The 71,733-nt window shown below is 45.6% G+C and overlaps 3 protein-coding genes and 2 non-coding genes across 5 annotated transcripts in view; 3 read left to right on the forward strand and 2 right to left on the reverse strand.

Moving 5' to 3' along the window:
- The window catches only part of LOC138977932 (serine-rich adhesin for platelets-like), a 166,630-nt gene extending 163,626 nt beyond the window's left edge, over nt 1-3,004 (reverse strand). The window contains exon 1 of the mRNA XM_070350539.1: nt 2,647-3,004. Coding sequence (XP_070206640.1) covers nt 2,647-2,680 — 34 coding nt within the window. The 5' untranslated portion in view covers nt 2,681-3,004. The remainder of the gene's footprint in view (nt 1-2,646) is intronic.
- Nucleotides 3,005-6,633: 3,629 nt separating this feature from the next.
- Nucleotides 6,634-51,450, forward strand: LOC138977933 (protein ELYS-like). The gene is made up of 38 exons (XM_070350543.1): nt 6,634-6,728; nt 7,779-7,902; nt 8,297-8,553; nt 13,086-13,215; nt 13,647-13,802; nt 14,243-14,314; nt 14,901-15,009; nt 15,630-15,755; nt 16,083-16,167; nt 17,168-17,333; nt 18,765-18,903; nt 19,180-19,273; nt 20,337-20,430; nt 20,682-20,743; nt 21,376-21,501; nt 22,337-22,427; nt 23,103-23,192; nt 24,673-24,813; nt 25,422-25,526; nt 25,871-25,961; nt 26,660-26,798; nt 29,294-29,404; nt 30,944-31,045; nt 31,434-31,624; nt 32,604-32,698; nt 34,582-34,763; nt 36,071-36,218; nt 36,592-36,784; nt 37,107-37,181; nt 37,831-37,938; nt 39,651-39,811; nt 40,636-40,867; nt 42,974-43,122; nt 43,665-45,124; nt 45,892-47,032; nt 47,290-47,346; nt 48,068-48,329; nt 50,357-51,450. Exons 2-38 carry the CDS (start codon nt 7,788-7,790, stop codon nt 50,547-50,549), a joined length of 7,248 nt encoding a protein of 2,415 aa, XP_070206644.1. The 5' UTR covers nt 6,634-6,728; nt 7,779-7,787; the 3' UTR covers nt 50,550-51,450.
- Nucleotides 39,975-40,332, forward strand: LOC138979317 (small nucleolar RNA U85). The gene has a single exon (XR_011459997.1). It is a non-coding gene; the product is annotated as a small nucleolar RNA U85 (small nucleolar RNA).
- On the forward strand, nt 41,086-41,443 carry LOC138979316 (small nucleolar RNA U85). Its single transcript, XR_011459996.1, has one exon. It is a non-coding gene; the product is annotated as a small nucleolar RNA U85 (small nucleolar RNA).
- A 7,836-nt stretch (nt 51,451-59,286) lies between the features above and the next one.
- The window catches only part of LOC138977936 (activated CDC42 kinase 1-like), a 105,611-nt gene continuing 93,164 nt past the window's right edge, over nt 59,287-71,733 (reverse strand). Inside the window, exons 12-14 of the mRNA XM_070350544.1 lie at nt 67,460-67,551; nt 65,090-65,246; nt 59,287-63,891 (exon numbers count right to left, since the gene is read on the reverse strand). Of these exons, the coding sequence (XP_070206645.1) occupies nt 61,605-63,891; nt 65,090-65,246; nt 67,460-67,551 (2,536 nt within the window). The 3' untranslated portion in view covers nt 59,287-61,604. The remainder of the gene's footprint in view (nt 63,892-65,089; nt 65,247-67,459; nt 67,552-71,733) is intronic.

Genomic DNA, 71,733 nt, shown 5'->3' on the forward strand with positions numbered 1-71,733 from the left:
ATGAAAAAAAGCATGCAATTGCTTATTCTGTTTCCCTCGTAAAATAAATTTCAATTCAATTCAATTCAATTCTCTCTCTCTCAGTCTCACACACACACACACACACACACACACACTCACACACACACACACACACACACACACACACACACACACACACATACATATGATCACACACACACATCGTCACACACACACACACACACACACACACACACACACACACACACACACGTTCCTCTTATTGTCACACTGACATTTTCCCCTCACCAATCAATCTGTACTTTAATGTTTCCAAAGTTATCTTGGAACCAGTGCCACACAAAATCCCAACAGGCACACCTCAGTTCAAGTAAAACAACTCCGACCTGCTTGCAAAGAATAAGAACGGGTGGGGACAACAAAACGCAGACAGTGTAGACTGCAAGTTATTGACGGGTGGCGTACTACCCCTATGCAGGCTGGCTCGCTGCTTCAAGCGGGTACCTGACTCGCTGCTTCAAGCGGGTTATTTCGGGTGGGCCTCTGATGTTCGTTCATACGGCTCACTTGCGAAGACGTGACACAAGCGGGTACAAGGAACCTAATTACTGACGATTCTTCCCCCCCTCCCCCACCCCCTGTGCAAACGCCAAGTGACGATATTGTATCCTGAGGAGAAAAGAGCAAACATCGTTCCTGCATATAATTATATAGATATATATACATATAGACTTCGTCAGCTTTACGTCAGTGAGCGCTACTCACCAGTTCAACCCTACACAAAAATATCTTTGTGACCAAAAAAACCCAGTTGCCCCAATCTGAATCACGTCGCGAAGAAAACGCTCTGCACTCAAGGAATAAACATCAAGGGTGTTGCTTGTACACTGATGTACTTACTTATTTCCTTAGCCGAATATGCCATAAGGTCTTACAATTCTCTACAATTTGCGTCACCTTACCCCACCATGCAACATCAAAATCAGCAGATGTGGGCCTAATCACATATATATATATAAGTTGTCAGCGATTTGACAGACATTTCGGAGTTTTGTCAAACGTCAAACGACGTGTAATGCCTGCTTAAATGTGTGTGTGGGAAGCTGGTGTGGACAGTAATGTGGACTTCCTCAATCAATGATTCATCGTCACTTGTGCCCAGCGAGACAGGTATAGGACTCTGCTTGCTGTCAAGCTTCCAACAGCAGCCAGCGTTGCATGCATCTACCTGGCAGTTAAACCCACCACATCTTTTCAAAGTCTTACATTTTGACTGTCAATGTTTAAAAGATGATTGATTGATTGACTGATTGATTGACCGATTGATTGACTGACTGATTGATTGATCAATTGACTGATTGATTGATTGATTGATTGATTGATTGGTTGGTTGGTCGATTGAGTGCTTGCTTGATACTGTTTTGACTGTCAGTTTTAAAAGATAGACTGACTGACTGACCGACTGAGCGACCGATTAATTGATTGATTGATTGATTGACTGATTGACTGACTAACTGACTGATTGATGGATTGATTGATTGATTGACTGACCGAATGACTGACTGATTGGTTGATTGGTTGGTTGAATCAGTGGTTGCTCTGTTTATTTTGTGGGTGACTGTTTCTGTGTTGGAGTAATGACTGACTCACTGATTGTCTGATCGCCGTGGGCCATTAATTGATGCACGGACTAATTGCTCCATTAGCCGTCGTGGCGTTTGAATACCCGGTCAAATCAAACAGGTAAAGAATGTATGAGCGCGTTCCTGAACATGTTCCTTGTTATGGTTAACAAGACCACCAAACAGCCTTCTCGCGTTGTTCTAAAACAAGGAAATATATGGGGCAGAGAGAGAGAGAGAGAGAGAGAGAGAGAGAGAGAGAGAGAGAGAGATCCGGAGCGCGATACCGTCAGAGAGAGACACACGCGCGCACGCACACACACACACAGACACACACACTATATACACACACTCACACACACACACACTTACACACACACACACACGCCGGCACACACACACACACACACGCGACCCCCCAAACCCAAACCCAAACAAGTGAGACATGACAGTGACCCAATGACACTGCCAAGTGGCGGGATATTAAAGTGATTAAAAGTAATCATGACACTCAACACCAATCTACTATCTACACACGACAGAACAGCTGTTGAGCCGACAACTGTCAACGCTCTTCGCGAAGGGCTGACCCTGTCTAGTAATGTTACGTATCTTTTGCTGCGATAGGGCGACAACCTTTCACAGATAACACTCGACATGCCGCTATAGTGAGTACCTGAAATCAGCTGATCGGGGATGGCACAAAACAGACAGACACAACAACTTTAGTCAATGAAGTTGCGCTGAAAACAATGAGATGACAACAGTTGGTAGTGTCAGAGACATAGATAGAATGTATGTCTCTGGTACAGTGGAACCCCGGTCTTAATTAAGACCTACCAAAATCTAAGGTCTCAAAACTGAAGACGGTAGTCTTAAAATTGGGGTAAAATTACATAGGTAATCAGCACAAACAGTCTGAGAAAACAGCGTCTTAAAAGGGAGGGAGTCTTAAATTGGGGGGGGGGGGGGGTTCATAAAAGGGGGTCACAGTTTCCACTGTATTGAAAGCACGGATGGTGATGTTACTTTGAGTACTTACCGTTAAGTTTGTCCATCGCCTCAGCCCCTGACATGATGCCCAGCGATCAGGTACACTCCACGATATAAATCCCTGTCGAATCCAACACTTCAATCATCGCACACGCGGTCCCACGAATCCCAGGGAGTCCGTGTCACAGCGACACATTTTGAACACACTCACAAACACACAACAGACCAAAACAACACACTAAGGTGTGCACCCTCACACACGTGCATTTGAGGGTGACACACGGAGATCGCGTAGTTTTGTCCCAACGACAGGTGTAAGATAATAAGAAGAGGTAGCGCGACACACACACAGTCACAGAGAGTGGTTGGCGAGTGAGACTTGAAGTGCTCGATACACTCTTCGCGGCTTGTCACCGCGTCAGTGCTACGTTCACTGCTGGGATTCCAGCGACGAGCAGTCACGCTACTACGCTACTGCGGGGCTATGCGGGCCGCTTCGTAACTTGTGGAAGGGATGAAAATCTATTAAACCTCTCTCTCTCTCTCTCTCTCTTTCTCTGCGGCCTACTGCTTACTCTATTACCCTCGTTAAATAGTAGTTCTTGAATTGTTGAATTGTTTGTGTAGGCCTACCCATGTCAGTGTAAGCGTAGGCATGCCGGCCTTACCGACGGGGTCTATGTCGACCAAAAGAGTGGGATTCCCTGTAGGTGGAGTTACAGGGAATCCCACAGGGTGGAGTTTTTCAATAAAACTTGCAAACCATACTCGAATTTCTAAGAAATATCAAACAAGATTGAAAAACATCAAATTCTACCGACGGATGTCGCCAAGCATCACGTGACTTTCACCGATATCAGCGACACGCTACAGGAACTATATAAATCCTGTGGTATTCCCTTTATACAGGGAACTTGAATCCCCCTCCAGGAACTCCACCTACAGGGAATCCCACTCTTTTGGTCGACATAGACCCCATCAGCCTGACGCTGACACACCGGCACACACACACACACACACACACACACACACACACACACACACACACTACACTGACACAGACACGCGCGCACACACTGACACACGGCTCTCACGCACACAAACACACACACACACATACACCGCACACGCGCGCACACACACACGGCTCTCACGCACACACACACACACACACACAGCTCTGCGCGCGAGTGTGGTACACGCACGGGAGAAGAATAGTATCGGGCTTAGCGGATTATGACTTTATTCAGTTATTCTGCAGAAAAGACAAATGCTGGAGAAAACCCGTTCTTTTCTGCAGCATTTCTGCATAAAGTCATCTTTCGCCGAAGCAGCGTTTTTTTCTGCAGCAACACATTTTACTGCAGTAAAACTTGAAATCAAGAATGCTGCAGTAAAACGGTGCTGTTCTTTTACTGCAGAAAACCTGTTTTCATTTTTTCTGCAGCATTTTGTACTGGCTCTTGGCGGATCATGTATGACATTATTCAGTTATTCTGGAGAAAAACCGAAATGCTGGAGAAAAACTGTCTTTTCTGCAGCATTAAATTTTCTGCATAATGTCATCTTTCGCCGAAGCAACGTTTTTTTACTGCAGTAAAACAGTTTTTCTGAAGCATAATGTTTACTTGGTTTTCTGCAGCATTATTGCGATTAACTTTTTCTTCAGAATAGTCTGTGACAGTTTTTCTGGAGAAAAACGAACGACCTTGTAAAGTAGCGTTTGTATCCGTCGCCCCCTGGGATAGTATAATAGTTTGTTCCGCAGTGTACCAATCAGAAGGCGTGTAGCATAAGGGCATTAAATTCAACTTTACAATCGCGGCCGAACGTGAACAATTTCTGAAGCAAATCGAACACGAAGTGGACAACTGCGTTCGTCTGGGAAAATGTGACAATGTTGCTGACAGGTGCCATTGTTTAATTTGAAACTTTGAACTTCCGGCGAAAAGGAAGTCAGACAGACAAAATACATTCGTGTCAGTCACGCACAACTATTCAGTGTTAATTCTGGATGAGTCGATCCATCTCTCGACAGAGGGGGGCTCGCGTGCTCCAACATTATAATGAGCCAGTACAAAATGCTGCAGAAAAAGTGTAAACAGGTTTTCTGCAGTAAAACAACAGCACCGTTTTACTGCAGCATTCTCGATTTCAATTTTACTGCAGTAAAATGTTTTGCTTCAGAAAAAAACCGTTGCTTCGGCGAAAGATGACATTATGCAGAAATGCTGCAGAAAAGACAGTTTTTCTCCAGCATTTCTGTTTTTCTGCAGAATAACTGAATAATGCCAAAATGCTGAAGAAAAAGTGTAAACAGTTTTTCTAGGTAAAACAACATCACCGTTTTACTGCAGCATTCTTGATTTCAATTTTACTGCAGTAAAACTGTTTTACTGCAGAAAAAAACGTTGCTCTCGCGAAAGATGACATTATGCAGAAATGCTGCAGAAACAAACAGTTTTTCTCCAGCATTTCTGTTTTTAATAACTGAATAAAGTCATAATCCGCTAAGGATAGAAGAGACGCGTACAGACACACTGCCCTTGGCCCTGCTAGTGAAGGGAAACAACTCGTGGTTCAAACCGTCAAACGGCGCCGCGTCAGTTGCTCGTCGTGACTGAACTGCGCAGGGTTATTAATATTCCTACAGTTGTTTTTTCTGTTGGTAAAAAGCAACGAATTGCACTTGTTCAGGTGGGGCAACTATCAATTCTTTTAAATATTACGTAGAGAGAGAGAGGTTTGATAAAATAAAAAAAATAAAAAAAACCCTTGACAAAACAAACAAGTCGCGTAAGGCGAAAACACAACATTTAGTCAAGTAGCTGTCGAACACACAGAATGAAACTGAACGCAATGCCATTTTTCAGCAAGACCGTATACTCGTAGCATCGTCAGTCCACCGCTCATGGCAAAGGCAGTGAAATTGACAAGAAGAGCGGGGTAGTATAGTTGCGCTTACTGGAGGATAGCACGCTTTTCTGTACCTCTCTTTGTTTTAACTTTCTGAGCGTGTTTTTAATCCAAACATATCATATTTATATGTTTTTGGAATCAGGAACCGACAAAGAATAAGATGAAAGTGTTTTTAAATTGATTTCGACAATTTAATTTTGATAATAATTTTTATATATTTAATTTTCAGAGCTTGTTTTTAATCCAAATATAACATATTTATATGTTTTTGGAATCAGAAAATGATGGAGAATAAGATGAACGTAAATTTGGATCGTTTTATAAATTTTTATTTTTTTTTTACATTTTTCAGATTTTTAATGACCAAAGTCATTAATTAATTTTTAAGCCACCAAGCTGAAATACAATACCGAAGTCCGGGCTTCGTCGAACATTACTTGACCAAAATTTCAACCAATTTGGTTGAAAAATGAGGGCGTGACAGTGCCGCCTCAACTTTCACGAAAAGCCGGATATGACGTCATCAAAGACATTTATCAAAAAAATGAAAAAAAATGTTCGGGGATTTCATACCCAGGAACTCTCATGTCAAATTTCATAAAGATCGGTCCAGTAGTTTACTGTCTGAATCGCTCTACACACACACACACACAGACACACACACACACACACGCACATACACCACGACCCTCGTCTCGATTCCCCCCTCTACGTTAAAACATTTAGTCAAAACTTGACTAAATGTAAAAACAAACAAACACAGATACGTTCCGCTCAAGATACGTTCAAATGTGTACCAAGTTGGCAAGTACTAACAATTTTTAACATCTCCTGGTCAAGTCCACAAAATCGTGGGATAACTTGCTCCTTCTGACACGCATGTATAGAGTTCCTCTCGCCGTTTTAATGCACCAGCTCGTTGCTTCAGTTCATGCAAGGTCGGTTCAAGGCTGTGAAACTTACTACAAATATATTCTGAATCAAATTCATTCGACATTCACGAAGAGAACGGGCAAGACTGCAACAGAAAGTGTGGAACGCCCGAAGTAAAGGTGGTATTTAGAATTAGATACGATGATTTTATTTGACGCGGAATTTTTCCTCTTACTTCCTGTGCAGAACCCTGCGCAGACGACGCATTTTAGGCACGTGTAACGAAGATGGCGGTACTTTGAAAGAATCGTTCCAGGAGGGACTTTTTGAGAGAAAAAGGTCAGAAATGATAAGTAAAGATTATAACATGGTCACAGAGTCGTACTGTTATGGTTCATGATTATATTTCCTCGAATATTGTGTGAATTGATTGCCTGGCAAGTGTAACATTACACTAGTAACGCTGGATCGGAGATTTGTTGACAGGTCAAATGTCCGGAAGATGCCGGTAAAGCTGTGTTAAGGATTTTCTCTGTACTTAAGTTGCTGACAATGTTTACGTGAAATGGATTGGAGCTATTCTGTTGGTCACGATCAGTCAGTTTGCGCATTTATTGTCTGTATCCTTTTTTTACATAAATTTGTTATTCAAAACCATCCATCCAACTAAGCCCGCGCTTCCCACGCCCAGTTTGCGGCAACACAGTTTGTATCCCCCCCATTCCCGCATCTCTTCTGTGACGCAGCCCTCCGTGGATTGTGAACTGTCCGTAACAGTTGCAGTGGCCTATGAGGAAGACTGAGTGTTCAAATCCCAGCCAAGCTTGGTGGGATAAGGGTGGAGATTTTTCCGATCTATGTGCAAACCTGCTTTTGCCTTATCGTATTTTGTACACGCACAAGTTCAAATTTCACATGCATTATAACACAAACAGCCTCGAATACAAATAGACCCTACCGGTATTCCATGCTCTTGTAAGCTCTCGCAAACTTCTGAGCACAGCAAATAATGTGGTCCAGCTATCCCGCACAAGCTGCAAAAGCCGAGGTTTGATGTTCTTGCAACGTTCAAAACATAATAAAGAGCGTGTCTCACGGATATCTCGCGAGAGCTGCTCAGATACCTAAAAGGTCTATTGTAACGTAACAAGAGGATGTAAAAAATAAAAAGGCCACGAGGCCTAGTCATTCTCTCTCGTACCTATACCTATCTTTCTTTCCGTTTATGTGGTTTACGTTTATGTGGTTTGTGTTTTTTTAAAGGAAAGTTCAAGGGTAAGGAGGAATAAAAAATATGGTCGGTTTGGGAACTGGAAACACGTCCTGGATTTGGGGTGGGTTAGACCTGAGCGTTACTAAATTGTACACCACAGTTGTCTTGTTGTGCAGGGTACCGCCATGCGTCAAGTCCTACGGCCTAGCCAGGCCTCGGAGCTAGTTCCATTCCAAGCATGCTCTGTGCGACGATTAGACAGCTGTGAATTTGCTAATGCACATTCTGGCCTGTCTGAAGGTGAGCTGAACATGTCAGACTTTTGTTGTTTTGGAGAGTAGTCAAGGAGAAGTAGCTCGCAATGTGTTTTTTATTTTAAAGGTGGCTGGACAGAAGTTCTGCAAGTTCCGGGGTGGTACCGCAGGTGGAAAACCACATCCACTATGGTGGCTTACAATAACATAACAGTTTCATTTTACTTAGATTTTAAATTTAACGAGGCGTTTTACGATTTTCCTGGGGAGCATACTCAGTATTTTTCCAGAGAAAGTAAGATTTCCTCTTTAGATTATCTAGACTGAGTCGAACTCCTGGTGAGTTACTTCGCCAACTTTTAGTCCGGAGATCTGGTCCTTTCTGATGTTAGGGTGTGACTGCCATCTCACCGTGAACCTGCATGCTTGTTCTTTCTCAGATGGGACTCTTACCTGGGTGTACAAGGGGGCGGCACTGGAGGTGCTCAGCACGCACACCGGGCGCACAGTGGCCTCCCTTAACACGGAGAACTTGCTGCGGGACATGCAGGCGACAATAGTGTGCGTGTGTGAGTTCCGGTGCCATGGTCGCGCCCGGCTGGCGGTGGGTGTCAACGGGGCGGCGGAGCAAGGAACGCTGGTGTTGCTGGACGTGGCTAGCTCCGTCATCGTCAGGGCCGTGGAGATCCCACAACAGGTCAGTCGTCTGTAGATACTTTGCTTTTTTTTTTATTTCATTTACTTTATTATTCCATTGTTGGGAAATTGCAGTGGCTTCCTCCCCATGGAAAGCTAGCAGCAACAAGCGTGACTCTACCCAAGTGTGTGCATGTTGAGGTGTGGCAGAATGACCGAGGTCTTTAATGTGCCACTGTGATGACACTTTAATGTGCCACTGTCATGACACTGTGATGACACTTTAATGTGCCACTGTCATGACACTGTGATGGCACTTTCTTCTTCTTCTTCTGCGTTCGATGTTGGTGGCCGTGCTAGATCCTCAGACCAGTGGCTGCCAGGAAGTCCGCAGTCTTGACTATATTTTTACAACGGAAGAGGGAATGGACACAGTGATCGAGACTAATTTAATGTCTGTCCCAACATCCGACCACAGAGGTGTACGTATTACACTAAAACTCTCTAACGGCAAGAAAGGACCGGGTTATTACAAATGTAATAATCTACTCTTGAAAGATAAGCAATATGTGCACAAAATTAATAGTGTAATTGACACTTACCTTGATGAAAATAAGCAGGAGAACCCTGAACAAAAATGGGAATTATTAAAAATAAAAATAAACGAGGAAACGATCCGATTCAGTAAGCAACGTGCAGTTTTCAATAAAAATAAGCAGATTGACACGTACAACAAACTTGAATCTTGTGAATCCGATCTTGCTAGGGAACCTGATAACATCACTTTACTAAGAAAACGCGAAGAACTTAAAATTCACCTTGAAATTTATGAACAAGAGCGATTGAAGAGCGCACAAACGAGATCTCGAATTAAATGGATTGAGGAGGGGGAAAAGAACACCAAGTTTTTCCTCAATCTAGAAAAAGTACGGGCAAATGCAAAACTATTTCCGAATATTGAATTGGAGAATGGAGACAAGATACATGACCAATTTGAAATTTTAAAAACACAAAAAGAATACTATGCAAACCTCTATAGCCGTGAAATAAACATACCTGATTTGGTTGTATCTAACAGTGTTGACAACTTCCTTGGCGAGTGCGAACTTCCAAAATTAAGTGAAGACGAAATGCAACAATGTGAAGGTATAATTACCATTGAAGAAGCCTCCAATGCTCTTAGAATGATGAAAAACGGGTCTTCGCCCGGTCTGGACGGTCTGACTACTGAATTTGTTAAAATATTTTGGTGTAAACTGAAGGATGTAATTGTGCAATCCTTTAATTACTCTTTTGATCATGGTTCTTTGTCCTACACCCAAAGGGCAGCAGTATTAACCTTATTGCATAAAGGAAAAGATCTGCCAAAAAACAAACTTACAAACTGGCGACCCATCTCACTGACAAACACTGATTACAAAATTTTAGCCAAGTCTCTTGCAAATCGACTGAGCAAAGTAATAAATAAAGTGGTCAATGAGGACCAGGTCGGTTATATGAAAGGAAGGCATGTCTCATCCACTATAAGAACTATAGACGATGTGATTGAATATTGCAGAATTAATAGGAAACCTGGGATTTTATTAGCCTTGGATTTTCAAAAGGCATTCGACAGTATATCCAAAAAATATATGATTTGTGCATTTCGTAAATTTGGCTTTGGAAAAGATTTTATACAATGGGTAAATGTGTTGTTTAATGAAACCAGAAGTTGTATTGTGTACAATGGGTGGCTGTCGGAAAACTTTGATGTAAAATGTGGCATTAGACAAGGATGTCCGTTCTCACCGATGGCATTTATTATTGGTCTGGAATTTCTGGCTATACGATTTAGGCAGAGCAACGAAGTAAAAGGCCTTAATGTAACTTGTAGAAATATTTTAAAAATTCTATTATACGCCGATGATATCACTTTGTTTTTGAGAGACGCGGATGACGTTACAATGGTTTTACAGATTATAGACGTATTTTCGGAGGTGTCAGGCTTGTGCTTGAATAAGCTAAAGTCTGAAGCAATGGGAATTGGATCAAGTAAAAATATCAATTTTAATTTTGAGGTAAAATGTGTTCGGCAGATTAAAATATTAGGAGTAAACTTTAACAGCGAGAAAAATGCATCCGAAATTGAACTAAACTGGTCAAGTAAAATTGATAAAATTAAGCAAAGCATCTTCACTTGGGAAAAAAGGAACCTGGGCATTCCTGGAAAAATTTGCATTATCAAAACTTTTCTGCTCTCGCAGTTAGTTTATTTAATGCAATCTATTTGTATCCCTGACAAAGTGCTGCAGGAAATAAACACAATATTATATCGTTTTCTGTGGAGGAAAAAAGACTGTAATAAAAAAGCATTTGAAAAAGTAAAAAGAGTTGTTTTAAATAGCAGTACCGAAAAGGGTGGTATTGATATGATAGACGTCAAAACAATGCAAAACTCCTTCTTATGTCAATGGTTAAGCAAACTCTCATCTGGCAACCTTTCATGCAAATGGACATGGATCCCAAACAAATATTTTGAAGGGTTCGGTTGTGGCTTTGCCTGCTTTACTACAGCTATTCGACCGTCTAAGTTTAAGGGAATTGGAAGAATAAAATCGATATTTTGGACAGCTGTTGCTCGAACATGGTTAGAACATAATACAATTTCTCAGAACGATTGCGTGCAAGACAACTGCTTATGGAACAATCCAAGTATAATTTATCAAAATAACGTTCTGTATTATGAGAACTGGGCCCGGTCAGGCATTACGTATGTAGGAGACATGTTAGGTAATCACGGTATCAAGTCCTATCCCGCTATCCAAGCAAGTGTTTACGCTTCACCTGGCCTCTACTTGGAATATATTGTAGTTCGATCAGCAGTATCTGAATATATTAAGAAAAGCAACTATGATCCTAACCAACCTGTATTGAATAGACAAAACAATCTTCTTTTCAATAAAACGAGTATTAAAAGTGCCAGGCAATTCCGTGAATATATTGTTGAAGAAAAGTACACTACCCCGAGATCTATCAACTTCTGGCGTGATATGTTTGGCATTAATGTCGACCAGTCACATTGGAACCTGGCCAAAAATGTAACCCAAGAATCCAGATTAAGAGAGCTGCACTGGAAAATATTACACACGATTTATCCAACAAATGTTCTTCTGTATAAAATTGGAATACGAGATAGTGTGAGATGCCCCTTCTGTCCAACCGAAATAGATTACGTTGAACATTTTTTTGTTAATTGTAAGAAAATAAAAGTGCTATGGAGATACGTTGAACAAATTATTTATGAGAAATATAAAATAAGAATAGTCTTTGGAGTAGAACATATTTTGTGTGGTTATATTAATGGTGCTGACTCAATAAAATGCAAATATATAAATCACTTGATTTTGATAGGAAAGATGTGCATAAGCAAATATAGATACGGAACTCCCACTGATATTATAATAATGTTTGACAAAGAAAAACAAATACGAAACGTAGAATAGTGTATCATATATACTTCTTTTCTGGCTTCCCTCACCGCCCCCTCTTTCTTTCGTTTCGCTAAAAGGAGAACGGTACCGGGGTAAAGGCGGAACTTACATTGTTACACTAAACACCACTTGTATGAAAAGAGAACTGTTAATAAGAAAACTTTAGCACGCTTACAATTTGCTTTTCCTCTTACTTATTGTGATTGTTACTATGTTAACTCCATCATGACACCGCCACAAACAACACCTAAGTCAACCCAAACACAGACATATGTAAGACAATAACCAACATTAAAGATGCAAGATTTTGTCCATTGTAGAAAACCACATACAATTGATAAATATATAAAACGCCAATGAAGAAGGACGCTCAGCTGTAGAGAGAAAGAAAGAAAGAAGAGAAAAGGAAGAGGAAAAAAAAAAAAAGAAAAAGAAAAAAAAAAAAAAAAAAATTTAGGGTTTCATTCTTTTCATTTATTTTTCAGCTTGAAGCGGACTGCATGCAACTGAAGCACCAAAAAAAAAAAAAGAAAAAAAAAAAAAAAAAAAAAAAAAAAAAAAAGGAAATCCGCAGTCTTGCGCAGTTCGTCGGCAGGACCCCAGAGTTTGGCTCCAACACTGGTCTCTTCTTGCCAGAACTTCTGGCGTATTGTCTCTAGATGGGGGCAGTTCTGGAGAATGTGCTCCGGAGTTTGCTCTTCCGAGCCACATTCACAGTGTGCGTCATCCGCAAGGCCCAGTCTCTTGAGGTGTTTCTTCAGTCCACAGTGCCCTGTCCTTAGATGGAAAATGGTGGTTTGGCTTCTCCGGTCTAGTTTGTTGATGGGGTCTTCCTGTGGGTTGTAGTCTCCGTTTCTCTTTTTCCAGTTTTCTTTCTTCTTCCATTGTAGAAGAGTCTTGGCTTCTTTGTACGAGGTGATGGCACTTTGATGTGCCACTGTGATGACACTTTACTGTGCCACTGTCATGACACTGGGGGTCACTTTTTTTGCTTTTTGACAGAATTCTAAAAGAGATAGACTGCCAACATTCCAAAATAAAAAATTGTAAACAGTTTTCCCCTCTTGCTTTACCTTTTAGTTTTATGCTTAAATATTATCATGTCGTTTTGCGTGGTGATCAGGTGACTGCTGTAGAGCGAGTGCTGACATATGGCGGTCGCAACGTCCCCCAGTGGGCGCTGAGTCAACAGCTGCGACAGTTTCACGGCATCCTGGCTGTGGGGACCATGGGTGGATACCTCTACCTTGTCGGTGAGCTCTAGCCCTGTTTTGTCTCACCGTCACTCTACACACTCTCACGTTGATCAGTGGATGGCTGTTGATATGTGCCATTACAAAATGGCTTTGATGTGCATGTGAATGTTTGTTCATGACCAGTTTCTAGCTTTACATGCACTAACTTGTTTAGGGGGGTAGGGCAAGATGTATCAAAAAAAGGAAAGTAGAACACACACACACATATTTCTGAATAACGTCATTAATTTTTTTCTTTCTATTTTAATGTTCTGAAGAACGTCATTGTTTGTTTTTTTTCTATTTTAATTTTGAATGCTAAGTGTACACGGGTTGTTTGTTTTCTGGTGGGGGGGGGGGGGGGGGGTGGACTCAAACCGCCTGATATTTGTGCACTGTTGCTTTGTGCCTCCACAGTTTGTGACACTAGTGTGTGTGCATGGTTACAGACATGAGCCTAGACTCGCCCAGCAGAATTGATGTGGGACAGAAGGTGATGCCCTCGCCCCTGATGCTGGTGGACCCACGGGAGAGAGACCTGGACGCCTTGAGACAACACGCCGCTCTTACAAGACAACACCTCGCCGTGCTGCTGGGTGTGGATGGTCAGTACCATTGCTCTCCTTGTCATGATTGTTAAGTCAGCTGTGAGATCAGATGTTTTGGGACAACACGGCGCCCTCACATGCCAACATCTTGGTCAGGTTGAACGCTTACATTATGATTGCTGTATGTGTGCAATCAATTGTACCTGGCTGCTTGACCGTGATGTTCAGTTGTCATGGTTATCTTTTGAATTATGTGACTTTGGGGTGTGTGAGATCAGGGTTTTTTTTAATGTATAAAAGTGTTAAATGACATGAGAACTTTGACTTCAAGGGAGAGAGAGATAGACAAGTATTGAGGAGTATTACGTTTTGATAATTCATTAATGCTTTTGTTACATGTTTGGATCCTTGGAGACTGGAAGAAGGAATTGGGAGAACAGTAGCAGTGGGAAGCTGTACATGTATTTTGTTGAATTAGTATTTTGATGTTGTTGTAGAACAAACACACAGCAACGACTGCTTTCACTTCCGTCGCCCTGACCTGACTGTGGTACAGACTTTCAATGAAGGTAAGACGTAATGAGGGAGGAACTGTTAACAGTACACACAGATCTTTGCATGGATTTCTTCTATCCAGGCTTGTAAATGTTTTGTAGTGTTATCTGTCCTCGGCCACTGAGGGCCTGTGTTGTTTACCATCCAAAGTCAGTTTTAAAACAATGGAATCTCCGTTGAAACATACGTACTAGCAGTGGCAGCGCTTCTATCACTGTCGGCCATATTGCTCCTGCATGCAGTGCCACAATCATGATGTCACTAGCATCGGTGCTGCCTCTCGCAGAATTTGCAGGTGCGCGGAATCGGTTTTTATTTAATAAAAAATCAGCCACGCAAAATTTTACAAAACGGACTTCGGAACGATGACTATTGCACGTTTTAGGCGAATAAACATTTTGCACTTTAGTAGGCCTTTAATGCGGATAATGTACAAGAAAATAGAGCATTGTGCTTGAGTTGTTAATGCGAAAGAATTTGTATGAGTGCGCCTTGAGTCGCCTTGTGGTGAGATATGTGCGCGTTATAAATTCTCGTATTATTATTATTTTTATTGTCAAGAGAAATGTGCTGACGACCTGCTACCTGGTTTGCTTTCAGACGAGATCCAGGTGAGCTGCCTCAAGTACATCCCCCAGTCCGGCACCCTGGCCATCGGATACAGCTTTGGGGGATTCCACCTCTGGAAGCTTTTCAACCCCGTGCTAGAGTGAGCTCCGTTTTGTGCTGCTGTCACAAATGTTGATTGTTTGCAAGAAAAGTTGAGTTAGTGTTAGGAGTATAAGAGGCAGGTAGATTTTGTGCGTGCAAGGTGAGATGGTTTGCTTTCTGTTTTGCTGGCTTGGTCAGGCTAGTGTCCACATGGAACACTTGCTGGCTTGGTCAGGCTAGTGTCCACATGGAACACTTGCTGGCTTGGTCAGGCTAGTGTCCACATGGAACACTTGCTGCTTGGTCAGGCTAGTGTCCACATGGAACACTTGCTGGCTTGGTCAGGCTAGTGTCCACATGGAACACTTGCTGGCTTGGTCAGGCTAGTGTCCACATGGAACACTTGCTGACACTCAATCTGCACTAGTCTTGTGCAGACATATCCTTTAGACACAAACACACACATAAGTTCTTTTTTTACAATTCTATTAACAAGATGTCACTTCAAAATGTTAACTTGCCCAGTCAAGCAGCTTTTCAGCGTCTTGACTCGCTCAACTACCCAGTGTAGTATTTTTAGGCTGAGAGGAATGTCGTACCCTTGTAATATTATGTGTGTGTTGTTATTTCCAATAGTTGGGCTTTAAAGTAACTGACAGTGTGATGTAATGTTCACAGGTTCACGAGTTCCGTAGAGCCAGAGGACCTGCCCGTGGCATTCTTTGTGTACCAGGAGCCGGAGAACGACCCCAGGAACTTTGCCTATATCTGGGTCTGCAGCGACGACCATCTCAGCGAGCAAAAGTAAGCCACCAAGCTTTGTGCTGATTACAGTGTCTGTCTGCACGAGTTCCAACATTTTAAATGTAAATCTGGCAGTATACCAGTCTAATAATTAAAGGCAAAGTGTGGCAGTAAAAAAGCAGAAAAAACCTGTTCTCATAAATACTGACGCATAGGACAAATCATGATCTTTTTGTTGGCTTGAGCATCATATTTTTTTTGTATTTAATAATAAGACAGTAATGATAAACGCAGTAATGTACTGACTAGTTAATCTGCAAGCATAGTGCTTTATAACATGTGACTACATCACACCGCAAAGTGATGTCTGTTTTTTATTTGTCGCAGACAGGAGTCGCTGTGCTCTGTCACTCTCTACCAGCTGTCGTACTCACGAAGAACGTTCTATGCCAACTACGGCAGCTTCTATGAGGTGGGTATTCACGTGTTGATGTAGGTACAAGGCACTGTCCACTGATTTGAGTTACAGCCTGCAAGTTTCAGTGAACAATTGGCTGATAACTTAGCATTTTGTCTGCACGAAAGTGACATGTCTGGAATATGTGGAGTATTTGAACTGTGGTTTGTGGAAAGTTTTTATTGAAATACCACAGAATTTGTTATGAGTGCTGAGCAAAATAAATAAGTGCAGAACACATTTGAACACTTACGAAAAAGAGACGGGCGCAGTGGCGTGGTGGTAAGACGTTGCCCTCCTAATCGGGAGGTCGTGAGTTCGAATCCCGGTCGCTGCCGCCTGGTGGGTTAAGAGTGGAGATTTTTTCGATCTCCCAGGTCAACTTATGTGCAGACCTCCTAGTGACTTAACCCCCTTCGTGTGTACACGCAAGCACAAGATCAAGTGCGCACGGAAAAGAACCTGTAATCCATGTCAGAGTTACAGAAACACCAAAATACCCAGCATGCCTCCCCCGAAATCGGCGTATGCTGCGTGAATGGCGGGGTAAAAACGGTCATACACGTAAAAATCCACTCGTGCTAAAAACATGAGTGAACGTGGGAGTCTAAGCCCATGAACGAAGAAGAAGAAGACTTGCGAAAAAGAAAGGATCCCATATAATTTAATCACACTGACTTTTGGCTGAAATAAAACTTTTTTCTTAGCTCCAAGGGTTTAATCATAGAGCAGATCTTGAGAATCAGGCCTGGAATGCGTTGACTATTTTGTACCCAAACTCTATGGGAGCAGACAAGACCTGGAAGCCACGGCGTCATTCGTCTCGCAGACTAAACTGATGGTGTGACGGCGAACGCAAGAAGAAGAAGAAGACTATTTTGTGACGGTGAACGCAAGAAGAAGAAGAAGACTATTTTGTACTAAGTGTTGTTTTTAGATTATTTGACGTATCCATGTTCCCATGCGTGATGATTGTGAAATGAAAGCTGTGTTGATGTGTGCGTGTGTTGTGCAGGAGGTGAACTCTGTGGTACAGCGACTGCACCACAACCTGACCATGGATCCCTACAACAGCCGCCACACCTCCACCTGGTCCTCACAGCTCCTCTCCGCCATCACCATCGCAGACCCCAACTACCACCCGCCCGCCAACCTCACCGTCAATGACTCCTTCGAGGAAAGTAAGTCAACAGGTTTGCTTTGGTAGAGTGCAAACTTCTTGTATGATATCAGTTCACTGTTGTTACCAAACCTCTGACTTTGGTCATTGACGCATACTTCTTTGATCTGATGCATTAGTCTGACCCCTGGCCAGTCAACTGCCCGATAAAGTTTGGACATAAAGGATTTCTATTGACCATCAGTTTTCCTACTACACGGACGAAGCCAGGGCATTCGGATCTACGCATATTTTCAACCCAGGTGCAACAGACCTGTTGCCCTCCGAGGCTGGGAACAACACTGGTAGTGAAGTCTGAGTGCTGATGTCTAAAGCTGACCTTAACTTGGACAAGTCAACCTCGTGATTACAGACCTGTTTACCCTTACGATTTTGGCGTAATTTATTACGATTTTCTGAAAAAAAATACGCCATTCCGCTATCCGTGTCAAGACTACGATTTTCATAAATAAAAAAAAAAGTAAAAAAAAATAAAAAAAATTTTTATTTTTTTTTTATCTATTCCATGTTTGGCATTGTTTTTTTCAATGGCAAAATGGGGTGAAAAAGCACAGGACTGACCAGAGATCATGTCTGTCTGATGAGACGCTGGAGAGCCTTATTCTAGTGGTGAAGTCTCGCCCTCACTCATTCCGCAAGCGCAAGTACAGTAGAGAAGCGCTTGACACACTGAAAAAGGCCTACTACGAGCAAAAGAAAAAGAATCAGTGATGCATGTGCTTTTGATGTGATCTTCTTTGAAATTATGATGACTACAAAAACTGACTGATGTGTGAATGATGGATATATGTGCATGATTGCGTTTCGCAGACACAGTTGTCATGTGCGTTGTAATTGGCGACGAATGCTGGATGATTACTATTTTTGTGCCAGGATTACTATTTTTGGGGCTGAGCATTACTCCAAAACACTTATGGGGGTAAACAGGTCTGCGTGAAGATCCCTTTGGCAACTTGTGGCCCTTGATTGCACTCACAGCAGTAGTTAAAGGGAAGTAACTTTAGCCTTCAAGTGAAGAGAAGTTGTTCACCGAAGTGTTTCGAGAAACTACAAATTGCAATGCAAGGATATCTGGCTCAATTAAAGACGGCCTTTTCTGTCAGAAGGCCTTTGTTCCGAGAGCCATTGCAATATTGTGTGTGCTGCTCTGCCTAGAAATCGGTATTTGATCAACCTCCGCTTGAGTTTTACAGTGATGTCAGAGTGTTACGCAAAGTGACGAGTGTAACCTCTTTCAAGGTCAACATGACAATAGTACATTTGCTTGGATTTGACTTTGCTCATCGTACTGACATTGACTCTCCCTTCGTAATTAATCTTGACAGTAAGTTCAAACTGTGTTTGACAGTGCTATTGTTGGTGTGTACTAGGGTTTCCCACTGTAATCATTTCCAATATAACATTTTCTAGCGTGTGTTTGTGTGTTGACCAGGCTGCCTAGGACCAGACCTCAGCCTGTGTGCCTTCGTGTGGGAGGCGCAGGACTCACGGCCAGGGGGGACAACCCAGGTCTTCTATTCCATCTTTGACATGAACCGCTGGTACCACGCTCAGATGCCCTCCAGAATCAAGTGAGTTGTGGTCCTTTGATTTCTTCACCCACATTGTCAACCTGTGTTTTTTCCGTAAGCGAGTCAGTGTCATTCTTTGATATTGATCAGAACTCTTCTTTCACTGGTTTCTTTTCATATTATTTTTTTGGCATGTTTGTTCCATTGAAATCAGGACAGAAGACTTTCACAGGAGCATAAATTTGAAACTGTCAAATCTTGGGGTTTGATTATTTGGGTGACAAAAAATAACCATGGCTATAAAAATAGTGTAAAAGTTGTCATGTGTTGTTACAGGTGTGTGAATGTGGGGGGCCAGGAGGTGTGTCCCTACTTTGCTGTCTATCACATGGATGAAGCTGTGTTGAGGGAGGGCTGCGGCAGTCTGCTGGTCAGTATGTGTTGCATGATTTACCTCACAAACATCACTACATTCACAGCTTGCAAAGCAAAACATTTGAATCTGTTACAGGGCGGGGATGTAGCTCAGTCGGTAGCGCGCTGGATTTGTATCCAGTTGGCCGCTGTCAGCGTGAGTTCGTCCGCACGTTCGGCGAGAGATTTATTTCTCAGAGTCAACTTTGTGTGCAGACTCTCCTCGGTGTCCGAACACCCCCGTGTGTACACGCAAGCACAAGACCAAGTGCGCACGAAAAAGATCCTGTAATCCATGTCAGAGTTCGGTGGGTTATAGAAACACGAACATACCCAGCATGCTTCCTCCGAAAACGGCGTATGGCTGCCTAAATGGCGGGGTAAAAAACGGTCATACACGTAAAATTCCACTCGTGCAAAAAACACGAGTGTACGTGGGAGTTTCAGCCCACGAACGCAGAAGAAGAAGAAGAAGAATCTGTTATAGTAATAATCCATTTGATGTGTGCAGTGTTGTTCCCAGACTCTAAGTACAATAGGTCAGTGTGTAGGTATTAACACCCTGGCTATAAAAACATTGTTCTTTCACAAGACCTCCCTCGTACATTTCTAAACTACTGGATGGTTGTCCGGCCATGGGTCAGAACAAGGCGTTAGATGAGAAGAGTATGTCAGTGACAGAAGAGGGAGGCCTGGGAACAACACTGCATGCAATGTCATTTCTTGTGCTCTCATTGGTTAACTTTAGGTCTTCATAATGTGTTTGTTGTAAATGTACTGTAGCATTATGTGTGTGTTGTAAATGTACTGTAGCATTATGTGTGTGTTGTAAATGTACTGTAGCATTATGTGTGTGTTGTAAATGTACTGTAGCATTATGTGTGTGTTGTAAATGTACTGTAGCATTATGTGTGTGTTGTAAATGTACTGTAGCATTATGTGTGTGTTGTAAATGTACTGTAGCATTATGTGTGTGTTGTAAATGTACTGTAGCATTATGTGTGTGTTGTAAATGTACTGTAGCATTATGTGTGTGTGAAGAAGGCGAGGAGAGTGATAAACTTGACGGTGTGTTTCAGGACGTGCAACTGAAGCCTGGCTCACTGCTCCGTTTCCTCAACAACTCGCCCATGCCCCCCGAGCAACACTTCTACCCATCATCCCTCACCTTCGGTCAGTGCTCTGGGGACACGCCCTTTTGCCACATGTTTGCCGCTCTTACGCTGATTTCAAATGGGTGATGGGGGCATACAAATACTTTTGTAGGAGCCTGTTGGTCATAGACAAATTTGCGACCAATTCACTAGCTGTCATGTTGTCATTTTGATAGCTAACTGGTAAATCCTGGCAGGTTTGTAACAGCTTTCAGCACAGGTAGGGAGGAATGTCAGGAAGATTTCATCACTTCTGCCTGTTTGTTACAGAAACAACTTGTGTCCTGACGAATGGCATCATTTCTGCATCCATACTTGGTGTTCAGAGACAGGTGAGTGGCTTGTATTTTTAGAACCACAATGTGACACTTCATTGAGTGTAAGAATCACTAAGGCCAAAAAAAAAATTATTTCTGGTCACCCGACCGACCCTAAATTTTGGCGCCGACCCTAAACTTTTTTTTTCCAAACTCAATAATTTTTTTTTTTTTTTTGGTGCTAAAGGACAGGGTGAGAAAATGAACAACAAAAACGTGTGAAAACGAAAGTCCGCTGACGATTTCAGTCTTTGTCACAGATTTGTAAATGTGTTGAGTGTCTTGTCTCTATGTATAGTGAATCCAGTCTCTTTGCGCGATTTTTAAAGTTAGTTTTATTGGTCTACATTTAGGGGTAACAAAAAAAAAATAACAAAAAAAAATCCCTACCTACCTACCCTATTTTTTTTAGCCATGTTACCAGAAACAGACAATTTTTGTTTTGTGCCTAATGTCTTACGAAGGGACGCATATATGCACTCCCACATCACATGAAAATGTACACTCATGCACTCACCCCATCACTTACAGCGTGGAAGCCAAGTCTGTCGTTCCAGCTGAGAGAAAACGCACAAGAGACATGTTGGTGTTTAGATGTGTGTGTACAAAGGTGATAAGAGAAAGTGTGTGTCTGTCTGTGCTGACAGGTGCTGGCGTCAGTGGAGTCGAGCGGCCCTCTGTGTCTGCTGAAACCCTTCGACCTGTACCACCGCTGTATTCAGGCCGGTCTGCTGGCACGCACTGTCGATACCTCATCCACATCCACCGCTGAGGTAGCTTTCGGGGCTGGGTGTGAAACTGGCAACTTGACCTGTCCTGTACACTGTAAACCTTCATAACTACACATGTCTACTGGAGGCATTTGAACAAAGCAACTGATTGGGTATACAGACCTGGGAACCCATACCATTTTGCCGTATTTTGTATGCATGATTGTCTAGAATACGATCAGTACGGTCAGTGTAAGAAAAAATAAGACGAGAAAAAAGTCATAGACTACTTTTCTTCACAAGCGCATCCCGAAGCTGATCCAGTATTTTGACACGTGATTACAGTTTTTGTCAGTAAACATTAAAAGAAGGATGCGTATTGGTAGACTTAAGTTAATGCTGCGACGGACGCGTGTGAAGCATGTTTGAATCCTCAAAAGATGTGTGGGGTACACTGTACGCCGTACACTCATTTTTCTGAAAATCCACCAAGTTTGTTGGAGAATACTCCAAGTGCAAAACAGGGGTTCCCAGGTCTGGCTATAAGATAACACATGGGAGAGCATTGTTCACGTGCTCTCAGTTCTATCATATTCATCAAATGTTTCTCTGTAGTTGTTTCCAAATCCTCCACAACGCAAAAGTTGGTTGTGTTTTGGTGCCAATTTGGAAAGTAACGTTCACATGCTGTGAGTTCTATCATGTTCATGGAACAATACACTGTAGTTCTTTCCAAAACCTCTATGCTAAAGTCATTTTGTATTTTGATTCCAATTTGTCCAGTGCTTGGAAAACGGACCATTGTTGTAGGGTTTCGAGATTGTGTACTGATGTAGCATCATGCTGATGATGTGAGATGTAATAACATTCGTTGCATGTGAAGAATGGCTTGTTACAGGAGCAGCAGCGAATGTCTCTACTGACCCTGGCGCTGGAGCAAGGCAAGATCCGCTTCATTGCCGCCTGTGTGCGCAGCTGGGCTGATGGAGGTACGCCACACTCTGCCTTTCAGACCTGGCTATCTTCCTGCCCTTTTTAGTTTACTAGTAGCAAATTTTTCTTGGAGGCTGGACTTTCATCAGCTGATTTGACTTTTGAGGAATGTCATGACAGTTTACTGTAACTGATAAATATCTCCTGTGGTGCTTATTGTTACAGATTAGTGTTACTGATTAAAGTTACAGATTATTGTTACAGATTAGTTTTACTGATTAGTGTTACTGATTAGTGTTACTGATTAGTGTTACTGATTAGTGTTACTGATTATTGCAATAAGAAAGGGAAGTGTCCCAATCAGGACAGTGCAGTTCTTTGCATTCTTGAAGTTGACGATTAGAGCTAATGGTTTGAAGGGGTTGGGTGTTTAAATTGTGATTAAGTGCATGTGGGACCAAGCCTTTTGGACAGAGTCACTGATGGAGTTTTGTGAGCCTGCTCATTGGGCGGCAAAGGAGACACACTAGGGCTTCATGTGTTGTGTGTCATCTTCCACACACACTAGGGCTTCATGTGTTGTGTGTCATCTTCCACACACACTAGGGTTTCATGTGTTGTGTGTCATCTTCCACTTTTATTTCCAGTGCTCGATCCTTTAACTCTTGTTGTTGTAGGCTTACAAGACGTGTTGTGTAACGAGAGTGTGTTTGTTGCGTGTCATGTTGCAGAGTTCTACCACCAGGGCTGTACGCTGCAGTTCCTACTGTCGTGGTCCTGGGCTCGCGTCACCGCCATCAAGCAACAGGTTGACACTGCTTGTAAGTGCTGGGCAGACCTTTGAGCCGTACTTGACACACCAGTAGACATTGATGGATTGTGTACATTGGCAGCAGAGTTAGAGTTGGTTAAGCCTGACATTGATGGATTGTGTACATTGGCAGCAGAGTTAGAGTTGGTTAAGCCTGACATTGATTGGGTGAAGTCAGCTCCATGAAGCTCGCAGTATGAAGCTTTGACACTGAATTTTCGGTAACAACGTTGTGCTCAATGAAGGTTTGCCTTTACTGCTATGCCGACTTACTTCAAGCTGAAACTGTGTACTCTTGCAGACTGATGAAGTCCATACATGGGCAGGGTGTAGACTGATGAAGTCCATACATGGGCAGGGTGTAGACTGATGAAGTCCATACATGGGCAGGGTGTAGACTGATGAAGTCCATACATGGGCAGGGTGTAGATTGTGAAGAGTGACACTGTGGTCAGGGTATCTTGGGGGGTGGTTACAGCTCAAGTTTGTCAAATTTGACACTTGCAGGCTTTGATGAAAATAGAATACAGGGCTGAGTTGAGTGGCTTGTTGGTACATGTATTACAGATCATGAAGAGGTGTTTAAAGTATTGCATTGTTCATTGCAAGGTAAAGGCAGGGTCACAGACATAGATGTGCACACACCAGCTGTGAGTTGTACAGCATTACACAGGGGGAGATAGCTCAGTCAGTAGCGGTGCTGGCTTGAAACCACTTGTTGCTATTCGTAGGGGTTCAACATCCAAGTTCGGCGAGGGATTTATTTTGTAGAGTCAACTTTGTGCACACTCTCCTCCATGTCCGAACACCCCCGTTTGCATGCATGCCCACGATAAAGATCCGAAGTTCACAGCGAAAGTCTACGGGCTTGGAAACATGAATACACACATGCAGGAAAAAAACAACAATGGTTAGCGCGGTACTGTATGGTTAGCGCTGTACTGTATGGTTAGCGCGGTACTGTATGGTTAGCGCGGTACTGTATGGTTAGCGTGGTACTGTATGGTTAGCGCGGTACTGTATGGTTAGCGCGGTGCTGTATAGTTAGCGCGGTGCTGTATGGTTAGCGCGGTACTGTATGGTTAGCGCGGTACTGTATGGTTAGCGCGTTACTGTATGGTTAGCGCGTTACTGTATGGTTAGCGTGGTACTGTATGGTTAGCGCGTTACTGTATGGTTAGCGCGGTACTGTATGGTTAGCGCGGTACTGTATGGGTAGTGAGGTACTGTATGGTTAGCGCGGTACTGTATGGGTAGCGCGTTACTGTATGGGTAGCGCGGTACTGTATGGTTAGCGCGGTACTGTGTGGTTAGCGCGGTACTGTATGGTTAGCGCGGTACTGTATGGTTAGCGCGGTACTGTATGGTTAGCGCGGTACTGTATGGTTAGCGCGGTACTTGCTTTCCCCACAGAGAAAGCAGCCCGAATTTGCATGAGGTTAACCTGACAGGATGATATGATATCAACATGTTGTGTTGTGTTGTTACAGGTCAGCCTCTGTTTAACTGGAGTGGAGCACCTGTCGACCAGCGCATGATGCAGGTGTTACAGACCTGTGTGTGTTGTCTGGGTCACCTCAACACTGTCTTACACCTGTTACTGACCCAGGCCTCACCTGTCACTGACCAAGGTAAGTTGTCACCTGTAGTGTATAACTGTCTGGGTCACCTCAACACTGTCTTATACCTGTTACTGACCCAGGCCTCACCTGTCACTGACCAAGGTAAGTTGTCACCTGTGACTGTCACTGACCAAGGTAAGTTGATGTCACCTGAGATAAAAAAATAGTGATAGATTATGTTTTGACTTGTTACACTGCAGTCAAGTTTGCTGTGTACAGTGTAACTCCCCTCAAGACCTCAACAAGTCAGAAAAGCAGGTGTTGACAGTTGGGAAGTCTTAAAGTGGGGGTCGGACCGGTCCTATGAGGGTTCCACTGTACTTATATATGAAGAAAGTTTTGTGCAGCGCCGACCACAATCCACGTTGTCAACTCATCTTTGTGTGTGAAACGGTGATGATGAGACTGTATTACCTGTCTGTTTGATGACGCTGTCAATACCTGTCTGTTTGATGACGCTGTCAATACCTGTCTGTTTGATGACACTGTCAATACCTGTCTGTTTGATGACGCTGTCAATACCTGTCTGTTTGATGACGCTGTCAATACCTGTCTGTTTGATGACGCTGTCAATACCTGTCTGTTTGATGACACTGTCAATACCTGTCTGTTTTCAGGCCAGGTGGAGCTGGAGCATCGCATCAAGGTCGTCACCTTGCTGCACCACCATCTGAAGGTCACCCTCTGGTTCGTGCACAACGGCTTGCTGCCAGAGCAGGATGGTAGGTCATAACAAGTGATCTTTACCCCTTGAAGACCATGTGCCTTCAGCAAAGCTTGTAGCGTTCAAAGCGAGATAGTTTTGGTGCAATGGTTATTTATAAAGCCTGAAGGCTACGGTGCAGTTAGTGACGATGGCTATTGTTGGTGAAAGCGTGAGGCTACGGTGCACTTAGTGACGATGGCTATTGTTGGTGAAAGCGTGAGGCTACGGTGCACTTAGTGACGATGGCTATTGTTGGTGAAAGCGTGAGGCTACGGTGCACTTAGTGACGATGGCTATTGTTGGTGAAAGCGTGAGGCTACGGTGCACTTAGTGACGATGGCTATTTGGTGTTGTGTGCAGAGAGCAAGGAGAGCAGCCCTGGGCACTACGTCTACCCAGCCACTGAACTCAGCCAGGTGTTCACAAACAAGAGGCAGCTCATCTCTCACAGGTAACACGATCACACAGGTAACACTATCTCTCACAAGTAACACTATCTCTCACAGGTAACACTATCCCAAGCAGGTAACACTATCTCACGCAGGTAACACTAACACACCGCTCACTTCTGGTGTGCGCAGAAAACAAACAAGCTGACACTCAGCTGGTCAATGAAGTCAATGCATTTCATGGTGAAGATTCAGTGGAGAGGTTGTGTACGAGTCTCAACTCCAAATGTGTAAAGTAAAATTAAAACATTTTGTTTTCATTCTGCCTGAGAACAATGAACAATTGAGCATGACCACTGTCAATTGTTTCACCCAGTGCACACAGCCAGGATGATGGGGTTACTGCTGATGGAAATGTGCGTCTACAATTTGTGTTGATGATTGTAGGGGCAGGGTATGTGAGAGAAATGTTCAGCATCGGTGTTGTTCCCAGGCTTTGAAGAAAATGGCTCGTTTGGACCTGAGTTGAAATATGTTTTCATCCATGTGGTTTCATATGGCTTATCAAAAGTGTTCAATCACAAGACCTCCCACATGTCAAAACTATTCGATGGTCGACCAGCCAGGAGTCAAACCAATGTGTCAAATCAAAAAGTAAGCGTCAGTGGCCAAAGACCGAGGTCTGAGAACAACACTGTAATATGATTGGTCCCGTTCACTCAGCTCCCTCGCGTACCATTCCCTGTTGGTGTGATTGCAGAGGCGGCCTGTCGTCCAGTGGGAGTGATAGCCACACGATGATCCTCATCGACGCTCTGGTGTACAGTGCAGGGGACAGCGTCACTCAGCTCTGGAAGAGTCAGGGTGGCTCTGGACTCTACCCCCCGCCAAGCTTACATGTGAGGCTTTTTCCTTTTATAATTGCATGGGTGAAACTAGCCCGTCAATTGACGGATTTCCGTCAATTGTACAAATGTTGTGACAGAAATTCCGTCAGTCCAAAATTTTGACCCCAAAAAATTATTTTGAAATCAGTTTACTTGCAGCGATGTTCGCGAAACTCTTTTGAACTGCTGACGCGATTCGGTTTCAGCTTTCGGTTTGAACAGAAGTACTCTTTTGTGTAAGAATACAGCCTGCGTCTTGTTGTTAAAAACTTCGCAGGAGTCTGACTTTCGGGTCGCGTCATTTTTCTGACAGCGAATAAAAGGCTCTATTTCCAAAGGAAGACGTTTTTTTCCGTGTTTTGACGGGCCGATGAAGTGATGAAATGATTAAAGCATAGAAGATACCCGTTTTAAGTATAAACGCTTCAACAGAGTTGATCGGTGCTGACCAACCGAACAAACGCGCGTAAAGGCCATGTCAGACACACAACACAAAACAGTGTTTTCTTTCAAAACAAACACAAAAGAGCGTGTTTCCCGTGTGACATCCCCCAAAACGCGTTTCAGAAAACACTGTTTTGTGTTTTCGCATCGTGTTTTGGGTTTTAGAGCATGCTCTAAAATCTGAAAACACCTTTTGGTAGTTAGCCAATGAACGTGGACGATCAACTCACGTGACTCGGTTTCCGGCACCACGGAGATAGAAAAAAATGGCCGACTCAGATGTGGTACCGATTCAGGGTAGTATCGGACCCATGAATCCTAACTAGAGTCTATGGAGCCTGTCACGATTGAAGAGAGGCGCTGCCAGCCGTGTTGTTTGCAAACCCAAACACAGCGCGGTAGCTGGACAGGTGAAGCTGACACTGACCGTATCAGTGGGCACTGCCAGCCGTGTTGTTTAACCCAAACACAGGGCGATAGGTGGACGGGTCAAGCTGACACTGACCGATATTTCTGTGAAAACACGCACCGCGCTTCATCTGTGTTTCGCGTGTGACATCCCCTCTTTAAAAACATGTTTCCCCGACGTTTTAAGATGGTGTTTTTGTCGAAAACATCGTTTTGTGTTGTGCGTCTGTCTCCGCCTTAAGCCGTCAGGAGTGTTTTAGGAAGTGGCTTCAGAATCTTGATACACCGTGACATTTGTGTGCCATCTGCTCCAAAGTGAGAGATTATGCAATTATCAGGAAGAATATGCACGCGCAAGAAGCAAACACCACAAGAAAGCTGTACCGACTTTGTGATAAAGTCTAAGTTTATGTCGACCATTTCATTCTTTCTTTCAATGGGCCGTGCTCCGTATCTTTGGATCTTCGGTTCAACTTCAATGCGTATCTTTGGTGTAGTTTTCAGGTTAGTCATCAAATAAACAAGACATTAACTTCAGGTGTTCATGATGTATGTGATATATGGCTGCTGTTTTTCATGTGTTAGGCCTAAAAAAAAAAATAGGTGTGGTTACGGTAACCTGACCTACCCTATTTCTAGGGGCCGACCCTATAACTTTTTATTACATTTGTCAACAACAAAAAAATGAGAACAAAACGAGTGCAGAAAACGCAATGAAAGCGAAAGCGCTCGAGTCGTCATGCAGACGATGCAAGGGAAATAACTCCTTCTACTAAAAAGGCCCAACAGACGCTTGCCATGACAAAAATGGCGGCATCTTCTTCGGTTGTGAGTGCTACACGCTTGGTTGCTCTGCTATTAAGAAAAAAAAAGTTTAAAAAAAAAGAAGATTGCCTACCTTCCTACCCTATTTTTTTTGGCTATGTTACCTTAACCACACCTATTTTTTTTTTTGGCCTTATCAGTTTTGTCATTTTCTGTTTGTCTTTGAGCGTGTATCGTTATGTGTAATAAGCGCATGATCGAGTGACTTGTTTGGTGACATTGTTGTTTTGTACAAGGGCATTGTTTTTGTGGCTCAATGACTTGATAGGGTATGCTGTTACTTATTACTCATTTCTCTGCTTGCTTCAGCACAGTCTATCTTTACCTTTCTGACACTCTTTTAAGCAGTATAAGTTGGAATGGACCTCTAGTGCTAGTGAGAATGGACTAAAAATAAAAATCCAAGATTTTATTTTTAAAGCTGATCACAGTCTCTTAGGTTTTTGACAGGCATTAAAGTGTCACATTTTTTTTTAGAGCCCAGGAGAGGCCTTAAAATCACCTATAAAACGTCAAAATTTGTTTTCAGCCCCCCTGGACCCCTGTACCCCGCCAGGGCCTGGGCGGCCCCTGGACCCCTGCCTCAGAATTTTCAGTCAATTTATATTTTTTAGGTTTCACCCATGTAATTGCTCGGTAATTAGCGCTTCTGCTGCAGTAACAAACCTTTGTTGGTGTTGCAAGGTGGTGTGGGTGATAACGGCCGCAGGCACATTGCAGTGATGTTTTTAGTCTCAGACACACAGCACGGTGCGGCCAGCGTTGGGAACTCGGCTATTTGTAGAGTTTTGCTTTCATTTGGCTAAGTGTAACATGTTACCTGTGTGCAGGCGGCACTGTCTGTCTACCTGTTGGACGGGGTGGAGGAGACCACGAAGAACGCCATCTTGCTCTACCTGCTCTTCGACATGGCCGCCATCTCACACGGCCACGAGGCACAGGTACCTCATCCACGCCTCGTTATCATCATCCACACCTCAGTACACAGGCCCACATGTAACCAAAAATTAAATGTGTATATTTTGACATTACTGGTCTGGTATGCGTCAAAAAGACTTGGTTCAGATACAGTCGAGATCGCTTTACACGAAATGAAAGGGACCAATATTTTTTTTCGAGTTAACGTTTTTTCGCGATAACGAAAATGATCAAACTATTTTGAAATCGGTTTACTTGCAGCGATGTTCGCAAAACTCGTTTGAACTGCTGACGCAATTCGGTTTCAGCTTTCGGTTTGAACGGAAGTACTCTTTTGTGTAAGAATACAGCCCGCGTCTTGTTGTTGTTTACTTCGCAGGAGTCTGACTTTCAGGTAGCTTCATTTCTCTGACAGCGAATAAAAGGCTCTATTTCCAAAGGAAGCCGCTTTTTTCCGTGTTTTGACGGGCCAATGAAGTGATGAAATGATTAAAGCATAGAAGATACCCGTTTTAAGACCGCTACACGGTGGCCTAGTGGTAAGGCGTCCGCCCAGTGAGCGGGAGGTCGTGGGTTTGAACCCCGGCTGGGTCATACCTAAGACTTTAAAATTGGCAATCTAGTGGCTGCTCCGCCTGGCGTCTGGCATTATGGGGTTAGTGCTAGGACTGGTTGGTCCGGTGTCAGAATAATGTGACTGGGTGAGACATGAAGCCTGTGCTGCGACTTCTGTCTTGTGTGTGGCGCACGTTCAATGTCAAAGCAGCACCGCCCTAATATTACCCTTCGTGGTGGACTGGGCGTTAAGCAAACAAACAAACCCGTTTTAAGTATAAACGCTTCAACAGAGTTGATCGGTGCTGACCAACCGAACAAACGCGCGTAAGCCGTAGAATGTTTTCGGAAGTGGTTTCAGAATCTTGATACACCGTGACATTTGTGTGCCATCTGCTCCAATTTCCAAAGTGAGAGATTATGGAATTATCGGGAAGAATATGCACGCGCAAGAAGCAAACACCACAAGAGAGCTGTACCGACTTCGTGATAAAGTCTAAGTTTACGTCGACCATTTCATTCTTTCTTTTAAGTCAAGTCAAGTATTTTATTGTTTTGGGCCCAGAGGGCTTTGAAACAAAGATATAACTTTAACAAAAAAAGGTAACAAATCAGACAGTTAATGGGCCGTGCAAACACGTGAACACTTCTCGCTTTGGAAGCTACAAGTTGAACAAAACGGTTGTATGGTGGCGCAAGAGACCGAGAATCGGCTTCGTGTAAACGTTTTTTGCGTGAGTCTCAGATCGTTTTATTTTGCGTTATGATGTTTTTTTTAGTAGGGTTTATGAAGGGAATGATTGGGACTGACAACACGTTTCGCGTAATGGGTTTTTTCGGCTTATGGTTTTTCGTGTTAAATGATCTTGACTGTACTCTTGACGTGTAAATCCTGGCAAATATGTGACTCGAAAGATATAGTTGATGACAATAGTCTGTTCGTGTGTCAGTGTTTGCATTGTGTCCACCCTACTGTTGGAGAGTGACCATGTTTTGCGTGTGTCCAGTTTGCAGAGAAGATCCCGCTGTTCAGCAAGACGTTCGAGCTGCCCCGGGGCTTGATGCATCAGATGAACGCCTGCTGGCTCATTGACCACATGAACTTTGAGGTAGGCTCTCGCTACCTTTCTTCGGGGGAGGGGGATCTATTCTGTGATAAGCAAGGACCGTCTTTTGAACTTTACGGTAGATTCTGAAAGCTCTACTCTTTACCTTACTTTGGGGGACAGGAGTTTGTTCTGTGATAACATGGATGCATCTTCAAATGATGGTGATGGTTCTCGACTCTTGAAAAAGAAAGTCAGATTTTGTATTCATGAGTGTACATAATTATGTTTGATAATTTGCAAAAGATTTTGGTCACAGTTTCTTAAAATGTCTAGCTCTTTCGTGCTCTCTGATTGTGTGTGTGTGGGTACTTGTAAGATTCATGATCAAAATCATGGCAATGATGAATTGATTGATTACTGACTGATGGATGTTGCGTGCACTGTGTAGGAGGGCCTCAAAGAGCTGTTGGGTCACGGTTCGTTTCATGAGGTGGGGGCGTGGCAGCACGGCTGTATTCTGCGAGCGCTGATGCACCATGGGGAGGTTTCGGGGGCGTGTCAGTACCTGTCGGCTCGCAACCCGCCCATCGTCACGCCTGACGACCTCAGGATGCGGCTGACCATCATGGTGGCAAACAGGTGATCCACGTCACATTTCACACAGCACAGTGCTCACCACATTCTCCACAAATAGATAAATAGTATTATTGGCAAGAAACAGACTGCAGGGCTTTGAGTTTAGAGAACCGTAGCAATGTAGCTTAATGTCTTTGCTTTAGTCGATATAGTTTTCTCAGGTGTACAGTGTTCGGAAATGAATTGTACCGTACTACACTCGCCTTGCCAAGATGAGAAGTTTAAGACGTCAAGTGTTCCTTGTCATGCACAAAGTACTGCCTAGACTACTTGATAGGGATTGCAATAGCTACTGACCAGCAGTGCAGTTTACTGTGGAGACTACTTGATAGGGATTGCAATAGCTACTGACCAGCAGTGCAGTTTACTGTGGAGGGATTCCAATAGCTACTGACCAGCAGTGCAGTTTACTGTGGAGACTACTTGATAGGGATTGCAATAGCTACTGACCAGCAGTGCAGTTTACTGTGGAGACTACTTGATAGGGATTGCAATAGCTACTGACCAGCAGTGCAGTTTACTGTGGAGACTACTTGATAGGGATTGCAATAGCTACTGACCAGCAGTGCAGTTTACTGTGGAGACTACTTGATAGGGATTCCCATAGCTACTGACCAGCAGTGCAGTTTACTGTGGAGACTACTTGATAGGGATTCCAATAGCTACTGACCAGCAGTGCGGTTTACTGTGGAGACTACTTGATAGGGATTCCAATAGCTACTGACCAGCAGTGCGGTTTACTGTGGAGACTACTTGATAGGGATTCCAATAGCTACTGACCGGCAGTGCAGTTTACTGTGGAGACTACTTGATAGGGATTCCAATAGCTACTGACCAGCAGTGCAGTTTACTGTGGAGACTACTTGATAGGGATTGCAATAGCTACTGACCAGCAGTGCAGTTTACTGTGGAGGGATTGCAATAGCTACTGACCAGCAGTGCAGTTTACTGTGGAGACTGATGTTTACCTGTGTTGTGTCAGGTTGGTGTGGCAGGCGGTGGCGTACGTCCGTCACAGCTGTGGCTCTGTGGACCAGGAGGCCATGCTGACACACATCTTCCACCAGTGTCACCACTGTAAGTCCCCTCTCTACACCCACCTTGCACACGCGTGCACACACACACACATGCACGCATACACACACACACACACACACACACACACACACACACACACACACCTTCCACCAGTGTCACCACTGTGAGTCCCCTCTCTCTTTACTCTGATTCTCTCTTGTCGTCTGGGGATTGTATAAGTGAAAATGTGCATAGGGGATGTATGGCTTTGTAGGAAAGAGCTGAGCCTTTGAGTGTGTACAGTGCATAGATATCCTTTAAAATTGCTACTGAGGAAATGAAACTTTACAATGGTAAATCAGTGTGCAGGTGCACAGGAAATTTGAAAGTAATGTATAGACATTCGACAACAATATATACAGCTAGAAACAGACCTGTTTACACTACACATTGAGTGTAGTAAACTACGAATTTGAATAATATACTACGCAACTACGCAAGTCTGTCGTTTTCTACGCAAACGGTATTAAAAAAATTTTTTTTAAAAATTAAAATTTTTTTTTTTTTCGTCTTTTCTGTTTACACCTGTTCCTTGTCCCGTTGTGCTCTCACACCGCCCCGTCCCTGCACGCAAACGGTATTGTTTCGGCTACGCATATCACAATCCGTAATTTTCTTCATCTCCCTTGACCGATCCATTTTCCAATCCATGTTTTCGGCCAGCAGTCGTTTGCTGCGTGCAGCGCGTAAAGCGCCCGCGGGCGTTGCGTTGTGGCTTGTTAACGCCGAATAGGCTTCTCCAAGCAAATGCCGGGCACAACTGAACGCGTTACTGCCAAACCATGCGGGCGTTTCGACACAATGACTGAACGCAGAGCACACGAAAGTGAAGATGAGAACTGTGAAGAAAATGACTCCGAAAGGCCACCGACCAAAAAGAAAAAGACGAGCAATGCGCCGAACCAAGTCTTTCTGCCAAAATATCATCAGGACTACCCATGCCTTGTCTCTTCGCGGAAAGGAAAACGTCATGCTCATTGCACTGTCTGCAATTCCCATTTTTCCGTCAGTCAATCAATACATGCAAGGGCGGATCTGGGGGGGGGGGGGGGGGGGGGTTACACGGGTTACGTAACCCCCCCCCCCCCACCCCCCCAAAAAAGAGGTAATTTATTGGCTCAGGATGCACCAGATAGCTCTATTTTGCTTCTTTGGATAAAAAAACATTTTCGGGGGGGCATGCCCCCGGACCCCCCTAGAGGCTTAGGCGCCTTCGGCGCCTTCGGCGCCTTCGGCGCCGTCAACTTGTATCTTCGCAGTCATTTTGTAACCCCCCCCCTCCAAAGTGAATTGATCCGCCCTTGACATGTGGTAAAAAGTAGCAATCATTGTTCTTGTTGTTGTGATAGGTCGACGAGAAATTCTACACATTCAATTACAAAACTACACATTTGCCTCATTTTGCTCCCAGAAAATACACATGCAATGTTTTAGGGGTAAACAGGTCTGTAGAAAGTAAAAAAATCAGCAATGGCGGAGAGAGAGCTTTGAGTTGGATTGACTTACCTTGTGTTGATTTTGGAAGAAGCAATAGAAAAGCAGTGGTACAGATGGACAGTCAGTTGTTAATGAGATATGACACGAATACAAGCACAGTCTGGCGGGGACCTTACGAGTCATTTTCATCTGCTGATATGACTAAGTCACAGAGACAAACTTTATTCTTGACATTCTTTGTCAGTTCCTCGGGAGACACTCATGAGAAGTGACAGAGCTTTTTTGTGACGCCATTATTCGCATTTATGACGTCTTCTCGAACGCTGCTTTGCTTTTGACGACAGAGATTTCACTTTCATTTTTAGTTCAAGAAGAGATATCTTGGTTCGTTTCATTGATATTGTATCTCATAAAGCTCACACACTCTGTGGTTTATCTGATGGCAGACAAGCTGATGGAGATGCTGTTCAAGCTTCCCCTGACTGAGTGCGAGGAGCAGTGTCTGCAGCACTACCTGTCCGTCAGCGCTGACCCCACCGCCGCAGAGTTACTGGTCCTGCACCTCCTGCAGAGGGCGCAGTATGTCCCCGCCATCCGTCTCAACGACCGTATGAAGCACCGTGCCACCGTGAGTCACCAGTTGCTTGAAGTGTCTGTGTTGACTTAGTGATGTCAGTGTGATGTGTTTGTGGTGTAGGGGTCTGTGGCCTCATGATTAGTGTGTTGCAAAGTGGTGTTGCTGTCCAAGATTCTAGGGGTCTGTGGCCTCATGATTAGTGTGTTGCAAAGTGGTGTTGCTGTCCAAGATTCTAGGGGTCTGTGGCCTCATGATTAGTGTGTTGCAAAGTGGTGTTGCTGTCCAAGATTCTAGGGGTCTGTGGCCTCATGATTAGTGTGTTGCAAAGTGGTGTTGCTGTCCAAGATTCTAGGGGTCTGTGGCCTCATGATTAGTGTGTTGCAAAGTGGTGTTGCTGTCCAAGATTCTAGGGGTCTGTGGCCTCATGATTAGTGTGTTGCAAAGTGGTGTTGCTGTCCAAGATTCTAGGGGTCTGTGGCCTCATGATTAGTGTGTTGCAAAGTGGTGTTGCTGTCCAAGATTCTATAGCTGGCTGATTGAGATTTGTGTGAGCACCAAACGTCTAGCACAGTACTTGCAAGAGTGGGCTAGGGCAAAAAGTTATGGGTAAACACTTCAACACCAATCTCAAAGATGGCACGTGATAGTTCAAAAGTAGTAATGTACTTGTCTGCACTCAAATGTGAGAAACAAATTGTTGTGTTGTTTACAGCATCACACCACAGTGAGGAGCTGAGTCGTTTGCTTTGCCCTTGTTGACATTTGGACGCAATTTGGAACACTAACTTGGTTCTGTACAGCTTAGGGAGAAACATTGATCATGTAGGTTTTTCACCAACCAGGAAAGGCCAGAGAAGGAAATGAACTACAAACACTTTAAGTCTAAGCTGTAAGTTATTGACGGTGTTTATCTAAGCTTTAAGTTATTGGCGGTGTTTATCTAAGCTGTAAGTTATTGACAGTGTTTATCTAAGCTGTAAGTTATTGACGGTGTTTATCTAAGCTTTAAGTTATTGACGGTGTTTATCTAAGCTGTAAGTTATTGGCGGTGTGTATCTAAGCTGTAAATTATTGACAGTGTTTATCTAAGCTGTAAGTTATTGGCGGTGTTTATCTAAGCTGTAAGTTATTGACGGTGTTTATCTAAGCTGTAAGTTATTGACGGTGTTTATCTAAGCTGTAAGTTATTGACGGTGTTTATCTAAGCTGTAAGTTATTGACGGTGTTTATCTAAGCTGTAAGTTATTGACGGTGTTTATCTAAGCTGTAAGTTATTGACGGTGTTTATCTAAGCTGTAAGTTATTGGCGGTGTTTATCTAAGCTGTAAGTTATTGGCGGTGTTTGTTGTGTGTCCCAGATGGACCAGAGTGGCAAGGCACGGGAGCGAGCCAAGACGCGTAACACAGTGGTGGAGGGGTTCCGTCACGCTCTGCCCGCCACACAGCAATACCTCATCAACCATCCCCCGTCCTCCTCCACACTCAACGCCACTCGCAAGGTCGACGGTAAGCGATTCACCATCTCTCACGTCTTGTTTGGAATAGTTAGCTGGAGTTTCTGTGGGAAAACTTGTGTTCATTCCTTCATTTGAGTGTTTGGGGTTTGGTCTATTAGCATCAAGTCAGCATGCTTATTTCTTTTTCTTCCTTCCTTTCTTTCTTTCTTTCTTTTTCCTCTTTCATAGATACAGTTTGGCGTGGTTCAAGGTGATGTTTGGTTCACTTCATTTTGAGCTCATCCACACTCGTGAATAATGAATGCAATGTAAGAAGCCTTGACCTTTTATCACTTGTAATCAAGTCCCAGAGCTTCTCAGTGTCAGCAATGATAATACACCATACAACGTTTGATGCTGCTGTTGTTTCTCACTGCCAACAGTGGTGCGGCCTAAGCCCCTGTCGACAGCCATCACGCAGCACGCAGAGCGACGCGCCAACTGTCAGTCCTCGCTCATCATGGCCGTCATGGACAAGGTGGCCCAGGCCGGCACGCTGCTGGCGCGCCACGAGGAGGGGGACAGGGAGAAACAGGAGACAGGTGTCGCTGGGCACAAACGGGACTTGCCTGAAAGGTGAGGCGTCCCTCTGGAGGACAAAGTGGGTGTGGGATCGTGTACGTTTTATTTGTGGAAAAGAAAGTCGGACTGTGGATCAAGTCTTGTTGGATGATAATGTATGATAATGTATGTCTCCATGTGCAGATAATCTGCAAAAACGTCCTGTTGGCATTTTGTGGTCGTACTGTGTTTTGTGAGCATACCAGACATGGTAGGAAACATAATGAATGCACACAGTGTTTTATAAAGTATAATGAATGCACACAGTGTGTTATAAAGTATTGTGTGCGCTTGATGTCCTTACTGCTGAGTGACAAACATGGAATATTGTGTGCAGTGACACGGCCGTCATCAACAAGCCAGGGCCGTTCCTGTGCACCCCATCCACACCCAGAGTGCGCAGTCGTCTCAGGTACGTTGCTTGCCGTCTCCTACCTGTCTCTGGCCGGCTCCCTTCACACATCTCTACATGTTGGCAGGTCCATTAGACGGCACAGAAAGAAAGAAAAAAATGTAGAGAATGTTGCCTGTAGTGAGATGTTGCACGTCATTTTCAGCCTGTATGTGGTGCTAACTATCGCAGGTCACCAAGTGTCTCATCGCGGGTCACCAAGTGTCTCATCGCGGGTCACCAAGTGTCTCATCGCGGGTCACCAAGTGTCTCATCGCGGGTCACCAAGTGTCTCATCGCGGGTCACCAAGTGTCTCATCGCGGGTCACCAAGTGTCTCATCGCGGGTCACCAAGTGTCTCATCGCGGGTCACCAAGTGTCTCATCGCGGGTCACCAAGTGTCTCATCGCGGGTCACCAAGTGTCTCATCGCGGGTCACCAAGTGTCTCATCGCGGGTCACCAAGTGTCTCATCGCGGGTCACCAAGTGTCTCATCGCAGGTCACCAAGTGTCTCATCCATGGTCAGGTACAGACAGGGTATTTGACAGTCATGGCTCACAGCTTTTCACAGTAACTCATGGCAGGTTAGATTGTTATGAACATAGCATTGTGTGAGTCCAAGTGAGCTGAGAGAGATGCAACTGACCCGCTGTGTGTGTTGCCTTGCAGTGTGGCCAGCCAGGTGGTGTACCCAGCCGTCAGAGAGAGCACCGTGGGCTTCCTGTCCACAACACTGCCTGCCTCCCCCCTCTCTCCCACTGCCAACACCACCCTCAGGTATGTCACTCTGCTGGGGAGAGAGTCTCTCTTCACGCTCAGGTACGTCACTCTGCTGGGGAGAGAGTCTCTCTTCACGCTCAGGTACGTCACTCTGCTGGGGAGAGAGTCTCTCTTCACGCTCAGGTACGTCACTCTGCTGGGTAGAGAGTCGCTCTTCACACTCAGGTACGTCACTCTGCTGGGGAGAGAGTCGCTCTTCACACTCAGGTACGTCACTCTGCTGGGTAGAGTGTCTCTTCACCCTCAGGTACGTCTTCACCCTCAGGTACGTCACTCTACTGGGGAGAGAGTCTCTCTTCACCCTCAGGTTTGTCACCCTGCTGGGGAGAGTGTCTCTCTTCACACTCAGGTACATCACTCTGCTGGGGAGAGAGTCTCTCTTCACACTCAGGTACGTCACTCTACTGGGGAGAGAGTCTCTTCACCCTCAGGTACCAGGCATGGTACTCTTCCGCCGATCGGCGGAAATCCGCCGAAAACGAAAATCCGGAAAAAATTTAAAAAAATAAAAAAAATAAAAAAAATCTGCTGATTGACTTGAGATTATTATTTTTTCTTACTCAAGCCTTGTTATCTTTCACTTATATCCCTCTCAGCTTCAAGGAGAGGGCACTAAACACATTTGAATTTGTAAAAAGTCGTCAGCTTCAGGAGGCGTTGCCCCCTGACCCCCACAAGGGGCGCTGCCCCTTGACCCCGACAGGGGGCCTAAACGGCCCCCTGGACCCCCGGCTTTATTTCAGCTGAAATTGCCATTCCTTCAGTACCATGCCCGGGTACGTCACTCTACTGGGGAGAGAGTCTCTCTTCACCCTCAGGTACGTCACTCTGCTGGGGAGAGAGTCTCTCTTCACCCTCAGGTACGTCACTCTACTGGGGAGAGAGTCTCTCTTCACCCTCAGGTACGTCACTCTGCTGGGGAGAGAGTCTCTCTTCACACTCAGGTACGTCACTCTGCTGGGGAGAGAGTCTCTCTTCACACTCAGGTACGTCACTCTGCTGGGGAGAGAGTCTCTCTTCACCCTCAGGTATGTCACTCTACTGGGGAGAGAGTCTCTCTTCACCCTTACTATTTGGGAGTAAATTATTACTATTATTTGGATTTGGGGGAATAAATTACTCCCATTTGAGTCTAGACTACGATTTTCAAATGTGTTTCCAATTAGTTTTGTGTTGCTAATGTTTGGCGTTTGTAACCACTGGGTTACTATTTTGGTGATCAGATTACTATTTTTTGACGACCATAACTCTTGTCAAATTTTGGAGGTAAACAAGTCTGGGAGACACACTGCATAGCTGGGGATGGGCATGTATTTGTCTGAGACATGGGATGTGAATTTGATTGTGCTGATTGTGATTTTGAGACTGGTCACCAACATCCACTCCCTTCTCCCTCCTACCATTCATCTTTTGATTGGTCCACTCAATTCTTCAGTTCAGATTACTGTCCTACATGAAATTGTTGATCCACTCTCTCTTTTTTTTCTCTTCTCTCTCTCTCTCTCTCTCTCTCTCTCTCTCTCTCTCTCTCTCTCTCTCTCTCTCTCTCTCTCTCTCTCTCTCTCTCTCTCTCTCTCTCTCTCTCTCATGAGTCATGTGCACATTTTATTTCTCGGCACTTCTGATCGAGTAGCTTACAGCACAAACTAGCAGGGTAGTGATACGTTTTACACCCTGTTTTGTTTAACAAACTGTGCTGTTGCTTCCAGACGATCGAGGGTATTCACTGCCGACTGCATGTCACTGCTGCAGACTCCGAAGATCGAGCACACGCCGGCCAGGATTACCTCCCCTCAGCAACGCGCCACCCCCACCCCCCACTCCATCCTCAAAGTGTCACGTCTTCCTCGCTCATCCCCCAAGGCTAAAGGTTCGATCGCCTGTGTTTCCTTTCTTTTGTGTGTGTGTTTGTCTCGTTTTGTCTATATATTTATTTATTCTCTCTTCCTTCCCTCGGACACTTCTTTCAAAGAATGTCTTGAGTAGAAAAATATCCAAGGAGAAAAAGACCTATAATATTGTAATATCCAACTGCCAAATGATGATATAGCGAATCTTAGGCAGCTGCGGCACATGAAGAAAACCAGAGTGACCCCCCATTGTCTGTAATCTTGGCGGTCGTGCTGGAGGATAAGGCGATGGCTGTAAGGCCGGACATACAGCAACCAGGTGGCGCCACTCTGCCCCCTGCCCAACCCATGGCTCGGGGCTCGGAAGCGGCCACTACAGTCCCAGGGGGTGGGGGTAGGGGGGATAGGCAGCTCACGGGTTTTGGTAGAGGGCGGGGGTAGCTGGGTTAGCATGGTCTGTGGGTGTGGTTTTGGGGATGGGGGAGGGGCTACGGGGTGCCAATCAGCTGCCTGTGACTGATTTTTTAGTAATCTGATGGCAGAGTTATAATATTAGTTTATATATATTCCATTTAAGATGTATTGCTTTGGATGGACAGTCCCTGTCTATGTTTGTGCATGCATTACCATGTGCAGGAAGGATGGTTCCTCGCTTGATCCATGTGTTGTCACTCTGCAGCCTCTTTGTACGTTTGTGTGTGCTTTGTGCATAAGTACTGTTGTTTGGGCTTATGGATATGTTTTGGGAAACAAGTCTTTGTTTGTGATCAATATATCTGATAGAAACACAATACAAATCATTCTCTTTGTTCATGTTATCTTCTGTGTGTTTCTGGTGTTTCAGGTGGTGTTTTATCACCGAAAGGCCGGCCCAAGAGACTTGGCTTTACCGGCTCTCTCAATGTTTCCACCTCTCTCCCTCCCACTCCCACTGAGGTATCCCCCTCCGCCACCCCCTCCCCCACCTCGGCCACCGCCCCTCTCGCCCCCAGCAGTGTGTCCAGAGCCAAGACTGACCTGTCCAACACTGGGGACGTGGCCACACCTAAACACATCCGCTTTGCTGAGTCTCAGATGTGAGTGGTACTTTGTGCTGTAGACTCACAGACATTTTATTGAACCAATTTTATCTGTGTGTGAGAAAGAAAGAGTGTGTGTGTGTGTGTTTCTCTGATTTTGTCTTTATATATTATTTCTCTCTTTCTGTCTTTCCTCTGAGTATTTCTTTCAACGAATGTCAAGTGCAGAGGAATATTCAAAGAGAAAAAGACATAGAATATTGTAATATCCAACTGCCAAATGATGATATAGCGAATCTTAGGCGGCTGCGGCACATGAAGAAAACCAGAGTGACCCCCCATTGTCTGTAATCTTGGCGGTCGTGCTGGAGGATAAGGCGATGGCTGTAAGGCCGGACATACAGCAACCAGGTGGCGCCACTCTGCCCCCTGCCCAACCCATGGCTCGGGGCTCGGAAGCGGCCACTACAGTCCCAGGGGGAGGGGGTAGGGGGGATAGGCAGCTCACGGGTTTTGGCAGAGGGCTGGGCTAGCTGGGTTAGCATGGTCTGTGGGTGTGGTTTTGGGGATGGGGAAGGGGCTACGGGGTGCCAATCAGCTGCCTGTGACTGATTTTTTAGTAATCTGATGGCAGAGTTATAATAATAGTTTATATATATTCCAGTTAAGATGTATTGCTTTGGATGGACAGTCCCTGTCTATGTTTGTGCATGCATTACCATGTGCAGGAAGGATGGTTCCTCGCTTGATCCATGTGTTGTAACTCAGCAGCCTCTTTGTATGTTTGTGTGTGCTTTTGCGTGTGTGTGTGCCTGCTTGTGTGTGTGTGCCTGCTTGTGTGTGTGTGTGTGTATGTGTGTGCACAAAGAATAGTAAGTAGTGGAGAAAGTGTTGATGCCAGATGTATCAGTATACCTGTATAGACTGTCTACAGGCATGGGATTTCCGCCGAATTTTTTTTTTGTTCCGCCGAAAATGCAAAAGTGTCCGCCGAAAAAATAAAGGGGGGAGGCACACAAAAAAAGCACCGGTTACTTTGGCCTTTGCGCAAAAGCCCGCGAAAACTTTCCGTACTTTGTTTACGCACTGCTACCGCCCGCCTCAGTTATTGAACTATTATGTTTGAAAGTAAACCAGATTGCACAGATTGTGTTACAAGTTACATTTTCCTGTTTGTCTCAACAGATAATTTTTTTTACAAATTTAAACCATATATATAATACATGTAAGCAAAATTTGGTACATTTTTGTACTAAAAACTCTGATTCTAAAAACAGAATTTAATGGCAAACTTGGAGCTCAGATGACACCAGATTGCACCATCTGGGTTCTTTGGAGAAAAAAAATTTCCGGGGGGGCATGCCCCCGGACCCCCCTAGTAAGGCTAGGCGCTTCGCGCCGTCGACTTGACGCTTTGCGTCTTCAGTTATAAATTTTCCGCCTTTTTTACAATTTTCAATTCCCATGCCTGTGTCTAGGGTGTGTTGGCAATCATTTAATCAGACTAATGTGATCACACCCAAACAGGTATTCTCTGTGATGTGATACTTGACAGTGGCTTCAGAGTGTTTCTCTTGTCCCCATTATAATGTGATCACACCCAAACAGGTATTCTCTGTGATGTGATACTTGACAGTGGCTTCAGAGTGTTTCTCTTGTCCCCATTATAATGTGATCACACCCAAACAGGTATTCTCTGTGATGTGATACTTGACAGTGGCTTCACAGTGTTTCTCTTGTCCCCATTATAATGTGATCACACCCAAACAGGTATTCTCTGTGATGTGATACTTGACAGTGGCTTCAGAGTGTTTCTCTTGTCCCCATTATAATGTGATCACACCCAAACAGGTATTCTCTGTGATGTGATACTTGACAGTGGCTTCAGAGTGTTTCTCTTGTCCCCATTATAATGTGATCACACCCAAACAGGTATTCTCTGTGATGTGATACTTGACAGTGGCTTCAGAGTGTTTCTCTTGTCCCCATTATAATGTGATCACACCCAAACAGGTATTCTCTCTGATGTGATACTTAACAGTGGCTTCAGAGTTTTTCTCTTGTCCCCATAATTATGTTTGTTATTGAAAGCTTTGAGTTGTCATCACAAATACCAGCAAACACGCTACATGCAGTGACGCGAGTGTGTTCTGTGTCATACAGACATGAAATCTCCCCCCTGCACGCGTCACCTGACGACATGTCGCGACCATCGCTTCACACCAGACAGGGGACATCACCAGGGGAGACGGCGGTCGTGTCCGACGAGGAGGTCACCTTCAACTTCTCCACGCAGGTCACGCAGGTCACAGGTTGGTGTGAAAATACAGTGGGACCTGCATGTTAAGACCCACACAACTCTCAGACAATTAGGTCTTGGAAAGGAGGGAGTCTTAAACTGGAGGTCCATTTACACGGGTTATCAAGAGAAAGTGTGAACAAGTCTTTAATTGGGGGTTCCACTGTAGCGGATCTTCCAGGAACCGGATCTTCCAGGAACAAATGTGTGTGAAAAGGCTCTTACTTACAAAGCATAGTAAAGCAGCGAACTGATGAGTGGTGTTTGAGCTGTCACCTTGTCACAGGGAGAGGTCTTACACTTTCAATCCCAAACCATGAAAAACAGTGAAGTAAATAGTCAGTCAATAGGTTAGAACTAAGCCAAAAAGACAAACTAAAAGCATGGACAAAACGATAGACAAACTGACTGGGAAAAGAACTAAATCACTGAGGCAAAGCAAAAACCAACAACAAATCAGGAACTAAACTGCGTAAAGTTTTCACCTTCAACCCATAAACACATGTTATAAAGAGACTGTTTGTAACTGTGTTATTTTGTCTTGTTTTCCCACAGAAGCAATGGACACAGAGAATGACTTGGACTCCTCCACCGTACCGCTGCCCTCCCCCTCCCCTGACATCAGCGTTCCCCCCACCCTCCCCTCCCCTCCCCCCTCGACTGTGTTCCCCCCACCTCTCCCTGAACGTGAACGGCCCATGGAGGATGAAGGGGAGGAGTTGGAGTCTCATCTTGACGACAGGATGACGCGTAAACCTCTCCACCCGTCCCAGTCTCTTGAAGCTCCACACACCAGTTCTCAAGGCCCATCAGCAACACTTGCTCACGCACAAGGTGCACCATACACAAAAATATCACCCAGGACCAGAGAACGGTCACCCAAGGTTTCTCCCAAAGGGAGAGAAAGGTCCCCCAAAGCAAAAGAACGGTCTCCCAAAGCAAAAGAACGGTCTCCTAAAGCAAAAGAACGGTCTCCCAAAGTCTCCCCCAAGACCCAGGAGCCTTCTCCTGCAGTGTCTCCCCAGAAAAGAGGCCGCAATGCCAAGGTGAGAGAAAGATCACCTCTGGTGGTAGAGACGGACACGATGACTGACAGCAGGTTGAGTTGGTCACCCCAGGTCAGCCCTCGGTCGCGCCTGTCTGACGGCCGGGAGGTCATAAAGCAAACGTCAGTTGTGAAGGAGACCAGACAGACGTCGCACATGTCGGGAGAGTACAGAGACGAGTACGAGATCCGCGTGGTGAAGTCGGCCACCGAGACCAGGGTGGTGTTCCAAACCAGTTCCCCCGGTGACCTGGCCCCGGTGATAGAGTGCGAGGATGGTACTCACCCCTCCCCCACACACAGCTTGGAGGCCATGGAGACCATAGAGCCAGCCGAGGAGAACCTCCTGATGACAGTGCGCGAAGCCAAGACACCCACCACGGTGTCGTCAGCCACTCACCAGACGGAGGACATGGTGGAGATTGCCGACGAAATCCAGACCCCCACCCCCATCCGCCCTCCCTCCCTCAAGAACACACCCGAGAGGTCGGTTAAGAGCGTGCGCGTGTCACGACGAGGAAAGCTGAGAAAGGATCTGGCGACAGCGTCTGTGGAAGAGGCAGGGGAGACGACGGAGTCCACACCGCCCAAACTGCGTCGAGTGTCACTACACAGCCAACCGCCTGCTGCGGGTAGCGAGGTCTGGCCTGACGAGATGCCCGACTTGCGCGTGGAGGTCAGCGACGATGAAAACAGCAACGACAACCGCTCCCAGCCCTCCCCTCTCCCCTCCTCACCGTCGCGCAGAGTCACCAGAAGTGTCAATGGCTCACCGCCTGTCTCACCGTCACGCAGAGTCACCAGAAGTGTCAATGGCTCACCGCCTGTCTCACCGTCACGCAGATCTGTGCGGCAGAGTGTGGATCGGTCCCCCCCTCCTTCCCCCTCCCGCAGGTCGTCTCGCAAGAGTGAAGAGCGAGGGGCCACACCTGAACGCACTCGCAGACCCTCCAAGGCCACCGCTGAAAAGGTTTGGCTTTTATCCTGTTGTGTTTGTCAGTTTGAGTAAGAGAATTGGTGAGTTTGTTGTGACTGAATCATGTGGAAGAAGTGGGCATGTATGCTGTGCTAACTGGGTTTTGCTGTCCCCACAACTAGGGTCTATTTGGGACATGACGTGCTTATGTGCTAGGGGGCCATCCTGTATTACAACCAGTGACAAATGTGACCCTCCACCACGAAATGAGTCGCATGTCACCTCGCGTGGTTCTGCGCTAGGCTTGATATAAGTCCGGAGAGTGTCTGGTAACAGTATGAGGGTCACCTTAGTCACAGGTTTATAACTCAAACATTTTTCGCTCTTTTCTAAAACGGTTTTCACCACTGGATAGAGCATAAAAAACTCTTTAGGAAAATGTAAAAATATGAAAATCATGCAAAGGTGACATGCGACTCATTTCGTGGTGGAGGGTCACAAATGTTAAATTACTGGTAAACAGTTACAATCTGAATGAGTATGTTTGTGATGGGAGAAAGATTAGTGAGTTATTATTCTTTTATGAGTTTGTATAACATCCCAGGCTTTAGCTGTTTTGCATTCTCACTGTAAGGTTTCAAACAGGATTTCAGCTTAACTATTTACTGTTTGAAATTCTTTGTTGATGTGCTAGGTGTTTGTTGAAACATGTTGAAGTTAAGTGATGTACTAACTACTATTGAAAGATGTTGAAGTTAAGTGATGTACTAACTACTATTGAAACATGTTGAAGTTAAGTGATGTACTATATCTCCATTCAGGACACTCTGACAGTGCAGACAGAAAGCTCCAGTGATGAGATGATGCCCCCACCACCCTCCCCGACTCGCCGCGCCACCAGACTCAAGACACCTGAAAGAAGTTCTGCCAGGAAAACCAGGTCACATGACACAGGCATGGAGAGTTCTGACAGTGGAGTTGAGAGCAGCAAGTTGCCCGACAGCGTCACGAGCACCGATACAGAACCCCCCACTGCCGCTGAGGACGACATTCCTAAATCACCCGGACGACAACGGCGATCATCACGGAGGTCGACCACCCCTGACACCACTCGACTACCAGTGACCAGAAGCAAATCGCCCAAAACACCAGAGCAGGAGCCTGAAGCACCCAAGTCTCCAAGCCGATCTCCCGGCCGACGTGCAACAAGGGGAAGCCAGGCCGCGGAAAGCAAGAAGCCCGAGTCTGCCAGTCGCAGAGCAGCCAGGGGGGGCAAGGACCAAGAAGAGGAAGCTAAGTCTCCCGGCAGACTCTCCACACGCAGAGCCATGACTCCAGACCCCCTCAAAGTGTCAGAACCTGCCTCACCGTCACGACGATCCAGACGTCTTTCTCACACTCCAGAGCCTGCATCCCCTTCCAGGGTTTCCACTCCCCACACGAAGACTACGGAGAGATCGGTGTCCCCTCCACCCCCCTCCCCCAGCAGGGGGAGACGAGGCGTCAAGACGGACGTGCCGGCGGAGGGTGAGGAGGATCCCCTGTCTGCAACTCCCGGCAAACAAGTGCAGGATGCCGCTTCTGTCTCTCCTGCACGTAGACCTGCACGTTCTGAGAGGTCAGAGTCAGCGGACTCTGTACCAGCCTCTCCCAGCCGCCGATCAGCACGCTCTGACACAGACAAGCCCGCACCCGTGTCCCCCAGTCGCCGGTCTCTGCGAGCGTCCATGGAGAGGTCAGTGTCCGGAGATTCTGTGGAGTCCACCTCCGGTGCGTCCACAGGCCGGTCCAAGACACCTGAGCCTTCTTCACCTGCCCGCCTGAGAGGTAAGGGGAGCCAAGGTGAAGGTCAAGTGGCTATGGAGGTCAAGGACATTGCCATGGCGACGGAAGAACTGCGCAGCAATCGCAGGCAACAGAAGGAGTCTCTTCAGAGTAGTGTCAAGGCGGCCGAGGAGACAGGTATGGCAAAAAGCTTTCCTGCAAGTCTCTGCTTCTGTGTGTGTGTTTATGTGTTTGCCTTTCTGTATGTGTGTGTGATAAGTGTGTTTTAAATGTATGCAGGGTTGTATTGGGGCTCTGCTTTTAAAGTTGATGAGCTGTCAAGTATATGAGTATTTGCTCAACATGTGCAGAGAGTGGATGTGTGTCTTTTTTGAAGGTGATGACAATCTTGATTGCACACAGCTCACTGCATGATGAATGTTGTGTGTCCACAGGAGATGCGCCGAGCTTCCAGTTTGCTCCGCCCACCCCGCTGTCCAGAGTGCAAGCGGGTATGTTGTGTGGCAGTGGAGTCTGTGTTGTTTGCTGCATGGACCATACCATCTTACTGAAGGATGGTATCAGGTTGAGTTGAGCTCTTAGCTCATGGTGGAGTTGAGCTCTTGGCTCATGGTGGAGTTGAGCTCTTAGCTCATGGTGGAGTTGAGCTCTTGGCTCATGGTGGAGTTGAGCTCTTGGCTCATGGTGGAGTTGAGCTCTTGGCTCATGGTGGAGTTGAGCTCTTGGCTCATGGTGGCCAGACCGTGGGACACATCAGGAGCTGTACAGTTACACAGTCATAGTAGGAAATAAGTTGTTAGCTGTGTTGAAGTTCCCCCTGTCAATATGAAAGTTATGCTCTCTCTATTACATGCAGAGATAATGTTGCCATTCCTGAAGCTGGAGATTCAGGCAGTTTGATCAAAGTTCTAGCCAGTAGTTCTCTGGAAGAAAATAAAGGTCTGAGTCAAGGAAGAGGGACTTCCACGCTATATGTGGCTCTGAAACATTTTTCCCGGCAAAATGTGCATACCCAGCATGCACCTTAGTAGATGTGTGCTGATTAACTTTATTATTTAGGGGGGGGGGGGGGGGGGGGGGAGTGGGTATGGTGTATGATAGTTCACATATGATGGTTCACATTTGTTAGCAACAATAACATAACCAGAATGGGACGAAGACAATGAGCCAGTGAGAACGGAGTGATGACTGGCTGTGTTTGATTCCTGACAGACACAATGGGGGCCGGCCCTTCCTCCAACATGGCGGCGTTCATCTTCTCCCCGCCCATCACCCGCACCGCACGCAGCCGCACCACGTCCACATCATCTACACCATCCGTGGAGGCGCCCAGCAGATCTCTCCGGTCAGCGTCGGTAGAACCGGAGCCTGCAGTGGAAGAAGAAACGGCAGAGTCGGTGCCAGATGATGCTGCGTCTACCAGTGAGGTTGTCACGGAAACTGCACCAAGAAAAGTGAGACGACCCATGCAGAGGTGAGTGTGAGGTTGCTGTGCTGAACGCTGTCTTCTCCTTTCACTTTCATCTTCTTCTTCTTCTGCGTTCGTGGGCTGAAACTCCCACGTTCACTCATGTTTTTGCACGAGTGGAATTTTACGTGTATGACCGTTTTTACCCCGCCATTTAGGCAGCCATACGCCGCTTTCGGAGGAAGCATGCTGGGTATTTTCGTGTTTCTATAACCCACCGAACTCTGACATGGATTACAGGATCTTTTCCGTGCGCACTTGGTCTTGTGCTTGCGTGTACACACGAAGGGGGTTAAGTCACTAGCAGGTCTGCACATAAGTTGACCTGGGAGATCGAGAACATCTCCACTCTTAACCCACCAGACGGCAGCGACAGGGATTCGATCTCACGACCTGCCGATTAGGAGGCCGACGTTTTACCACCACGCCACTGCGCCCGTCTGGTTGCTGTGCTGAACGCTGTCTTCTCCTTTCACATTCATCTTCTTCTTCTTCTGCGTTCGTGGGCTGAAACTCCCACATACACTCGTGTTTTTTGCACGAGTGGAATTTTACGTGTATGACCGTTTTTTACCCCGCCATTTAGGCAGCCATACGCTGTTTTCGGAGGAAGCATGCTGGGTATTTTCGTGTTTCTATAACCCACCGAACTCTGACATGGATTACAGGATCTTTTTCGTGCGCACTTGGTCTTGTGCTTGCGTGTACACACGGGGGTGTTCGGACACCGAGGAGAGTCTGCACACAAAGTTGACTCTGAGAAATAAATCTCTCGCCGAACGTGGGGACGAACTCACGCTGACAGCGGCCAACTGGATACAAATCCAACGCGCTACCGACTGAGCTACATCCCCGCCTCCTTTCACATTCATTTCTAGGCATTGCTGTTGTGTCAATCACATGGCTGTTTCTGATGTTTGAATAAAGACCATATGCTATTGATACAGTCTTTCAGATGTACTCTGGATTTACAGTTTAGGTATTGTTATAATTTTGCAAGATTACTTGAATAAACCTTTCCATTCCATTTCCTGACAGTTCCTTTGAAGATTAGTCTTATTGCCTCAATCAATCAATGAATCTTATATCGCGCATATTCCGTGGGTACAGTTCTAGGCGCTCTGCAGTGATGCCGTGTGAGATGAAATTTTATACGGCCAGTAGATTGCAGCCATTTCGGCGCATATTTACCTTTCACGGCCTATTATTCCAAGTCACACGGGTATAGGTAGACAATTATTAACTGTGCCTAAGCAATTTTGCCAGGAAAGACCCTTTTGTCAATCGTGGGATCTTTAAGAATAAGAATAAGAATACTTTATTATCTCATAGAGAAATTCAGGGGTGGTACATAACAATAATACAAACAAGACATTGATTTTACATAAAACATATAGCACAATATAACATGGACATCTTTAAAGCACTGCGCTTACATATTCTCGCACACGTACGCGTATAACGAACTATGGCTAAACATCATTGCAAAATATCATAACATACAATGTATCGCAGGAAATATACGGTTGTACATAAAACCAATACATCCATGTACATTACTACTGATTGCACTGGCAGAAGAGGGGCTGAGTCGGGTATGTGGATGTGTTTACATGTTGCTAAGGGTGATGGATTTGGGGATGAAGCTGTTTTGCAGCCTGAGTGTCCTAGCTTTGTGCGTGCGAAGTCTACGGCCAGAGGGAAGGAGTTCATAGAGGTGGGCTAGGACATGGGACCTATCTGAAGCTGAACGTGCACACCCAATGTAGTGTACATTGCCTATCGGAGCACCCAGTTCCACTGCCCCCTCCCATTTTTTTTTTATTGGTACAAAATCTGATAGCACCCACTGATGACCAAGTACCCCACAATTTCATGTCCACCTTTTGCTGAGTGTGGTGTGGTGACGACTTCTTTGTGGCTGACAGTGCTTGCCTTAAGTTTGGCTACAAACAGACATTGCATTTTGTGTGGGAGGGGATGTGTCAACATGTTATGTCAGTCACACAGCTCATGCATGGTTGTGCTTCCAGCCGCAAGAAGAGCAGGACAGCGGTGCCCAGCGCCTCCCCCACCGACAGCCCCATCAACCTGGTGTCGCCCGGGCAACCCACCAGCGCAGACCCCCAGCCAGAGAGAGGATCGCGCCTGCCTGCCAGGAAAGCCAAGCCCCAGGCCACCACGCGCGGACGTGTGCTGAGGAAACGCAAAGCTAAACTGTGGTAGTGCTCTGTTTCTTGGATGGGATGCATTCACCGGGAAGAAAAAACTAAACTTTGATACTGTTCCGTGTCTATTGGAAATAAAACATTTCCTTACAGGGACTGCAAAGCTTAACTTTGATACTGTTCTGTGTCTATTGGAAATGAAACATTTCCTTACAGGGACTAAAAAGACGGACTGAAAAGCTCCACTTTGATGGAGTTCTGTGTCTATAGGAAGTGATGCCTTTACAGGGAGAGAAAAGCTAACGTTGTTAGTGGTCTTTGTAAAGCAGTGATGCCTTTGCTTGAAAGCATTTACATATTTATTATCATTTTGTGACAAGAAGTTTGAAAAGGGAGGGGGGCTGATATTTGTTGTATTTGATGTACATGCTCTAACCTGTTGCAAGGGAGGACAACTTAGTACAGCAAGTTAAAGCAATTCACAATGCTTGAAGCAAAATGTCATTTTCAATCATGGATGGGATTTGTATTGTTTTTGTGCGATTCTGCCTGTTTGCTCTGTATGGGTATATATTTGATCTTTCTATTGTGTAAATAGCTGTCATTGTTTATCGCAGATCTTGCTTGTTAGATGAAATGCATAAGTTGTTCTCATTGTTTGAGTGATGTAGTGGAGACTCAGTTTTGAAATGGTGAAAAAACTGTCATTTAAGAAGGATAGTCATTTTACAGAATCAAGTTGACTCATGATGTACTGTTCTATTTATCCCAGCTTGCTTTATTAAGCATGCATGAAGTTTTAATCCTGTCATCCGCAGTTTACAACAGATTTTTCATATTAATTCTGATTACATGTACCTGGTACCCATTGTGAGTGTGAACATGGAAGTGTTTTGAATGTTGTATGTAAACAAAGACATGTGTCGAGTACTGGAATAAAGTAGGACATGGAAAAAAAATGCCAGATATTTGTGAGAACATGTTTGTGTGAGAGAGAATGTGCGTACTACCTGTGTTTGCTGGGTGAGAGATCATGTATGGATGTCATTGTATGGGGCTGAGTGTACAGAGGAGGAGATGGTGTGTGAATAATAACCCAAGGACAAGGGCCTGAGTAAAGAAACAAAAGGAAATAAGCAATGTTAAAATAGATGACAGTGAGAGTAATTGACAGAGTAATTGACAGAGTAATATCCCTCTTCAAGTCTTCATTCCAAAGCCTCTTCTCTCAATGCTAAGAGACGATTATCATATTTTTTTCTTCTTCTCTGTAGTTACAGTGCTCACATCCCTTTGTGTAGATTCTATGAATAATTACACATCACTTGCAATGACACACCACAACGCAAACAGGCAACACAAGTATTGAGCAACATCATTTGAAATGTCAGTTTATTAGAGTTTGCATGGTATATGTGGACATAAAGAGGGCAGTTTACAGGCCGGTAGCAAGGGTCACTACAAGCCCTTGGAGGGGGAACATTGCACAGCATGCATAACGTCAGACACTTTCTTCCCGCTCGCTAGCTGGTTTCTCTTACATTATTATGTACACAACACTGACATGCACGTTTTGTTACAAAACTAAAAACACCAATCTCCAATCAATGACGATATTAAAGCTTGAGGAAAACCTCTTGTCCTTAAAGTACCAAAACACAACTATGCTACGTTTTTGATTTTGATAATTAATTAACAACACCTTTGTTTTTGTGCGCACATTCTAATCTACGTGATTGACACATTATACACAAATCGACACATGTTATAATTTATACCGTTTCAAACATCAGCACATCTTAGCAAGCGTAGCATTAATATCTTTCTGGAACATACATTTTTCAGCATAAAAATGGTACATAATTCCACATCTTTGCAACAGCAAAAATGTTCATGCGCCAGTGAATTGTAAGCCATCAAAAACTGTGAAATGAGTGTGTACAGGAGAGTGACTGACCTTTCATAGACCGATACAACCGTGGCTTTTAAAGGTGACATTTTGAACCAAAATGGTTATGTTCAGAGATATATCTTCACATACTCGGCTGTTAGTCTTCCAACTAAGTAACAACTTCAACACTCACACCCCCCCCCCCCTCCCGCAAAGGCAGAATATATGTCACTTGTTCAATTGAGTCAACTCTCATAAACATTCATTTCACAGTTTTTGTGACCAACGATTCGTTGCAAGATATGCAGCGTGCAGTAGCAGCAGTCGAGATGCAAGAGATACAATATTCATAAAGCCATGGCACAGTAAGCTAGCTATCAAAGACACGTCTCACAGGTATCCATGTGTCAGTCTGACACACGTGTCTTTCCTGGCCCACACTTTTCTCCAGTGTGCGCACAAGCCAGCAACGCATCGACAGCGGCACGCCCCATAAAATCATTTATTCGCAAATGGCCTACATGTAACTTGATTGAACGAAAGCACAAGATAACATTTATGACTGAAAAAAGAAATGTATATATATGTATGCAAGACATTAAAAAAGTTGTAAAAGGAGGTAACCTATCAAATATTGCTGCACTAACACTCATTAAAAAACGAAATATTGAAAAACCACGAGGCATAAACATTGCAAAGGAGTAAAACAGTAAAAGTGTGAGTTTTGTTCTGATCACCAAAGAGGCCTTTAAACCTGCACAGAGTTGTGTCCCCTTACCAGTGCTACAGGAGAATCTCTCTTTCAAAGCTGTGGTCTATTATTAGGTTGAAAAAAAAAAGGGATGAAAATCATGTACAGAATTCTGTACAGCAAACGCTACCCAAAACCCCACCTATACGGTGTGTATGACCTTGTGGAGCTTCAGTCAACGCTTGAATTTTGCAGGGATAACATCCGGTTTGCTCTCTCAAGATTGATCATATTTTATCTTCAAGAGAGATCAAGAGGAAAAAATAAACGCCCCGGCAAGGATTCGAACTCACGACCTCGAGACTTCGTGCCTGATGTCAATCCTAACCACTAGGCTACTTTCTTTATTTGGTGTTTAACGTCGTTTTCAACCACGAAGGTTATATCGCGACGGGGAAAGGGGGGAGATGGGATAGAGCCACTTGTCAATTGTTTCTTGTTCACAAAAGCACTAATCAAAATTTTGCTCCAGGGGCTTGCAACGTAGTACAATATATGACCTTACTGGGAGAATGCAAGTTTCCAGTACAAAGGACTTAACATTTCTTACATACTGCTTGACTAAAATCTGTACAAAAATTGACTATATTCTATACAAGAAACACTTAACAAGGGTAAAAGGAGAAACAGAATCCGTTAGTTGCCTCTTACGACATGCTGGGGAGCATCGGGTAAATTCTTCCCCCTAACCCGCGTGGGGAACTAGGCTACTGCGCCAATTGAAAAAAAAAAAAAGATGGGAAAACATTGATATGAACTCATGTTATGTTTTTATTGAAACAGCATGATTTATATCTCTATCCGCCCACTGTTCAGAAGTGAATACATGTATAACTTTTTCTTTGATATCTGTTTTCAAGTGCAAAGAGCTTTGGAGAGATTCAATTACTGTTCTTGTCATTTTTCTTGCATGTTGTAAATTGAGATATCGCAGTTATTTGCATGGAGCGAATGTTGTGTAGCATGACGGTGTAAACATGTACTGCGATTCCGTAAAACATGTTTGCAAATAAAGGCAAATTTGAATGGCAATTTTTACGTTTTTGCAACGCATGAATGGTAATTCAAGCGTAGAATCATATAAAAAAAAATGTTCTATTTTTGACAACACTGGTGGAATGGCCTAGCGGTTAAGACATCGGCCCCGACATTTCGAGGCCCCGAGGCCTCGAGTTCGAATCCCTGCCAAGTCGTTTATTTTTTCTGCTCGATACTTCTTGACAAGTATGCTCAGCTCTGATCCGAGAGAGCAAACCGGATGTTACCACTGCACAATTCAAGCGTTGACTGAAGCTCTCAAGGTCATACATATAGATGGGGTTTCGGGTAGCGTTTGATGTACAGAATTGTGTACATGATTTTCACCCTATCTGTTCAAACTCGTAGCCCCGGATACCGATAGTCATACATAGACCACAGCTTGAAGAACTCCAAAAATCTGATAGAAAAAAATCAGGTTTTAAAAAGGAGACAGTCTTCATAACTTCTTAACATGGGGGTAAATTTACAGAGGTTATGACAAGATATAAATATATTTAAGACACAAGACTTTATTTCAACCTCATACGTGATCTTAAAAAGGATGAGTGTGAAATCCAGGGGGCTAAGAAGGGGCTTCCAGTAAAAGTTCCCATAACTGTGACGGACCAGTAAAAGTACCCATAACTGTGACGGACCAAAGATGACTTGGAATAAATCTTTTCTGTGAAAAGACTGATAACAAAAGCTGGCAAGTAAAGTTACTGTACTACTTGCATCTAAAGGTCTACCATCATTGTGTTCACAGAAACTGCAGAGAGAAGAATAAGGTGTGCATGCACAACTTACCTCGTCATGTGAAGTAAAGAACATACAGAGTTCACAATCCCTAATTGTTAACAAAAAACACACCATGCTTATAACATTCAGCCTGTGCAGTGATATAATTTCACAAAGTTGGCACAAAAGCTACGACCTTAAATTAAAAAAAAAAACCCACAGCAAGTCATTTTAAGAAATCAAGTCTGGTGTATCCATAGAAAACAAAAAAGCCAAAACAATGAAGAAAAGAGTGTGAATATCATGGTGAGGAACCTTGGTCATCATTATGCTTCAAGAGCATCGGTGTTAGTCACTGGCTAAAATGATCCAAAATTTAGTCACTGGCTAAAATGATCCAAAATTTAGTCACTGGCTAAAATGATCCAAAATTTAGTCACTGGCTAAAATGATCCAAAATTTAGTCACTCTGGCTAAAATGATCCAAAATTGAGCCACTTTGGCTAGAATGATCCAAAAGGTAATTACTCGATCTGTCTAAAAATGATCCAACATCTTGTCACTCTGGCTAAAATAATCCAGCTTCTTGTCACTCTGGCTAAAATGATCCAGCATCTTGTCACTCTGGCTAAAATAATCCAGCATCTTGTCACTCTGGCTAAAATAATCCAGCATCTTGTCACTCTGGCTAAAATAATCCAGCATCTTGTCACTCTGGCTAAAATGATCCAGCATTTTGTATCAGCGTTTTCTTGTTTGCATGTACATGTACACAGAAATTGCTTGAAGAAGTTGATCCTAGCATGATTGATTGTGGAGTGAAATCTTGTTTGAATCCTTCTCTTGATCGTTTTTGTTTTAGTAGAGTTGCTATCACTTTGCTGCATCATCATCATGGTTTGTGAGATTGTGAAGTTTTTGTTCCATCAGACATATCTTGAATCAAGTTTCACCATATCATGTGGTCTGCATCATTTGGTTTTAACTGTAAAAAGGTGTGATCAAGATTTAGGTGGAAAAGTTCATTTTCATGTTCAACTTGTGGCTTCCTGACACGGTCAGTCTCAGCAACTGACAGGAGAACAGGGGTTGAAGGGAGGCTACCCATGACTGCTTGTTTGCTTTCCATATCTACACACACACACACACAGACACAAACAAACATGCATGCACACACGCACACAGACACATACAACCACACAGACACAGACAGACAGACACACTCACACACATATTTATATAAATACAGCTACTGTAAAAGGCTCACAGAAAAAGAAACACTATCAATATCTGTGTGGAAATTAATGTCAAAAATCCTACATGTACCTTGCTAGCTATCATAACGATGTGTTCTTCCACTCAGAAGTCCGAAAACTTCACCCTTGACCCGGCCGTACACTAGACAACTATAGACAGAACAGCATCATGCACATGGCACAATATTCTCAGGTGAATTGAACAGTCTAATATATAGATATGCTAACTCATATTATCAAGTGTATTTTTCACAGGCTATAATTGATACAATAGAAATAATTTAAAGAACAAATATTGCAACAGATACTGACATCATGCAATGAGATGAAGCAACAGAAAACAATGTCTGAATCAGTAATTATCACTAGGGCAGCTATAACACATTATAACACAATGACACACTGTGACACACAATGACACACAACTTACTCCAGTTGCCTTGCTCATCATCACTGTCACACGTGTAAAGCTACACTCCTTCCAGTGTAGGTAAAGCTACACTCCGTCCAGTGTAGATAAAGCTACACTCCGTCCAGTGTAGGTAAAGCTACACTCCGTCCAGTGTAGGTAAAGCTACACTCCGTACAGTGTAAACCTTTCAGCTCACCATCTGACATCTGGCCAGGCTTTACATGAGACCATCGCTCCAGCTGGACACATACCATCATTCAACACCCTTGGTGCTTTGACTTTCACTACCAACATTCAACACCCTTGGTGCTTTGACTTTCAGTACAGTGTGCCCAGTGGGATTTTTTTTTTTGGAATTAATTTCTGACACTAGTGTGAGTCTGCAAAATTAAATCATCCAAAAATTCCCACCCTGCCTATGAAATAGTCAGAGTGTTGATTTCCTGTATGCGTGTAAGTGGATGGATGAGTGTTGATTTCCTGTATGCGTGTAAGTGGATGGATGAGTGTTGATTTCCTGTATGCGTGTAAGTGGATGGATGGCCTCAACCCATGTCAAAGCTTGGCTAGATCAGAGATGGTGAGCTGCACTATGTTCACGGGAAGGCCTGTGCCTGTAAAGTATAACCTATCACAGGGATGGCCAAATCGTCCGCCCGATCGCCAGGGGCGAGTAAAAATTCTGCCGGGCTGGTAGAAACCGCCTGGCAACTCGCCTGGCTGGCCAATGAAAATTCTGGTCAAATGCAACACTTTTGGTTGTAATATCGAGTTTTAAAGCCATATAAACACTGCAGATCAACTGAGGTATGTAGCAGGCCAGTACAATTTCTGCCGGACTAGCGACTTTCTTGAAGTTACTCGCCCGGCTTGCGAGTAAAAAAATTGAGATTTTGGCCATCCCTGCTATCAGGTTTGCTCTGAGCTTACCAGAAACTATTTTCCACAGCACCATGAGTTCCTGAATAAAACACAAGCCATAATATTATCCACAGTACCAGTTGCTTACAAGCGTAATCCCATCAAAACAAGGAGCACAGTCTTCACACAATGTCAGAGCACCATATCAGAACTTGGCTCAAGAAAACTTGTTTGTTTCAAATCCCCTTGTTCACAATTCTCTGTGTTGCTGGTCAGCTAAACCTTTGATCGTGTCACTCAGGAGTTCCGGTCATTCAGTCTTTTTCTTCAATCTTCGCTTTTTTATATATATATATCGTCGTCGTCCTAAAATTTTGGTGTAACTCGATTCTTGGCGATTTTGATGTTTTTTTGTGCTTTAGACTAAGTAAATCGTTCTCAATGAGAAATACTCTCTAAAATACGATCGACAATACACGATTTAACATTCTTTTATCTTTCTATCCGTACCAGGTACAAATATAAACACTATTTCATAATAAAAATACTCAGTGTTGGCCTTCAACTGAAAAGCTGTATAAAATGAGTTATGCCAAAATTCCATGACGACGTCGCTATGCAGCTGTTGCTTGGGCGAACTGACTTGTTGCACTGTTCCATCATCAGGGATAATCTTGGGTCAAAGTGTCATCTATATATATATACGACTTGTGTCTGTCTGTGTGTGTGTCTGTGTGTCTGTGTATCTGTGTATTCGCCATGCACGGCCAAAGTTCTCGATGGATGTGCTTCAAATTTGGTGGGCTTATTTAGAGAGACCCCGGACACAACCTCATCGATGAGATATTTCAACACGTGCTCTCAGCGCGCAGCGCTGAACCGATTTTGGTTCCACCTCAGCTATTTTGGTTCCACCTCAGCTACCCGGGCCCCCATACCGACACACCATAGCCGCTACACCACATCACAACGCCAAAGTTCTCGGTGGATCTTTTTCAAATTTGGACACCGTATTCAGCTACACCCCGGACACAATATCATCGATGAGATATTTCAACACGTGCTCTCAGCGCGCAGCGCTGAACTGATTTTGGTTTTTGTGTTCATTTCACCATTATAAGTAACTCTTCCTTATCTTCTCCAGTGTTTGGCGTTTATCTCCCTTCCTTCGTGTGGCTTTCCCGTTTAGTTGTAAGTTACTATTACTATTTTTAGAATGTCACTGCGCTGTCCACTGCGCTGTCCACAACGCTTCCCTTGCACCCGTAAGTTGTTCTTACTGTCAAAGTGAAAAGGTCCAATCAATTTATAGCCACGCGAAAAATACACTCTCACCTATCTCTATATATTTATACGGATACAGATATGCATATATATATACGGCTTCTCTGTGTGTGTGTGTGTTTGTGTGTGTGTGTGTGGGCAAAAACCTGTGTATTGTAGAGTTCTGTTTGTGATGTGGTCTAGCGGCTTTTGTCTGTCTGTATGTTCTGGCATGTGAGAAGCCACAGCAGATAATATAGGGCTAAGAAATAAGCTCTAAAATTCTCAATCCCGTTTGACAGGACTTCGCCTTCAAAGGTGATTGTGGTGAACCGCCACGCTGTCTGTCTCTGTCTCGCGCCGTTCACCCCAAATTCCCGTTTCTGCGTTACTATTTTTAGAATGTCATTGCGCTGTCCAGAACGCTTCCCTTGCACCCGTAAGTTGTTCTTACTGTCAAAGTGAAAAGGTCGAATCAATTTATAGCCACGCGAAAAATACACTCTCACCTATCTCTATATATTTATAGATATAGATACACATATATATATATATATACGGCTTCTCTGTGTGTGTGTGTGTTTGTGTGTGTGTGTGTGGGCAAAAACCTGTGGATTGTAGAGTTCTGTTTGTGATGGGGTCTAGCGGCTTTTGTCTGTCTGTATGTTCTGGCATTTGAGAAGCCACAACAGATAATATAGGGCTAAGAAATAAGCTCTAAAATTCTCAATCCCGTTTGACAGGACTTCGCCTGCAGAGGTGATTGTGATGAACCGCCACGCTGTCTGTCTCTGTCTCGCAATTCACCCCGGCGAAGCCGGGTATTCCTCTAGTGTTACATAAACATCAATCCATTCAAGACGAGCTGTTGTCATAGCACCTATTAGTGACCTATGCATACTGTATGAACATTCCATAGCCATGTTCTCTGCCAAGCCAGTGAGAAAGTTTCCAAATCCCTGGTTTGAAAAGACAGCGGGTAATTAAGACGCTGATGTGTGTGTCTAACATTCAATCTCGTATCAACAAGATGTCAACGCACAAACTCTACTCACATCACAATTCACTGTGAACGTTGTTTTGTAACAACAGCGGCACTGGGGCGGTCACAGCTCTGATCTGACACTGACCCCTGCACCTGTCTACAGTTATAAACAGATATCAACAGCTTCGTGTAACTACCGACTCATCACACTCAACTTTTCCACAGCAGCTAATATCAGAGGTCAAACTCGCTGATGAGTTAACACACTTTTTCGCAGGTAAGCAAATGCAAACTTACAGGGCTTTTCACTGTAACAGTAAATTTACCAGTTCACCTTTGATGAATGTCATGTTTCTGCTTGTCCCTGAACGTATCTCAAGAAGATGCATGTACACCAACATTCGCCAACAGGTGTAGAATGCTCTCAACAGCAGTGATTTCAACACCAACATTACTAACACTGAGTGTTTCCAACAGCAGTGATTTCAACACCAACATTACTAACACTGAGTGTTTCCAACAGCTCATTCAACCACAATGCAGCTGAGGAGTGTTTCACAGCCAGGGCCTGCTGAGCTTTGGTGAAACTGCTGAAACTCAACAAGGGTAGATCCACCTGAATCACACGGTCAACTGCACAATCCTTACCGGGTCTGATAACTCTGTATATACTGTGAAAAACAGACCAGTACTGATATTTTGTTCAACAGGCTTGGCTAACCAAGCGTAACACTGTGCACACTTCAACATTCCAATTCCAGAAAACAAGTTTACATGAAAACACAAAAACTAACTGATGACAACCTGCCTCTCAAACGAGCGACAGGTGAGGAACAACAGGTGAGGAACAACAGGTGAGGAACGATGTAAAACAAATCGGACACGATTAACACTCCTACTCAACACACTAAACGCCAGTCCTGAATTAACAATCCTATTCACAGCGCCAAATATCAGTCCTGAAGTAGCCAATCACATTGCACTTGCCAACATTACTGTACAGATCACCGTCACACCAGGCAGAGAACAAGTAAACAGCATTTTGTTTGTTTCGTCGTGCAACAGCTAGACCCACAGAACGAATCACACAGCAAGCGTCAGAGTCACAGTCACAACGCTAGCAGTCTGTCGTTGTGCAACTAATGCATCACGTGCACACTTTGCACATCAGCATTTCTCGTGAAAACAAACTTCACCTCTCAGTGCACAACCCATCACATTCTCCTGGTAAAGTTTCCACCCAACATGTCAAGAACTGGTGAGTAAAACTGTCAAGAACTGGTGAGTAAAACTGTCAAACCTGAATCACAATTTGCTTTTCCTTTCCATCACTTAAAACATCGGCACCACTTTGCTCAGCAAACTGTATGTCAGAAAAAAGAATCAGGCGAAAACACAGAAAAGCAGCAGAACTCCCCCTCTTAATGTCTAGGCATGGGAATTGAAAAAAGTAAAAAAGGCTGAAAATGTGTAAGTAATAGAAGTAATAGCAAAGTCGATGACGCGAAGCGCCTAGCCCTGCTAGGGGGGTTTGGGGGCATGCACCCCCGGAATTGTTTTTCTCAAAAGAACCCAAATGGTGCAATTTGGTGTCATCTGAGCTCCAAGTTTGCCATTAAATTCAGTTTTTAGAACCATTTTTGCCTCCCCCATTTATTTTTTTGGCGGACACTTTTGCTTTTTCGGCGGAACAAAACAAAAAAATCGGCGGAAATTTGCCTTTCGGCGGACAATTCCCATGCCTGAATGCCGTTTACATCGTGCAACAAGTCTTATCTTCTTCTTCCTCCATGGGCCAACACTCCCATGTTCACTCGTGCTTTTGCACGGGTGGTTTTTTACGTGCATGACCATTTTTGTCCCGCCATTCAGGCAGCTATAGGCCGCTTTCTTAACTTTTCCTATCCTGTCAAAATGTCCAAGCGGCAGACTGGGGTCAGACGGACGACTCACACTGAACCTTGCCCCTAACCTCGTCCATCAGAACAGTGCTGGCTAGCTCCAGGTTCCACTGCAGGGCCTCCAGCAATGTGTGGCAGTGTGGGCGCGACGCCACGCCCAGTCTGAACAGCTGCTCCACCTTGAGGTATCGCACGGAGCGGAGGACGTCCCAGTGACAGTGACACAGCGCCGTGTGACACTCCTCGTCCGTCACGCCCAGCACCTCGCTCTGCACCTGGGCCACCCGTTCCCGCGGCGACACCGCCCCAAAGTTACCCCCCTCTGCCGTGAAGTCTGCGCTGCTGGTGTCGCTGTAGCTGCTGTAGGAGCGCGAGTCTTCCTGGCTGCGCAGCGACTTGGATGGGGAGGAGGACGACGAAGACTTGGAGTACGTTCGACCATGACTCAACCTTGACCGCTCGTTGGTGTTTCTCTGCCGTCGCGGACTGGAGCCTTGCCGCGTGTCTGTCCGTGAGGGAGAGTAGGCCGAGTCGTGTGAGGCGACAGAGAGGTGGGACGCGGCCACACTGATGTTCTGATAATCGGCGTGGCTCGTGCCATCCCCCTCGTCACAGTACGGCTGGCAGTCCACAGAGAACGGTCGGACTGTGGCGGTGACGGTGGAGGGGGGTCTGTCTTTGGGCGGGATGAGGAAGTAGTGTGTGTGGCTGAGCTGTTTCCCGTCCTGAACTACGGGGAAGATGTGAGGCTTCTCCGGTGACCCCCTCACTCCCTCCTCTACTCCTCCCTCCTCCCCGCGGTAGTCCTTGGGGGGCAGGGGGGGCGGGGGGTCATTACACGGCCTGCTGGGACTAGCATCATAGAACTCATCGTCAAACTCATCGTCGTCAAAATCGTCAGAGAACTCGGACGCACACGCGTACTGCTGGGTTGAAGCGGAGGAGCACTGCACGGAAGAGAAAGCGGCACTGATGTTGTCAATGTTGCCGTACCTCTGAGCTTGCTGGAACCCCTCCTCTCTGGGCACCTGTTCGTACAGAGGGGGGCGGGGGGAGCAGGGGGAGCGAGGAGAGGCCTTGCTGTGGCCGTGTTGTTGGGACGGGGTCACAGACCCGCTGACAAAGTCCTCCCCCTCTCTCGGCACCTCGTCGTACCTGGGAGGCGGCGATCTGGGGAGGTCAAAATCCTGACGCCGACTCCCCTGACCCACTCCCACCCTGGACACTCCCGCCGGACTCCCACTGCCGGGGCCTGTAGCGTGACTGCCACTGCCTGTAGCGCGACTCCCACTGCCTGTAGCGTGACTGCCCGTGCTGGCCATGGTGGGGGAGAGAGCGCTGGTGGCACGCGACAAGGCTAGGCTGCTGATGGCGTCATTCAGCCAGTCAAACGCTTTGTCCGCCTTAGGGTCCAGGGGTTTGCTGTGGGAGGGAGGGGGGATGTGGTGCAGCTGTAGGGAGCCGGGAGGGGGCAGTTTGGGCAAGACCTGCACTGTGGAGGATGAGGTGTGGGACCACGACCGGCTCTGACCGGTCTTGTCGCTCCAGAGAGCGGTGTGGCCAGGCGAGGTCAGGCCGCTCTGTGCCGACGCAGCGTGGAAGGAAGACGAATGAAGTCCGGGAATAGCACCGTTAGACTGCGACGCGTTTGATCGCACACTGTTTTGATCACCAGAGAGAGGCCTGGCGGAGGTTGCAGCGTTGGAAGTGAAAGCGGAGGTAAAGGAGGTAGAGAAAGTGTGTTCAAGGTCTCTCTGCACCTGGCTGCGAGCCGTGGCCGTCAGAGAGGACGACACTGTTGAATGCTGGGAAGTCTCTGTTCTCTGATAAATAGCGTCTTCCGTCGGGGGCAAGGAGTAGTATAGCCCCCCACCCTGACACACACTGCCCCGTGGAGACGACGACAAACTGTCACCCGCCACACCCCCGACAGAGTTCCTGTGTCCGTTCACTGTGGTGGACCCCGGCCACGACGTATCCAAGCCAGAGTCGTCCGCCCTTCCACCAGAGTTGTTCGACCTGAAGGAGCCGTCAGACTTGGGCCATGCGCCGTTGAGAGAGTGAGTGTTGGCCGCGTGGAGACGCAGGCTGGGCGAGATGTCGAACGGATCTCTGGTGGGGGAGTCGTTGATGAGAGGCTTGGGGAGGTCGATGTTTCCGTAGTGAGGGGCGTTGCTCCCGGTGACCAGGGAGTCAAAGAGAGAGAGGTGGGTGTTGGCGGGCTGGAGGGAGCGGTTCTCTGCCCCCAGGCTGACTGTCTCGTCACTCAGGTCGATGAGCGGCTGGTCGTTCTGCACCGCTGATGTCACAGACACGGGTCGCCTGAAACAGGGAGAGAAACACTCAGCACTCTCACACTACATTGAAACAGGGAGAGAAACACTCAGCACTCTCACACTACATTGAAACAGGGAGAGAAACACTCAGCACTCTCACACTACATTAAAACAGGGAGAGAGACACTCAGCACTCTCACACTACATTGAAACAGGGAGAGAAACACTCAGCACTCTCACACTACATTGTAATAGGGAGAGAAACACTCAGCACTCTCACACTACATTGAAACAGGGAGAGAGACACTCAGCACTCTCACACTACATTGAAACAGGGAGAGAAACACTCAGCACTCTCACACCATATTGAAACAGGGAGAGAAACACTCAGCACTCTCACACTACATTGAAACAGGGAGAGAAACACTCAGCACTCTCACACTACATTGAAACAGGGAGAGAAACACTCAGCACTCTCACACTACATTGAAACAGGGAGAGAAACACTCAGCACTCTCACACTACATTGAAACAGGGAAAAAAACACTCACCACTCTCACACTACATTGAAACAGGGAGAGAAACACTCAGCACTCTCACACTACATTGAAACAGGGAGAGAAACACTCAGCACTCTCACACTACATTGCACTTTTCCTGCACCTCCCAATTTCTTCTTCTACTGCGTCCTTGGGCTGAAACTCCCATGTACACTCATGATTTTTGCACATGTGGTTTTTACCTGTATGACCGTTTTTACCCAGCCATTTAGGCAGCCATACACCAGTTTTAGAGGATGCTTGGGTGTTTTAATTTTTAACCCACCAAAATCTGGCATGGATTACAGGATCTTTTCAGTGCGTACTTGGTCTTGTGCTTGCGTGTATACACACGAAGGGGGATAAGGCACTAGCACGTCTGCACATAAGTTGACCTGGCAGATCGAAAACATCTCCACCCTTTGACCGACCAGGCGCAGTCTGGATTTGAACATTCAACCTATCTACGGTATAGGAGGTCGGCATCTTATATACTGCACTCGTAAAATAACAACTGTCATTCTCCACAACTGTCATTCTCCACAACTGTCATTCTCCACAACTGTCATTCTCCACAACTGTCATTCTCCACAACTGCAAGCACAGTGGGAAACTGTGACTGATTTGTTATTTGTTGGGCGCAGTGTAAGTATGTATGTAGAGGGGAGGAATCTGACCTCACAGACAACAAACTGAATCACTCACTTTGAGCCAGACGGTGACTGTTGAGCCTTGGCACCTTTCTGCGAGCCTTTGTGACTGGCGGCGCTGGCTTTCTTGGAGGGTGGTGGGGGTCGCTTCGGTCCCTTGGACGACGGCTTCTCGCTCTTCAGCTTGGAGTAGTTGAACTGCCCGCCTGATTCTGTAGCACAGATACAACTCACTTGATTGAGTCTGAAGACATTATGCAGCTGCCTAAATGACGGCAGTGGATTACGTGTACTTGTTAAACAACACATTGATTTGTAGGGACACAAATGTTCATTTTGCTCTAAAGTTGAAGATACAGTACATGGCCAACATGAACTGTGAACTGCAAGCTGCAAAATGGTGACACAACGTGGAAAGTACAGAAAGGAAAGGACATGCACAAAATCCCGGATCAGCCAGCTGACCAACCCAGACTGACCATCAGTGGCTGGTAGTGGTCAAACAACTAAGCTAGAAACCAGGCCAAGCACCATCCATTCACACTTCATCATGACATGAAAAACAAGACAGACTGAACAGACCAGTTCTGGAAATAACTCGGTCAGGTTTGTATGGCTTGCGAAAGACTTGTTTCTCTTCAAAACAGTGACATTATAGGTCACTCGCTAGCGAAAACGTGAAGAGACAAGTCGCTCGCCAGTGAGTGGCCTACAATGTCACAAGGGAAAGCCTGCCTCACTGTTTTGAAGAGAAACAACTCTTTTACAACCCATTAAAACTGAACAGAGTTATTTCCAAACATCGCCTAGTGACACAAGGAAGAGCTAGTGAATGGACAGAAGGAAGAGTGAATTGAGAGAAGGAAGAGTGAATTGACAGAAAAAAGAGTGAATTGACAGAAGGAAGAGTGAATTGACAAAAGGAATAGTGAACTTAGAGAGATGTCAGGGTGAATTGTCAGGTGTTGGAGTGAATTGAGAGGTGTCAGAGTGAATTGAGAGAGGTGTCAGAGTGAATTGTGAGAGGTGTTAGAGTGAATTGAGAGGTGTCAGAGTGAATTGAGAGAGGTGTCAGAGTGAATTGAGAGAGGTGTCAGAGTGAATTGAGAGAGGTGTCAGAGTGAACTGAGAGAGGTGTCAGAGTGAACTGAGAGAGGTGTCAGTGAATTGAGAGAGGTGTCAGAGTGAATTGAGAGAGGTGTCAGTGAATTGAGAGAGGTGTCAGTGAACTGAGAGAGATGTCAGAGTGAATTGAGAGAGGTGTCAGAGTGAACTGAGAGAGGTGTCAGAGTGAATTGAGAGAGGTGTCAGAGTGAATTGAGAGAGGTGTCAGAGTGAATTGAGAGAGGTGTCAGAGTGAATTGAGAGGTGTCAGAGTGAATTGAGACAGGTGTCAGAGTGAATTGAGAGAGGTGTCAGAGTGAATTGAGAGAGGTGTCAGAGTGAATTGAGAGGTGTTAGAGTGAATTGTGAGAGGTGTTAGAGTGAATTGTGAGGTGTTAGAGTGAATTGTGAGAAGTGTTAGAGTGAATTGAGAGAGGTGTCAGAGTGAATTGAGAGAGGTGTTAGAATGAACTGAGAGAGGTGTCCGAATGAACTGAGAGAGATGTCAGAGTGAATTGAGAGAGATGTCAGAGTGAATTGAGAGAGGTGTCAGAGTGAATTGAGAGAGGTGTCAGAATGAACTGAGAGAGGTGTCAGATTCAGATTCAGATTCAGAACTTTAATACAAAGGGATAAAGGTTTTAGGCAATGCCTAATCTTCCAACCTGTCCCTTTTAGACATACATGACATTATACAGTACAATTATATATTTATATAACATGTATTGAACAGCCAAACAAATAACTAGTTAACTAAGAATTTGTAATCAGGTTAAAATTCAGAGTGAATTGAGAGAGGTGTCGGAGTGAATTGAGAGAGGTGTCAGAGTGAACTGAGAGAGGTGTCAGAGTGAATTGAGACAGGTGTCAGAATGAACTGAGAGAGGTGTCAGAGTGAATTGAGACAGGTGTCAGAGTGAATTGAGAGAGGTGTCAGAGTGAATTGAGACAGGTGTTAGAGTGAATTGAGAGAGGTGTCAGAGTGAATTGAGAGGTGTCAGAGTGAATTGAGACAGGTGTCAGAGTGAATTGAGAGAGGTGTCAGAGTGAATTGAGAGAGGTGTCAGAGTGAATTGAGAGAGGTGTCAGTGAATTGAGAGAAGTGTCAGAGTGAATTGAGAGAGGTGTCAGTGAATTGAGAGAGGTGTCGGAGTGAATTGAGGTGTCAGAGTGAATTGAGGTGTCAGAATGAATTGAGGTGTTAGAGTGAATTGAGAGAGGTGTCAGAGTGAATTGAGAGAGGTGTCAGAGTGAATTGAGAGAGGTGTCAGAGTGAATTGAGAGAGGTGTCAGAGTGAATTGAGAGAGGTGTTGGTCTCACTCTTGGTGCGGTCCTCTACCACCACGGTGGGATTGTCGTCTTGCTGGATGCCGCTGACGTCCGGCGGTTCCATGGGGTTCCGCAGATACACTCTGTACACACACAATACACCGATCATTAACACCCGCTGCTTTCATAAGGCAAAAAAAAAAAAAATAGTCTGTGTACGGTAACATAGGCAGAAAAAATAGGGTCGGCAGGTCAGGATTTATTTTTATTATTTTTTTCCCAAAAAAACATGTTTTTAGGTTATTTTGCCAAAAAACAAAGACTTTTTTTTGGGGGGTAACCTTTATTTTTTTTTTTCCAAATGCCAAAAAAAAGTCTAGGGTCACGCGAAAAAATAGGGTCGGTCGGGATACCGTAAACAGACTATTTTTGTGTGTGTGCCTAAAGCAACGTCCCCCCCCCCCCCCCCCCCCCCCGCCAAACCCCTTCCCGGATCTGCAGATAAACCCTGCACACACAATACACCGGTCTAACGTATTATGGTCAATGTTTGGCATCTTTCACAAGCACAGACACAAATACATGCATGTGTACACACACATACAGATATACGCACACATACACAACACACATACATAGACTTATGTGTATATATACACAAACACACGCTTAGAGAAATGTACATACACGCATGAAGTTATGCATACACACATAGATTACGCACACATGCACTAACACACATACATAGACTTATGTGCATATACACAAACACTCGCTTAGAGAAAGCACACACATCTCCCAGTCCACCCCCCCCCCCCCCCCCCCCCCCTTCCCAGCAGCCCAGTGTAGGCTTGACGCGGCCCAGTGATCAATGCGGCTCCACCATGTCTGATGTTTTTAATCGGCTTGTGGCCATCAATTATGCACGACCTTCCCGCCGTGTGACAGGATCAGTCAAAGCCGATGGGAAGAGAAGGGGGACCAGGATCAGTCAAAGCCGATGGGAAGAGAAGGGGGATCAGGATCAGTCAAAGCCGATGGGAAGAGAAGGGGGATCAGGATCAGTCACAGCCGATGGGAAGAGAAGGGGGACCAGGATCAGTCAAAGCCGATGGGAAGAGAAGGGGGATCAGGATCAGTCAAAGCCGATGGGAAGAGAAGGGGGATCAGGATCAGTCACAGCCGATGGGAAGAGAAGGGGGACCAGGATCAGTCACAGCCGATGGGAAGAGAAGGGGGATCAGGATCAGTCAAAGCCGATGGGAAGAGAAGGGGGACCAGGATCAGTCAAAGCCGATGGGAAGAGAAGGGGGATCAGGATCAGTCAAAGCCGATGGGAAGAGAAGGGGGATCAGGATCAGTCACAGCCGATGGGAAGAGAAGGGGGACCAGGATCAGTCAAAGCCGATGGGAAGAGAAGGGGGACCAGGATCAGTCAAAGCCGATGGGAAGAGAAGGGGGACCAGGATCAGTCAAAGCCGATGGGGGGAGAAGGGGGATCAGGATCAGTCAAAGCCGATGGGGGGAGAAGGGGGACCAGGATCAGTCAAAGCCGATGGGGGAGAAGGGGGATCAGGATCAGTCAAAGCCGATGGGGGGAGAAGGGGGATCAGGATCAGTCAAAGCCGATGGGGGGAGAAGGGGGATCAGGACCAGTCAAAGCCGATGGGGGGAGAAGGGGGATCAGGATCAGTCAAAGCCGATGGGAAGAGAAGGGGGATCAGGATCAGTCAAAGCTGATGGGGGGAGAAGGGTGATCAGGATCAGTCAAAGCCGATGGGGGGAGAAGGGGGACCAGGACCAGTCAAAGCCGATGGGAAGAGAAGGGTGATCAGGATCAGTCAAAGCCGATGGGGGGAGAAGGGGGACCAGGACCAGTCAAAGCCGATGGGGGGAGAAGGGGGATCAGGATCAGTCAAAGCCGATGGGAAGAGAAGGGGGATCAGGATCAGTCAAAGCTGATGGGGGGAGAAGGGGGATCAGGATCAGTCAAAGCCGATGGGGGGAGAAGGGGGATCAGGACCAGTCAAAGCCGATGGGGGGAGAAGGGGGATCAGGATCAGTCAAAGCCGATGGGAAGAGAAGGGGGACCAGGATCAGTCAAAGCCGATGGGAAGAGAAGGGGGACCAGGATCAGTCAAAGCCGATGGGGGGAGAAGGGGGATCAGGATCAGTCAAAGCCGATGGGAAGAGAAGGGGGACCAGGATCAGTCAAAGCCGATGGGAAGAGAAGGGGGACCAGGATCAGTCAAAGCCGATGGGAAGAGAAGGGGGACCAGGATCAGTCAAAGCCGATGGGAAGAGAAGGGGGATCAGGATCAGCCAAAGCCGATGGGGGGAGAAGGGGGACCAGGATCAGTCAAAGCCGATGGGGGGAGAAGGGGGACCAGGATCAGTCACAGCCGATGGGGGGAGAAGGGGGACCAGGATCAGTCAAAGCCGATGGGGGGAGAAGGGGGACCAGGATCAGTCACAGCCGATGGGGGGAGAAGGGGGACCAGGATCAGTCACAGCCGATGGGGGGAGAAGGGGGACCAGGATCAGTCAAAGCCGATGGGGGGAGAAGGGGGATCAGGATCAGTCAAAGCCGATGGGAAGAGAAGGGGGATCAGGATCAGTCACAGCCGATGGGGGGAGAAGGGGGATCAGGATCAGTCAAAGCTGATGGGAAGAGAAGGGGGATCAGGATCAGTCAAAGCCGATGGGGGGAGAAGGGGGATCAGGATCAGTCAAAGCCGATGGGGGGAGAAGGGGGATCAGGACCAGTCACAGCCGATGGGAAGAGAAGGGGGATCAGGATCAGTCACAGCCGATGGGGGAGAAGGGGGATCAGGACCAGTCAAAGCCGATGGGAAGAGAAGGGGGATCAGGATCAGTCACAGCCGATGGGGGGAGAAGGGGGATCAGGATCAGTCAAAGCCGATGGGAAGAGAAGGGGGATCAGGATCAGTCAAAGCCGATGGGGGGAGAAGGGGGATCAGGACCAGTCAAAGCCGATGGGGGGAGAAGGGGGATCAGGATCAGTCAAAGCCGATGGGAAGAGAAGGGAGATCAGGATCAGTCAAAGCCGATGGGGGGAGAAGGGGGATCAGGATCAGTCAAAGCCGATGGGGGGAGAAGGGGGATCAGGATCAGTCAAAGCCGATGGGAAGAGAAGGGGGATCAGGACCAGTCAAAGCCGATGGGGGGAGAAGGGGGATCAGGATCAGTCAAAGCCGATGGGGGGAGAAGGGGGATCAGGATCAGTCAAAGCCGATGGGAAGAGAAGGGGGATCAGGATCAGTCAAAGCCGATGGGGGGAGAAGGGGGATCAGGATCAGTCAAAGCCGATGGGAAGAGAAGGGGGATCAGGACCAGTCAAAGCCGATGGGGGAAGAAGGGGGATCAGGATCAGTCAAAGCCGATGGGGGGAGAAGGGGGATCAGGATCAGTCAAAGCCGATGGGAAGAGAAGGGGGATCAGGATCAGTCAAAGCCGATGGGGGGAGAAGGGGGATCAGGACCAGTCAAAGCCGATGGGGGGAGAAGGGGGATCAGGATCAGTCAAAGCCGATGGGAAGAGAAGGGGGATCAGGATCAGTCAAAGCCGATGGGGGGAGAAGGGGGATCAGGATCAGTCAAAGCCGATGGGGGGAGAAGGGGGATCAGGACCAGTCAAAGCTGATGGGGGGAGAAGGGGGATCAGGATCAGTCAAAGCTGATGGGGGGAGAAGGGGGATCAGGATCAGTCACAGCCGATGGGGGGAGAAGGGGGATCAGGATCAGTCAAAGCCGATGGGAAGAGAAGGGTGATCAGGACCAGTCACAGCCGATGGGGGGAGAAGGGGGATCAGGATCAGTCAAAGCCGATGGGAAGAGAAGGGAGATCAGGATCAGTCACAGCCGATGGGGGGAGAAGGGGGATCAGGATCAGTCAAAGCCGATGGGGGGAGAAGGGAGATCAGGATCAGTCAAAGCCGATGGGAAGAGAAGGGGGATCAGGATCAGTCACAGCCGATGGGAAGAGAAGGGAGATCAGGATCAGTCACAGCCGATGGGGGGAGAAGGGGGATCAGGATCAGTCAAAGCCGATGGGAAGAGAAGGGGGATCAGGATCAGTCACAGCCGATGGGGGGAGAAGGGGGATCAGGATCAGTCACAGCCGATGGGGGGAGAAGGGAGATCAGGATCAGTCACAGCCGATGGGGGGAGAAGGGGGATCAGGATCAGTCAAAGCCGATGGGAAGAGAAGGGGGATCAGGATCAGTCAAAGCCGATGGGGGGAGAAGGGGGATCAGGATCAGTCAAAGCCGATGGGGGGAGAAGGGGGATCAGGATCAGTCAAAG

This window comes from Littorina saxatilis, linkage group LG10 (genome assembly GCF_037325665.1).
Source record: "Littorina saxatilis isolate snail1 linkage group LG10, US_GU_Lsax_2.0, whole genome shotgun sequence".
Lineage (NCBI taxonomy): Eukaryota > Metazoa > Mollusca > Gastropoda > Littorinimorpha > Littorinidae > Littorina > Littorina saxatilis.

Excerpts from the sequence above, each read along its gene's own strand:
- LOC138977933 (XM_070350543.1), top strand. The coding sequence starts at position 7,788 with ATGCGTCAAGTCCTACGGCCTAGCCAGGCCTCGGAGCTAGTTCCATTC. Across the intron at positions 32,699-34,581 it reads CTTCCACCAGTGTCACCACT|ACAAGCTGATGGAGATGCTG; the intron begins GTAAGTCCCCTC and ends ATCTGATGGCAG. Across the intron at positions 47,033-47,289 it reads CAAGGCGGCCGAGGAGACAG|GAGATGCGCCGAGCTTCCAG; the intron begins GTATGGCAAAAA and ends GTGTGTCCACAG.